This window comes from Chiloscyllium plagiosum, chromosome 29, assembly GCF_004010195.1.
Source record: "Chiloscyllium plagiosum isolate BGI_BamShark_2017 chromosome 29, ASM401019v2, whole genome shotgun sequence".
NCBI lineage: Eukaryota > Metazoa > Chordata > Chondrichthyes > Orectolobiformes > Hemiscylliidae > Chiloscyllium > Chiloscyllium plagiosum.
The window spans coordinates 31,717,317-31,773,132 of NC_057738.1; the positions used below are offsets into that span (position 1 = coordinate 31,717,317).

A 55,816-nucleotide genomic window follows, 5' to 3' on the forward strand; every position below is an offset into this window, starting at 1 on the left:
AAAGACGGGACCCCGCGGGTCCGTCTTAACACATGTCAACTCAATGCTCTCAATGTGAATAAGGGAAATCACAGCAATACGATAAAAGATTTGTCTACGGTGGTCTTTGGAAATAGACTAGGGAAGATCTATGAGCAGTGACTGACATTTAAGCACATATTTTATTTAAGCAGACATTATATATAAACTTATTCCAGTCAAAAAGAAGAAATTGAAGAGAAGGATGAACATTCTGCATGTAAAACGTGGTTAAGGAAAGTATCCAATCAAATAAAAGGTGTTATCCAAATCAACAAAAATTAAGATAGCCAAAGGACTAGAATTATTTTATCGGAACCAGCAGCTGATGAATAGGAAGCTAATAAAAGTGGTGAAAGTTGCTATGAAAAGTAAATTGGCAAAAAATCAAAAACAAGCAAACAGAGCTCCTACAGATTTATATAATCCAAAGCTAAAGTATTTTTTGCACACTCAGAAGATGCAACTCGGAAGTTGATAATGGGGAGTAGAGAAATGGCGGATAACTTAAAACAGTATATTGCTTTGGTCTTCATGATGGAGGATGATATAAACATCCCAAAGATAACAGAGAAGCAAAGTACTAATGGGAGAAAAGATCTTGTAATGGTCCTCAATATGAGAACAACATATATAACAAAATAATGGGAGATAAGTTGCTAGGATCTGATGAGCTGCATGCACTGGTTTTCCAGGAAGTGATTGTCGTGACAGTGGAGATATAGCGTTAAAATATTCCAGAATTTACAGGATTGCTCATGTGATGCCCCTTGTTCGACAAGGGAGGGAGACAGAGATCAGGAAACTACAGTTGGATTAATATTGCTTATTGGGAAAATGCTAGAGTCCATAATTAAGGAAGAAATAAGAGGCTATTTAGAAAAACTTAACACAATAAAATAGAGTAAATGTGGTTTTGCTAAAGGGAAATCGTATATGACATTTTGCTGGCGTTCTTTGAGGATATAACAAGCAAAGTTCATAAGGGGAACTTGATCTGAATTTTCAGAAAGGCATTCGATAAGGTGTCACATAGAAAGTTATTGTACAGGATAGGAGTTCACAGTATTGAGATTAATGTATTAGCATGGATTAAGAACTAGTTAAATTGCAGAGGACAAAGAAGTTGCATTGATGGATTTTTTTTCAGTTTGGTTGGGCATAAGTTGTCGAGTGCCATCTGGATCAGTCCTAGGAGGGGGCAGAACATCATGTCTCCAAATTTTCTGATGATACAAAAGTAGATGGGACAGCATGTTGTGATGAAGACATAAGGAATCTGAAGGGGATACAGATTGATTCAGGACATTTGCAAAATCTAGTCAAATGAACCTACATGTAGGAAAGCATGAGGTCATGTATTTTGTAGAGAAAATCAAAAGTCATGCTATTAATTAAATAGAGAGAGACTCCAAAACGTATGACACAGAGGGATTTGGGTGTTCTTGTGCATGAAACACAAAGAGTTAGCACACAAGTACAGTAAGTAATTCTGAAGGCAAATTAAGTTTTGAACTTCAATGCTCAGGGGTTGGGTGGGCAGTGGAGATTAAAAATACCAAAGTCTTGTTGTGAGTACACAGGATGTTGATGAGGCCGCACCTTGATTTTTGGTCTCTGTATTTTGTTCTATTTGTTCAAGAGGTATGGACATTGCCAGCATTTATTACCCATCCTTAATTGCCCAAAGGGCATTCAAAAGACAAGCAATTGCTGTGGGTCTAGAGTCACATGTAGGCCAGACCAGGTAAGGATGGCAGATTCCCTTTCCCAAAGGATATGAGAGAACCAGATGGTATTTTGCAACAACTGACAGTGGTTACATTGTTCCCATTCACCAACCTTTTGTTTCAGATTTTTATTGAATTCAAATGTCACCATGTGCCATGGTGGGATTCAAATTCATATTCCCAGAAGGATAGTCTAGGCTTCTGATTGGCTAATCCAGTGACACTGCTTAGAAATGCTGCACTGGTATTTTAAGCTTTGCTAAGATGATTCTCCAGGTTAATTCTTGGGATGAAGAAGTTGACTTAGCAAGATTATGTAAGGCCTGGTCTTATGCCTTACATCCTTATTCCTAAGAAGATTGCAGGACTAGAGAGCAGGTGTACATAAATCTCTGAGCAAATAATAAAAGATGTGGTGTCATGGGCTTTATCAATAAGGCTACTTCAAGCAGAAGAGTAGAATTAAAATGATTCCCCTAATTCCCCCATTCAGGATGTGAGAGCATGAGTGACTTTATACCTGCATTTGACCAGGTGTGGTATCAAAGAGCCCTAGCAAAACTAGATTTAGGGGGCAAACTCTCCACTGGTTGGTCAGTTGTTTCAGCTGCAGGATATTTCTGCAGGAGTTCCTCAGGATAGTATCCTTGGCCCAACCATCTTTAGCTAAAAGCCGCGACCTCTGAAACTACAGCACAATTGGCTGTGGATCAGGTCTGGACTCTTGAACAGCGAGTCCAATCCTTAGAGAATCACATTGATGACCTTGAGAATCGAGGTTGTTGAAAAAATATTCATTTGCTGGGCCTTCCAGAATGGGAAGAGGAAGGCCAGCTTACAGTGTTCCTTGAACAGTGGTTTCAACAGCTGTTAAATCTGGAGGCTGGATCAGGCCAGGTAAGGGTGGAATGGGCCTACTGGGTTGCAATACGTGGGCCCAGCTCAAACCAGCGTCCCCCGCCCAGTCCTGTTCCGGCTGCAGAGCTTCAAGGAGAGGCAGATACTCTTAGAAGCCTCCCGAAATCTTGAAAATGATCCCCAAGCCATGATCTATAAAGGATCCAAGATCATGTTATTCCAGGGCTTTTTCCCAGCTCTGGTCTGAAAAAGGAAGGCGTTTGATGAAGCGAAGAAGTATTTAAGGGACTTAGATATTCAGTACTCCTTGCACTACCCAGCAACGCTACCCTTTAACCATTAAGGGTCCGTGTATAACTTCGGATCGCCGGAAAAGGCCAAGGAATTTTTGGACTCTCTTAGATAAACTGTAAGAGTTAATTGATGTTGTTTTGCTTTCCCCCCACTGCGGTTTACATCCCCCTTTTTTTATATATATTAATCCCTTTTTTTTACCTTAATGTTTAATATTATCTTGGGGGATGGGGAGAGAGATTTATTTATTTGTTCTCTACTTAACGATTTTCTCCCCTTTTTTTTATTCTATATATATATGCCGGGGGTCTAGTTAATGTTGGTGGGGGGAGGTGGTTACCTTATCCTATTTTATCTCTGTCTTTAGGAGCGGGGTTGTCAAGGGTGGGGCACTGGTTGGGAGAGGATACGATGGACTTTTGGAAAGGAAGTGATAACCCCTGGAACAAGGGGGAAATCTCCATTTAAATCCGTTTTATATTTTTTTTATTTAGAAATAGTTTTTTATTATACTGTTGTGACTGTATTAGAGAGCCTTTATTTTTGTGAATTTTATATGCTCTATGCTCGGGATGTTCTGGATAGGGTTTCCCCTCATGAGGGGTCTTGGACTTGCCCGGATGATTATGGTTGATCAGTTGGTTAAGTGGTGCACCTGGAATGTCAAGGGGAGTAATTCACCAGTCAAAAGGAAGAAAATATTATCAAACCTCAAGAAAGAAAGGGTTGATATAGCTCTCCTACAGGAGACACACTTATTGGATAAAGAACACTTGAAATTACGAAAGGGTGGATTTGATCAGGCCTTTTTTTCTTCTTTTAGCTCAAAAAGCAAGGGAGTTGTTATTCTTATTCAGAAGAATTTCCCTTTCAAAATCCTAAATCAGATAAAAGACGAGCTGGATGATATATTCTGATTAAAGCCCTTATAAATGGAGAGGAATATGGGATTTTAAATTTGTATTGCCCCCGGCCCATCCTTTTAAATTTATAACGGAAGCCTTCTCAAAATTGATGGCTCTCGGTGCTCGTCATACAATTATAGGGGGAGACTTTAATTGTATTATGGATCTGGAAATAGATAGGATTCCCAAGAGTACTGCAGGAGTATCTCCCAGATCTAGACAATTGGTGGAGCTGAACAAAGAATTAGGATTAGAAAATGTATGGAGATGTCTTCATCCACAGGGCAGAGATTTTTCTTTTTACTCCAATCCACATAAATGCCATACCAGAATCGATATGTTTTTTGCCCCCTCAAGTTTTTTAAATTCCATATCATCCTGTAAAATAGGCAGTATAGCAATTTCCGATCACGCTGCTGTATATATGGAAATCAAGGCGAGGAACAATGAGACATCCCCCCGGCATTGGCATATGGACCCCTTCCTGATGAAAGATAGTAAATTTGTAAAGTACTTCTCTCAAGAATTTAAAACTTTTTTAGAAATTAATTCAGGTACGGCTAGCAACCCATCAATGATGTGGGAGACCACCGAAGTTTACGCGCGAGTTTTGATCATCTCATACTCAGCGACCCAGAAAAACTTAAAGCGAGAACAATAGCATCTGCTCGAAGCTCGCTTAAAAGCGGCTGAAACAGTATACGCTGACAGACCTTCTATTATCAAATTACAAAGGATTACGGCCCTTAGGACAGCTCTAAACACCACGCTTACCCAAACGGCTAAGAGGGAACTATTATTTGCAAAACAAAGGTTATATAAATTTGGCGATAAACCTGGTTGACACTAGCATTTCTTGCAAAGAAAAAGAAGGCCCCTCAAACTATCACGTCTATCAAGGAAAGTACGGGTATTTTGACTCATGATCATAAAAGGATTAACGCAATCTTTAGAAAATTTTATTCTGATTTATATAAATCACAGGATTGCAAAGACAGGACTAGGAGGATGCAGTCATTTTTTAAAAACCTGACCTTTCCGGACCTAACTCTGGAACAGGTATCAGTCCTGAATGTTCCCTTAACAATCCAAGAAATACTTGACACAATCAGGCAACTTCAGAGCGGTAAGACACCTGGCCCAGATGGCTTTCAAGCTGAATTCTATAAAGAATTTACAGGAATATTGGCTAGTCCACTTATGGACATGTATAACTATTCATACAGTCAGGGCTGTCTCCCGCCTTCGCTGAAAGAGGCGAATATCTCTCTTATCCTCAAAGAAGGAAAGGACCCAGAAGTTGTATGTCATACAGACCAATATCCTTGCTAAATGCAGATTTTAAAATCCTTTCTAAAACTTTAGCATTGAGACTAGAAAGGGTACTGCCACATATTATAAAGGAGGATCAGACGGGGTTTATTAAAGGTCGTAGATCATCCAATAATGTCAGAGGGTTTTGAATGTGATTCAAGCCTGTCATCAGGGAAAGATAACAGGAGTAGTAGTCTCATTAGAAGTGGAAAAGGCATTCAACAGGGTTGAATGGTCATATTTGTTTTACACATTGGAAAGGTGTTTACCAAATGGGTCTCAACATTAAATAGTAATCCCAAAGCAGTTGTGATTACCAATGGATTAGGCTCAGATAGCTTCAGTGTGGATAGGGTCTGCCGTCAGGGATGTCCTCTCTTGCCATTGCTATTTATGCTAATAATTGAGCCACTAGCAGAAGTTATATGGGCTGACCCTAATATAACGGTCCTGAGGATTGGTACAGGTAAACATAAAATTACCCTTTATGCAGATGATGTTCTTCTTTTTCTCAGTAAGCCCCTGATGTCCGTGCCTCGTTTCATCCAAGTTATTAATACATTTAGTGTATTTTCAGGTTATAAAATTAATTTCTCAAAATCAGAGGCTATGCCAATGGGTGACCTTGCTAGTATATCCCACTTATTTGATGGATCCCACTTTCCCTTTTGGTGGTCCCTGGAGGGTTTCTTATATTTAGGCATTTTTATTACCCCAGTATTTGGTCAGTTATACAAGGCTAACTTTGTGCATTTACTGGAAAGGATAAGGCAGGACCTCCAGCGATGGTGTGACCTTCCAATTTCCTGGCTAGGTAGAATAGCACTAATTGAAATGAATGTCCTGCCCTGTCTCCTATACTCCATGAGAATGCTTCCGGTGATGCTGCCGAGGCTGGCACTACGTAAATTATATGGCTGGTTGGGTTCCTTTATCTGGAATCATAGACGACCCCTCATTAAGCTGAAGAAGCTACAGCTTCCACAGGCAAGGGGAGGACTGGATTTCCCATATTTTAGGATATATCAGTTAAGTTCCCTATTAAATTACATTGGGTCTTGTCTGACCCGCAATCAATCTGGCTGGACATCGAGGCTTCTCAAGTAAAATGCCCAGTTATTAACCTTTTATTTTCAGACAAGAGGAATATCATCACAGATCAATGCAAAAACCCTATAATACTAAACACAATTAAAGCTTGGAATATAATGCGGCAAAATGAGGGCAATTCACATAAAACATCCCCCTATGCTCCGATAGTGGGAGCATGGGGATTTCAACTGGGGCTTACAGATGTCACTTTCAAACTCTGGACATCCAGGGGTATCTCCTGTTTAGGGGATCTGGTTAAAGAAGGGGTCCTGATGTCTTTTGAACAGCTGCGTCAGAAATTTGGATTACCTGATGGAGACTTCTATCGATACTTCAAAATTTGAGATTACATACAGAAGAAGACTATGTTATTAGATAGTCTTTATAAATCAGATAGAAAACATAGAATGCTATGGCCAATGGGGGTATCTTCCGTCAGTACTATTTATCACTTATTACAAGATGAAGTATCGGGAGATATGGACAATCTGCTTAAAACATGGGATCAGGATTTGGGACTAGAAATCTCTATAGAAACATGGAATGACATTTGGGAAAACGCCAGAAGAATCACCATCTGTAACAGAACTCAGGCTATCCAGCTGAAGATACTTCATAGGGCCCATATAGCACCGGATCGATTGGCAAAATTTAAGGCAGGAGCATCTTCAATGTGTCCCAAATGTAAAATAGAGGTGGGCACTCTTGTACATTGCTTATGGACCTGTCATAAGATCTGTAGATATTGGACTAAAGTAGCAAGTGCTCTGACAGAAATCTTAGGAACGGAAATTAGAGTGGACCCTGTATCTCTCCTTTTGGGCTTTTCAAACTTACCCTGCCTGGATATGCACAGGAAGAGATTATTTTCTATTCTCTCTTTCTGTGCAAGGAAAAATATTTTGGTAAACTGGTTGGCTGAGGGCCCCCCTGGACTTTCAAATTGGCACAGATTAATTATGGAATGTATTCCCCTTGACTTCCTTACAAATATGGTGCACCAAAAGACCGCATTATTCCACAAAATATGGCAGCCCTTCTTGAATTATATAAATACAGATATTTCGACCATCCTAACTAGGGCTTTTATTTAATTGAGATAGTCCGGGGCCCCTTGGGAGAGGAATCCTGCATGAATACGGGTTTTGTTACATTTGATGTTAATACATTCCGAGCATGTATCTCACTACCCAATTTCTGTGTCATCCGTTGTTTTTTTTTCTTTTATTTGAATAATGTAAGAGACTTAATTATACACTCTGGTTAGTTGTAGGTTAGATTAGTAGTTAGCTGAGTTTTGTTTTTTTTTTCTTGGTATTTTTCTTTTGTTAAATTTTGGTTATTATTTATTTAAGATTTAATTGTATATCAATGTTTATACTTGGGGTTTTTTTATTTGTAAACTTGTAAAAATATGTTAAATTTTCAATAAAAATATCTATATATATAAAAAAGAAAAGTTTCACAGAGGTGTGAATAGATGAGGGTTTTCACATTCCCCAAGGATTTTGAGTCTTTGTTTTCATCCCACCATGGAATGCAGCATTATGATTTATAGTCACTAGTCTGTCTGGTGTCTATCTTGTTAAGACACACAATTGTCTGCAGGGGTCCTCTGACCTTTAACTTATCTTAGAGGTATGATGAGGAGGTTCCAGTGTTGAACTGAGGTGGACAAAGTTAAAAACCTAGCTACCTGATCAAGGCGCAGTGCTCCGAAAGCTAGTACTTCTAAATATACCTGTTGGACTATAACCTAGTGTTGTGTGATTCTTAACTTTGATCTTATATGGAATAGGAACATTAGAAATTGCACTTTCAGAGATTAAAAAATGCTTGTAACAGGGTAATGAGTACAAAAGAGTGGGAATCGGTGAAGTGCTCCATCAGAGAGTTAACACTGGGATAACAAGTTGCAACCATTCTATGATTCTATCTATTAAATTAAACCTGTCATTGGGTCATACTGCACAGAAGAGGTCCTTCACGTTTGCACAGGCTCGTCTACACTAATCTCACTGTCACGTTTCTACATATTTCACTCATCTGTCTATGTCCCGGAGTCATAGAATTCCTACAGTGTGAAAGGAGGCAATTCAGCCCATCGTGTCCACAACAACCTTCCATAGAGCATCCCACCCAGACCCATGCCTGTAACCCTGCATTTCCCATGGTAAACTCACCTAGCCTATACAACCTCAGACAGTATGGGCATTTTAAGCATGGCCAGCCACCTAACCTGCACATCTTTGGCTGGGGGATGAAATCAGAGCAAACCCACGCAAACACAGGGAGAATGTGCAACCTCCACACAGTTACGCAAGGCTGGAATCGAACCCAGGGTCCCTGGTACTGTGATGTAGCAGTGCTCACCACTGAGCCACCGTGCTGTCCTGTAGAGGTCTATTAACATTCTTCTTTTTTACTGAACTCCCAAGTTATGTCTTTGAGGAGAAAGTGAGGTCTGCAGATGCTGGAGATCAGAGATGGAAATGTGTTGCTGACCTGCTGCGCTTTTCCAGCAACACATTTCCATCCCAAGTTATGTCCCCTTTACCAGGTCCTTAACATTTATCGGAAGCGACCCCAGGAGCAACACTGTGTACTGCTCTCCAGTCTGAAAAATAACTGCTGTCTGTTTTCTGTCTCTTCAGCTCATTTTGTACTCACACCGCCAGAGCCATGGGTTTCAATTTTGCAAAGAGAATTACGTACTTTACAAAACACCTTTTAAAAGTCTATGCAGATGTCATCCACATGATCTGCGTCATTCTCTCCTTTCGTGTCCCTGAACATTCTGACATGGTAAGTGTATGTCTACTTCTGCAGACTGACACCAGCTTTTTTTTTATATCTCAAGGTGAGAAATCAGATTAAAAATTACCGAGGTAGAAAATTCCCCTCCCCCAGACAACTGACAAGAATAGAGTGAGTGAAACGTTATCAGCCTCAGCATGTTCTTCCTGCCGATAACTTGATGATTTGAGAAGGTGTTTTCACCCGTAGACATGGACCGCCAGTACTGTAATGAGCAAAGTAATTGTTCATGTCTGAAGACACCTTCACTCTTTAATGAAACCTGACTATATCTTCCACTAACATTCTCACGTACACTATAGCACTGCATCTGTTATCACTGAAATCTGCAACCACACCCCCCAATCCTCCAGCTCACTATTATCTTCCCACCACTAACTATGACATCATGTTCCGCTCATTTTGCCTCCATTTTAAAATCTTTATTGCCTACCATCGAACTGAACTCCATGTCAAGCTTGAGACATTCTCACTGTGATCCTCTCTCAATCTTTCCAAAATGACTTATCAACCTCGCTAATGTAAACCTCGACCTCAGCACACCTTGCCCATTCCTCTCTTGAGTTCGTGACCTTCCCAAAGATCTCTCAAAACACAATCAAGGCCAAAGCCTTCCCTAATGACTTGCTGATTTCCCTCACAACTAAGCTCACTTCCAACCCCACTCCCTTCTATGATGTCTCTCAAAGAAAAGATATTACTCAAATTACTCACAGCAGCACATGACTATCTTTCTGCAGTAGTTGATTCACTTTGAAATATTTGAGTTCTTTCATATAAGGAGCACAAAACGTTATCATATTACAGAGCATACAGTGAGCATTATTGGTGAAGGTTAGAGTGCAGGAATAAAGAAGCCATTCTACAAATTGCTTTGGTGAAAACATGCACCTTATCATTTTGCCTGAATGTCTAATCTTTTACTTCTTCTCTCTTAAGAATGCACACATCACCCAGCAAAGACTAATTCGCCTAAAAATATCGCGCTGAAATGCTGCAGACCTGTCTTCCTGAGCCAATCACACGTCTAACCAAACCCTTTCATCGCAACCACACTGAAATCTAACCAATCCTGTCGAACATTATTCATTTACAGCCTGTCTACAAGAAGCAGGACAAATGCAATTTGGACCTAACATCACTCTCTCAGACTAACTACCAACAAAATGAATGAAGCAGCCCTTACTCATCAATAATCCAGTCACTGACTCTCGGTTTGCGTTCTGCTCGGCCTACTCAACTCCAGAGCCCATGAGAGACCTTGGCACAAACATGGAAGAAAGAGTTACATTCAAGCTTCTAGCTGCTCTCAAGAGTGATGAGGACAATGCTGCAATTCTTCAATGTAATTCAACAGCTGCCTGGAAAGCAGACTTCCAGAAGTATTGTCAAACAAAGAGACCTTGGGTGTAGGTTCAAAGTTCCTTGAAGGTGGTGTCACAGGTAAACAGAGTAGTGAAAAAGGCAAATGGTATGTTTGCTTTTATTGGTCAGTGCATTGAGTATAGAACGGGGGAGGTCATCTTGCAGCTGTATAGGACATTGGATAGGCCACGTTTGGAATACTGCATTCAATTCTAGCCTCCCTGCTGTAGGAAAGATATTGTGAAACTTGAAACAATGCAGAGAGAATTTACAAGGGAGTTGCCAGGGTTGGAAGGTTTGAGCTATAAGGAGAGGCTGAATAGGCTGGGACTATTTTCTCTGGAGGGTCAGAGGCTGAGGATTATTGAGGTTTATAAAATCATGAGGGCATGGATAGGGGGAATAGCCAAGGTTTTTTTCCTGGGGTGGGGAAGTCCAGAAGTAGAGGACATAGGTAAAAGAAGAGAGGGGAAAGATTTAAAAGTGACATAAGGGACAGGCAACATTTTTATGCAGAGGGTGGTGCATGTATGGAATGAGCTACCAGAGAAAGTGGTGTAGGCTAGTGCAATTCTCCCTACCTTTTATCTTCTCCTGCTGAACACACTCTGCTCATTCCTGAAGAAGGGCCTGTGCCCGAAACGTCGAATCTCCTGTTCCCTGGATGCTGCCTGACCTGCTGTGCTGTTCCAGCAATAAAGTTTCAACTACAATATTTAAAAGGCATCTGGATGGTACATGAATAGGAAGGGTTGAGAGGGATATGGGTCAAATGCTAGCAAATGGGACTAGATTAATTTAGGATATCTGATCATCATGGACGAGTTGGACTGAGGAGTCTGTTTCCATGCTGTAAGACTCCATGATTCTAAGAGATATCACGAGCGTGGTCTGCATTTGATCAGGCAGCAATGGCCAAGGAAAATGATTAGGAATTTGGAAAAGACAGTGTTGTGTGACTGATACCAGAATATCCACTCTGATAACAAACTATGATGGACTTGTGGCTACAAAGATATGGGAGGAATATTCCGATTTCAGAGGAAGAAATTATTTGTGTCCAGTTTTGGTCACAAAGTGCATGTGGTGTAGTAAGCAGATATCTGGTCCCCATGAACAATTTTGATTATGTTATAGGTAGGATGACTCTAACTGTAAAATAATATAAATGCACACTTTTAATAGCTCATAAACAAACTGCAAAAAGGTTTGCAAAATTACTTCTGTTCAATGGATATAATGGTCTGGCTGCTCCTAGTTCCACACAGGCCCCCAGAGGAATGAAAGGAAACACCGACTAGAATATAGTCTTTTAGGTTTGATTGATAAATTTATCTTTAATCAGCTTAAGTTGTTCTCTCACCTCACGTTTATGGATCAGTTTGAAAGGACTGAAACCTGTGGATTCATCAGGGACATCCAAAATATAACAGTGGGAATTCCTTTTTCCCAATGACTAAGACATTTCCGAGAAGAGGCTTTGATCAGTCTTTAATGCCATCTTTCCAACACTCCCTTGAGATTGTTGAACATAAGTGAAAGATAGAAATAATTTTCTTCCCAAACGATTGATTATTTCTTTGAATATTTGTGATATAAAAATTGACTCTTGATCTGATTGTATTTCTTCAACAAATCCATACTTTTTTAAAAATGCTAACCTTTCCACCACTGTTGTTTTCAGTATTTTCCCTCAAAGACACTGTCTTAGGATATATTGTTGCAACATCCATAATTGTTAAAAGGTGTTAATTTCAAATCTTAGTTTTAAGTAGAGGCCCTATCGGAGAAATTTGCCCAGTAGGTTAGAGATCACAAAACACAGCTCAAAGTGCAATTGATAAACCGTTTATTGTAAGCGATATCGCTGGAGGAGAAAATAGACTAGCTGACACAGAACTAATAGTCTGCACAGAGAATTTGATTTCTCCTCCCACAGCTGAGGATGTGACCAGTTTTATAGCTCGGGAATTCTGGGTGTCCTGGTACAATTTGGCCAATTTGCTTTTGTGGGTCTATCGTAGGTTAGCAAATCTTTTCCCACAATTCCCCCTTTTTTTTGTTTTGCTTAGGGGAGGGACAAGAAGGGGGCAATGTAGCCAGAGCCAGGGGGATTGTCAGGTGGGGGGGGGGTCCGTATCGGACAGGTAGCTCTCAGTGTCCGAGTCCGGCCCAGCAGAGGCTATCCAGGGGCAGGGCTGTTCTCCCAGTGGACCTGTGCTAGCTGAGTGGTTTAATCTCTTTCTGTCACTATTTTTCTTTGTTCTCTCTTTCCAAATCAAGCTTTCTTATTTCCAATTCTCTATTTCTTCTTTTCTCCTCATTTTCACTCCATTTTCCCTCTGTTTTCAGTAAAATTTAATCTTTCATTCTTTCTTTCCTCTAATTCATATGTTTTCACTTCATTTCTCTCTCTAAGTCAGTTTTATTTTCAATTCAGACTGTCTCCTAGCCAATTCTGGGTGCAAACTCTCAATTGCAGTTTCTGTCCTAATTTAAAATGCCGAATAATCATTTTATACATCTTATTCTTGCAAGGTCTCATTTTAATTTCTACTTAAATTTATCTGCTACCTTTCAGTTTAGTCTTGGTTAATATTTCAAGTGATATTAAGTGATTAAGCATTATGCCTTCTGCTCTCATCAACATTCAATTCTACCTTGAATATTCAACCCATGCAAAAACTTCACAACATAGACATTTACACTTATATTCAGAACCTCAACATACACTATTCACGAAAAGAGTCACATATCCCTTTTAAGTTCAATGAATTCAAATCCCCCATTGTTATGATATGAACAGATGATGCTCCTAGACAATCGAGATCTCAGGATAAAACCTGGATTGATAGATTGTGTGCTTTGTTTTGTTTAGTTAATTAATGTGCTGGCTCGTCACTGAAACATATTCATAACAGGCTGCAGATTTTCTCTAACAGTAGAACAGTTTATTGAACAAAAGAAGGATTTTTTGAAAACCATGCTTTCTAAATAGAAGGTGGTTAGCAAGGTCTAAAATGCACAAGAGACCAAAATTCAAAACAGCTTCCTGAGACTATGCATTTCAGAAACACAAATTCAGAGAAATCGCACATCTGTTTCAACTCTTTAGACTTCTACCAACTGATCCCTTCTTGCCCATAGACTGCGGAGACAGTTCAGTGAGTCCTTTCCAAATTTGTTGACATGAAGTGTTTCTCAAATCTAAACTTCCTCAATTCTAATAACTGCAGATTTCTCACCAAACCCTTCCGGTTTAGAAGTCTCACAAATTAAAACTTTCTGCTGAGGTGACTTGCTCCATCAACCCTTTAGAGAGACACACAAATAGCTTCTAAACTTAATGCTGGTAACTTCAGGGCTGATTTTTTGAAAGAATCAATTTATTCATCCTAGATTTTTCTGAACTGGAAGCAAAGCTTTATACTCTACCAAACCTATCATAAATACAGCAGTATAAACATATTTGCATTAATACCACAGGGATCCACAAGAATGCTGTCATTGTACAGCAGAAATTCCCCACCAAATGGCAACTAGGCCTTTCAACTTTGTTGCTGTCTGTGGGTTAAGCCATGAAATCCTGCAGTTTTGACAAACATATGAATAATGCTGTTTTAGTTTTAGTCTGATTCTGCAGCTTTTGTCTGATTTTGATAACAGTATTAAAACACGAACCACTTTGGTTTTGTCCTGCAATAACCTCTGCTATCAATTCATTTATATGGAACCAACTGTATTGTTACACTAAAGTAAAACAGAGAACTGTTGATGCTGAAAGTCTGAAAGAAAAAAAAACTGCTTGAGAAACACAGTAGATCTGGCAGAATCTGTGGAAAGAGAAACAGTTAACATTTTGATTCCATTGACCTTTCGTCAGAACAAATTCAAAATGTTAATGCTGCTTTATCACCACAGATGCTACCAGACCTACTGAGTTTCTTCAGCAATTTCTGTGTTGTAGTACACTGGTCAAAGCCAAGGTATAAAGTCAAGACAGACAAAATTTGAAATTCAAAGTCAGACGGAAACTACATTACAATCATCATGGGACAGACACTGACCCGAGAGAATCACACTTCTCCTTTTATGGTTATTAACCTATCTGTAAATCCTGATAACCATGAAGAGACTGGGTTTTAACAATAATTGGACTTATAAGGACTCATAAAGACAATTTTCATATTGCTAGAATTTCACCACAGCTTTCCAATTACGTTCTGCACTCAACTGGAACAGAAGTCAAAATTATTTTCTTCTCTGAGAGGACTGTTGTGATTTTCTTGAGGGCTGTATTTTTATTTGGGGGTTGGGGTACATTTTTTGTTTTTAAGACACTCGTTTCTCATTCTCATTTAATCGTTTATTGGATGATACAATCACACAGTGCCAATGCCAGAAGTATTTGTGCTGGCCAGCAGAGTATTTGGACTGACACAGAATCTGAATTAGAAGAGTTCGTTGATAGCTTGATTATCTCCCAGTAAAACTAAAGGATCACAAGGAAAGCATTGTTTTCTTTGACATCACAGTATTTAGATTGGCACAAGACAACAGTCACAAGTTAGCAACAAATGTATTTGCTTCAAAATAACTGACAAATCTCTACACAAAAATCATCACTTTAACACATCATGTTGTGAAACTTGACAGGGTTCAGAAAGGATTTACAAGGATGCTACCAGGGTTGGAGGATTTGAGCTATAGGGAGAAGCTGAATAGGCTGGCGCTATTTTCTTTGGTGTGTCAGAGGTTGAGGGGTGACTATATAGACTGTTTATAAAATCATGAGGAGCATGGATAGGGTAAATAGACAAGGTCTTTATCCCAAGATAGAGGAGTCCTAAACTAGAGAGCATAGGTTTAAAATGAGAGGAGAAAGATTTAAAAAGGACCTGAGGGGGGACTTTTTCATGCAGACGATAGTACATGTATGGAAGGAGTTGCCAGCGGAAGTGGTGGAGGCTGGTACAATAACAACATTTAAAAGGCATCTGGATGGGTATATGAAAAGGAAAGATTTAGAGGGATTTGAGACAAAAGCTGGCAAATGGGACTAGATTAATTAAGGATATCTGGTCAGCATGGATGAGTTGGACTGAAGGATCTGTATCTGTGTAAATCTTGACTGTATTTGCAAACTGATGGGACTGAGCTCATGCTGTTGGTGTACCTGACACACTGTGTTTAACTCTTATACCTAGCAAGAAACTGCGAGACAACTCTTAATAATTGTGAATGATAATATTTATTTACTTAACATCATTAATATTATAATAAAACACTCCACAAGCTAACAATTTACTCTATAAATCTAATCCACTATCATGTGCTTTAACTTCACTCTGGATGATCATATCCCACCACACTAGATCATGACCCTGATCCACATAGCGATGATTGTCTGGTCTTCTCCTGGAAGTCCCAGGGGTGTCTTCTCTTCTCTGTGTTTGATCTTGAGTTACCACTCCTGAGAGTATTTCCACTATAAGAATCCAGTGATTCTTATACTTAGGAGTCTTTGTGCTCTTTTGGGAGGGTCTTCCATGTCCACCAATAGATTGGTCAAGGTTTGATCACCCTGAGTGATCGAACCCAGCAGGTATTGACATGCCGATGGAAGACCAGCAGGAGGCTGGAAGAACACAGCAAGCCAGGCAGCATCAGGAGGTGGAGAAGTCAATGTTTCGGATGTAATCCTTCTTCAGGACTGGGGGTGGGTGTAAGGGGAGCTGCAGATAAAGGAGATGGCGGGGGCAGGATGGTGAAGTGGGGATAGGTGAAGACAGGTAGAGGGTATGACTGGCTGGCCAATGGGAGGAATGAATCCAGTAGGTGGCTGGGAGGAGTAGAAGGGAGGAGGAGGGGCTGGGAAGGGAATTGGGGGCAGGGAAGGGAGGTTATTTGAAATTGGAGAACTCAAATAAGAGTGTGAGGCACTAATTTGTCTGGTAAACAGCTCAATGTTTCTGATTGTCCCGGGACGACATTCAGGTCAATTCCGTCCCATTCAAATTCAAGTGTATTTTATGGTCTGCAATTGCTGGGTCAATTGCATACTGTCTGTTTGTAGCTGCAGCCAGTCTGGATTCTGCAGTTGTTTATTCCAGGGTCTTTCAGCACAGTCACATTTGGCTAAGGCTTGTCTCAATTTCCCAGCATGCCTCACTTGTTGTCCATTTTCATAAATCCATCATTTTGAGCAGTCTGTCTGGCCATACACAAGGCTGAACATTTTAACTAGGCAGTTACAACCACACTTACCACAACTCTGATCTCAATCCCAGATTTAAATTTAACAATTTCCACAATATTTGTTACTCCCTTTCATGACTTCCTTAGATGCACTGTCCAAACCCATGACCTCTTCCTTCTCAATGTGCAGGGGCAGCAGATACAAAGGAACACTACCACCCGCAAGTTCCCCTCCAAGCCATTCACCATCCTGACTGTCACACCGTCACATCACTGTTCCTTCACCGTTACTGCTCAAAATCCTTGAATTCCCTTTGGAAGAGAATTGTGGTCAACCTACAGCACATCGAATGCAGCAGTTCAAAAAGGCAGCTTACCACCCACCACCTTCTCAGCTCAGTCACTGAGGTCCACATCCTATGAATAAATACATAAACATGCCCTAGCTAATTCAACAAGAAGCTCAAGATTCCATATTCAGAATTATAGTTTTCCTGGTTTTGAGTTGGCTGAAATTCCTTTGTTGGCATGAAATTGTTTTCTCTCTCTTTGCAGCCTTCATCTCCTACTCATTTCCTCTTGCAGTCTTTTCCCCACAGCCCTCTTCTGCACTTTGACCTCCCCCTGCACACTGCTCAGCTTGGAACTCCCCAGTACCCATTGGAACTTAGAACGAGAGTTGACCTTTTTGAGAGATAAGTGATTCTGAGGGAACTCAATAGGGTGGGCGTGGAAAAGTTGTTTCCAAGTGTGAGGGAGATTAGAGCTAAAGCAAACAGTTTAGAAAGAAAGGATCTTCCATGAAAAGATGGAGATGAAGAGAAACAATTTCTCTGATGATTGTTAGCCTTTCGAATTCTCTTCCCCAGAGAGTGGTGGAGGCAGAATCATTAAAATGTATTTAAAAACAGAAATAGCCCATCTCTTCCCTTTCTCCCTCTTTCAGCTCTTTCTTCATGCTTCCCCCCAACTCCCTTTTCAGTCTCCCCATTTTCAGCTCTTTCTTTCCCCCTCCCCTTTCATGCCCCTTTTGCTCTCTCCCCTTTCCTACACCCCTATCAGCTGCCTTCTTCTCTCACCTCCTCTCCTCCTTATCTCTCCTGTCCGGATATAGCCTCACCCTGCAGTAACCATTCCCGCCACCCCTGATAAACAGCCCCCACTCCTGCCCCCTTCCACCCAACTCCATACCAGCCACGGGGCGCTGTCTGCAGTCCAACCCTGTGCAACGGTCATACTATGTAAATGCACACACTATTTCGAGCAAACTTTAGAATTGCCATGCACCAAAAAATGAATTTATCCCATCGCTCCCTTTACATGATGACTTTCCGACAAACTCTTCTGCAATGGGCCGTCCACTGACAGGCAATGAGTCACACTTCCTGTCTGAATATAGTAGTCAGTGTCGCAATCAATGGGATTCAAGATTCGTATCTGAGGATGCAATTCTATTACTAGATAAGATGAGTTCCAAGTGCCCCTTATGTTGCTACCAATAATTCAAGAGTCCACGTCCTATTATTAAAGGTTTGAATCCAATTGTCAAACGTGGATGGATATGAAATCTGTAGCTAGCCACTAATTTCATTTCCAATGACTCATATGTGTCAAGTGTCAATTTCACACATCATTTCCTGACACTGCCCGATATTTTGCTCCAATTTAGATCTTTTACCAATTGCATTTTGCAAACGAGTTGAGCAAAAAAAAAAAAAATTTGGTTCATTTTTCTTGGAACTGCATAGGAGATCTGCTGTTTTCAGGATTATGCTTGGAAACCCAACACAAACTTACAAATAATTTTGCAGCTGTTCAACAAGTGCTCAGGAATCTGCCCACTCTAGCATGGCCCTCGCTCCCCGAAACTGCTTGCTGGGGCTCTCAAACTATACGGCAAGTGTCCTTCATGTGTCAAAAAGTGTGGCACTGGAAAAGAACGGTCGTTCAGGCAGGATCTGAGGAGTCGACATTTCGAGCATAAACTCTTCATCAGGAATCCTTCATTTGTCCAAGAGGGGAAAGAAAGAGCACTAGATTTCCTCTCAATTTAAATCATTTCGATAATATAAAATTGAGACCAGTCTTTTTGCCTGGAGAGCAACTCAGTCCCAAGCCTTTTCTGCTGATTTTCTGCTCGTAATAAATCTCCCTGGACATCTGAATCTGACATAGCCTCTCTGGTTATCTGGTCAGTGATACTGAAATTAACTAATATATCATTCCTAAACTTGCTGCTTATTAAACTTATAGAGGATAGAGTCATGGAGGTCTGCAGCATGGAAACAGACCCTTCAACCATCTGCTTTCTGTTATTCCTGAAGAAGGGCTCATGCCCGAAATGTCGATTCTCCTGCTCCTTGGATGCTGCCTGACCTGCTGCGCTTTTCCAGCAACACATTTTCAGCCGTTCAACCATCTGGCCCAGTTTTTTCAATTAGACTAGTCCCATCAGCCTGCATTGGTCCCTATCCCTCCATACCTATCCCATCCATATACCTGTCTAAATGTTTCTTAAATGGCAAAATTTTACACACCCTCACCACCACTTCTGGCAGTCTGTTCCAGACACACCACCACCCTCTGTGTTAAAAAAAATCCACCTGGACTCTTTTGTATCTCTTCCCTCTCCCTTTAACCCTATGCTCTCTGATTTTAAACTTAATAAAACTATTTGAAAATTCCTTATGAATAGTCAACTGCCTACATTAGGTAACTACAGTCACAAAGTCCCCCCAAGATCTGGCAAGACCCAATATTATCCCACTTTCCAACTGTCCAGGTTCCGCAACCTCTCGACTTCTCAATGAGGAAATATTTATCCTCCCTTCCTGTGCATATATTGACGGCTCCAGTTATCCAACTGAACTGTGCTGCCTGTGTCAATGAGGCCATTTCTCAATTTTGACATCATGGAGCACAGTCATTTGGCACAGCCGCAGAGGATCTTGTGCAATATCAGCCAGAGGGGAGTACCAGCTCCCATTTATCAAGGACAATCAAACAAGGAACTGAGGCTGCTGGAGATCTGAAACAAAGACTGAACTTGCTGGAGAAACTCAGCAGATCTAGCAGCATCTGTGGGAAGGAAGCTTTAAAATATATCTATAGGCTAGTGGCTGGCTTCTTCTATTGATAGTCTTCCTCTCAAGGTAATGTTCTCTACGAGGAAGCCGTCTTGGTTGTGTAACCCGAGCCCATGGTCTCAGGAAACAAGTGTACTTTCTATCAGGTCTGGGTTTCCTTTGTGCACTCCTGTCCTGAGAGCTAACTGCCCCTTGGAAAATGTATTGTCTTCCAGCCCCATTCCACTCAATCTGCGTCTCCACTGATCAATAACCTTATTGATTCTAGTGCTTCCTACCGGGTCCTGAAAGATTCAAGTGCTCACAATGTTTGTTTGTTCTTCTTCACCTTTTGTTCTTCATCCATTCTTTTCCTGGCCATCATCTTCTGCTCTCTGTTGTGGCAAAAGAGGAGGGTACATTGGTGTGAACATTGTCCACTTGCCCTTAAAGAGGCAGGACGCTGCATTGGTTTGAAGGGTTTCTACCGAGACTATTATAGGATGGAGCCGATGGCCTCATATTAACCTCAGCATCTCCCATGATGAAAGCAGAGGGTAGCCATCAGCTACACGGCCTGCCTCCAGTAGAGAGGGAGCTTTTTGCTGGCTGCAATGTTTTCCCATGTTCCCCGACACACACAAAACGTATGCACACGTCTCTCCTGTAATAGGACTAACTGAATTAGGGGAAAGGTGACATAGAAGCAGGCATGAACATATAGACAAATGAGGGACTTGTTCCTTCGAGCCTGCTCCATCATTCAATAAGACCGTAGATGATCTGGTTGACAAAGTTATTAATGTTGTATTATTGCTTTCAAAGTTTTACTTACTTACAAATAAGAAAACAGGCAGGATGTCATCACATGACCAGAGACCACAGTTTTTCTGCACTGTAGTACCCAGGGTCAAAGTTGTGTCTATTGATCACTAGATGCTGTTGATATGCAAGTTAGTTTGATCTTAGAGTAGGATAAAAGATTGAAAAAATGAGAAAAAAGGGCCAAAGAGCTATACTATTAGTTTTAGATGTAAATAAACCCTGAAGAAATCTTCAAGTAAATGTAATTCAGATATTTCATTTGTGTTCCGTACTGAGTGCACAAGGAACTGTCATATGGTCTGCAGTGATGACTGTCTCTTTAAAAAAAAAGAGAACAAAGAAAGGTTGAAGACGAGCTGAAGCAGCGAAAACATCCCACAGCAATCCAGAAATCCCCGTGCTCCAGAAAGCAGAAGAAAATAAGGCTTTCATGACATACTGTGTACTTCTGAACTTGCCAGGTCCTTGCAGGCTGTCAATTGAGTCAGGATCATGCTATTTAAAATATAAAGGGTCATCAGACACCATGCCGTGTGGGAGTCGAATGTGATCGCAACAGCACAGACACTGACCCAATGGAGAGTCTGCATCCTCCCTCATCATAGATAAGTTTCCAAGAAGCAAATCCAGTTTGTTGTGTTAAACTGAAACACAACAGTGTTTAACACACTGTAGTATAACAGGCACAAATGGCAGCAGGGAGATTTGAATCCATGCCTCCTAAGAGACTAGAACCTTAATCCAGTGCCTTAGACCACTCAGCCACACTGCATCAGAGAGCAGATCAATTTTCCTTTGTGTGAATCCAAGGAAAGCAACGGGACCAGACGGAGTACCAAGCCGTGCACTCAGAGCATGTGCAGACAATTGGCAGAGGTCTTCTCGGACATCTTCAACTCCTCCCTGCCTCAGGCCACTGTCCCTGCCTGATTCAAGAGGCCAACATCATCCCTGTGCCTAAGAAGGCTCATGCAGCATGTTTCAATGACGACCGCCCAGTGGCTCTAACCTCGGTGGTGATGAAGTGCTTTGAAAGGCTGGTCATGGCATTAATCAACTCCAGCCTCCCCACTACTCTTGACCCACTCCAATTTGCCTATCGGACCAACAGATCCATGTCAGATGCCATATCACTTGTGCTTCACTCCTCCCCAGAAATCTTGACACCAAGAACAGCTATGTAAGAATCCTACTCATCGACTACAGTTCAGCCTTCAACACTATTATCCCCTCGGGACTGATTACTAAACTTAGTGATCTCAGACTAAGCCCCACTCTCTGCAACTGGATCCTCAGTTTCCTGTCCCATAGGCCACAATCAGTGAAGATTGGGGACAATATTTCTTCCTCACTAACACTCAACACTGGAGCCCTCAGGGGTGTGTACTCAGCCCCCTATTGTACTCACTGTATACCCATGACTGCGTCGCCAAATACCAGACTAATGCCATTTACATGTTCGCTGATAACACCACCATAGTCGATCAAATCTCAGATGGTGATGAAACAGACTACAGACGGGAGGTGGAAGATCTGGAAAAACGGTGCACTGAGAACAACCTAGCTCTCAATGCTGACAAAACCAAGGAACTCATTATTGACTTTCGGCGGGATGTTACTCATGCTCCTGTACACATTAACAGCACAGAGGTGGAACGAGGGAGAGTGTCAAGCTCCTGGGAGTGGTCATCCACAGCAAGCTTTCTTGGACTCTTCATGTGGACGCACTGGTTACAAAGGCCCAACAATGTCTCTTCTTCCTCAGGCAGCTGAGGAAATTTGGCATGACCCTTGCCAACTTTTATAGGTGCACCATCGAGAACATTCTGTCTGGATGTATCACCACCTGATATGGCAACTGTAACATTCAAGATCAGAAATGGTTACAGAGAGTGGTGAACTCGGCCCGGACAATCACACAGGCCAACCTCCCATCTATAGAATCCACCTACCAGGCCCGCAGTCAAGAAAAGGCCGCCAGCATTCTCAAAGATCCATCCCACCCTGGCAATGTTTTTCTACAACCTCTACCATTGGGGAGGAGATACAGAAGCCTGAACACACACATCAGCCGGTTTTGCAGCAGTTTCTACCCTACTGTTGTTAGAATACTGAATGGACTCACAAACTCTTAACACTCGCCTGTATCTGTGTTTTTGCCACTGTTTACCTATTATTTACTCATCTTTGCTACTTAACTGCGTAATCTGCCTGTATTGCTCATAAGACAAAGGTTTTCAATGTGCCTCAATATACGTGACAATAAATTCAATTCAATCAAGTTCAATTCAAAGGAAACAAAAATGTGCAAATTTAAACAATGGGCTGCAATTGGGATAACAGCAACTTTTAACAGAATATAAAAAAAAAGTTCTAAGTGTAGTGCTGAAGGCACACATAGTTCAGACGAAAACAAATTAAGAATCAGACAGCAGACAGCACACTGAATACTTTGTTACAATTACAAATGAAATGTCCCCGTAACAGGAAAGGTTAAACCATCACTAGTCATCTCTCTCTGATGAAAGCGCTGTGGTGAAAGAATTGTGGTGACTGTCTGTGTCGAGTTTGCACACCCTCCCTGTGTCTGCTCTGGTATATTCCACAGTCCAAAGATGTGTAGGTTAGGTGGATTGACCATGCTAAATCGTCCATTAGTATCCAGGGATGTGCAAGCTAGGTGGATTATCCATAAGAAAAGCAAGGTTACAGGGATAGGGTAGAAGAGTGGGTCTGTGTGGGATGTTCTTCAGAGGGTTGGTGTGGACTCAATGGGCCAGGGACACACCACCCTTTGTGAGAAAAATTTCCCTCACCCATCTCTTATAAAAATGTGCCCCCCACATCTTGAACCTGTGTCCCCTAGTAATTGGCTCCCCCACCCTGGAAAAAGCCTCATTGTTTCCTCTCTATCCATGCCATTCACAATCTTATAAATTTGCATTAAGTCATTCTCAACCTCCTGCATTCCAGTGAAAACAAACCCAGTCTATCCAACTTTTCTTCATTGCTAAAATCCCCCATATCAGGCAACATCCTGGTAAACCTTTTCTGTACCCTCTCCAAAGCATCCACATCTTTCTGGTAGTGTGGTGACCAGAACGGTACACAATATTCAAAGTGTGGCTCAGCTAAAGTCCTATAAATTTGCAGCATAACTTGCCTATCCTTATACTCAATGCCCCTTCCAATGAAGACAAGCCTGCCATAGGCCTTTTTTACTCCCTTATCCACCTGAACTGTCAGTGAGCTGTGGACTTGCACACCCAGATCCCTCTGCATATATACTCCTAGGGGTTCTGCCATTCATAGTATAATTTCCACCTGTCCTTGTACTTCCAAAATGCATCACCTCACATTTGTTCGGATTACACTTCACCTGCCATTTTTCTGCCCATGCCTCTGACTGATCTATATCCTGCTGTATTCTCTGACAATCCTCCTCACTGTGCGCAACTCCACCAATCTTTGTATCGTCCACAAATCTACTAATTAGACCAACTACATTTTCTTCCAAATCATTTACGTGGACCACAAACAGTAAAAATCCCAGCACTGATCTCTGTAAACACTACTGATCACTGACCTCGATTCTGAAAATCATCCTTCCACCACTATCTCCTATGACTAAGCCAGTTCTGTATCCTTCTTGCCAGCTTACCCCAATACCGCGTGACTTAATCTTTTGTACCAATCTGCCATAAGGGACCTTGTCAAAGGCTTTACGGAAATCCAATATCAACTGTTTTTCCCTCATCTACAACTTTGGCACCTTCTCAAAAAACTCAATCAAATTAGTGAGGCATGACCCCCCCAGCACAAAACTATGCTGTCTATTACTGGTAAATCCACTTGCTTCCATAGATCTGGTCTCTGAGAATCGTTTCCAATAATTTCCCTACTACCAACATGAGACTCACAGGCCTGTAATTTCCCAGAGTATCCTTGTTACCCTTCGTAAATAATGGTACTACATTGGCTATTCTCCAGTCCTCTGGGACTTCACTTGTGGCCAACAAGGATACAAAGATGTCTGTCAACGCTCCAGCAATTTGTTCTCTTGCCTCGCACAATATTCTGGGATACAGCCCATCAGGACTCAAGGATTTATCTACCCGAGTACTTTTTAAGACACTCAACACCCAATAGCAACTTTGCCTCGAAATTCGACAATCTCTTACCAGAGATCATCCTGCACCAATTCCTTCTTTTCGGTGAATATTGACACAAAGTATTCGTTTAGGACCTCAACTCCTTCCTCTGGCTCGACACATCAATTCTTTTCTTAGAGCTTGAGTGAGCCAACACTTTCCCTGACTACCTTCATGCTTTCTATATATGTATAAACATATATATGTGATTCTCCTTAATCCTGCTTGCTAATGACCTATCATGACCCCTTTTAGCAATCCTAACGTCTTGTTTAAATTCCTTTCTACTTTTCTTATATACCTTAAGGGCTTTGTCAGTTCCCATCCTCCTAGCTCTTATGTATGCTTCCTTTTCCTTTTGATCATAACATCCCTGGTCATTCAAGGTTCACGTAACCTGCCATACCGACTCTTCATTCTTGCAGGAACATGCTGCTCCTGAACTCTTATCAACTAACGTTTGAAATACTCCCACATGTCCAATGTGGATTTTCCCTCAAACAGGCACCTCCAATCAAAATTCTCCAGTTCCTGTCTAATGTTGTTAAGCTCTGATCCCCAGCATCTGCAGTCCTCACTTTCTCCTAATATTGTTGTAGTTCGCTTTCCCCCAGTTTAACACCTTCACCCGAGGATTGCTGTTATCCCTATCCATGAGTATCTTAAAATTCACAGTATTATGGTCACTACTCACGAAGTGCTCCCCCACTGAAACTTCAGTCACCTGGCCGGGCTCATTTCCCCAAACCAGGTCCAGTTTAATCCCTTGCCTGGTTGGACTATTTGAATACTGTGTCAGGAAACCTCCTGAATGGTCTTTACAAATTCTGCCCCATCCAAGCCCCTAGCATGAAGTGAATCCCAGTCAATACAGGGGAAGTTAAAGTCACTCACTACAACAGCCCTGATGTTTTTACATCTTTCCAAAATCTGTCCACATATTCTGTCTATCTCCTGCTGGTTTCTGGGAGGTCTGTAGTGTTTGAAATAGTTGATTGCCTCAACATCTATGAAAAAGTTTCAAAAGGACCGCTTGGAAATAAAGAAAGGTTACATCATTAATTTACTGATAGCAGATGGCAGAATTTTTTTTTCCTGAAATCGTAATTGAGAAAATTACTTAAAATTTAAGTACACATGAGAAATTCAGTTTAGGGGGGTAAATACAATTACATTTTTAATTTTATTTTGAAACAAGAGCCAACGGAGACAGTCTTGTTGGTTTTAAGTTAAAAATCACACAACACCAGGTTATAGTCCAACAGGTTTAATTGGAAGCACACTAGCTTTCGGAGTGACGCTCCGTCATCAGGTGATTGTGCTTCAGGTGTCCACAAATCACCTGATGAAGGAGCGTCGCTCCGAAAGCTAGTGTGCTTCCAATTAAACCTGTTGGACTATAACCTGGTGTTGTGTGATTTTTAACTTTGTACACCCCAGTCCAACACCGGCATCTCCGAATCATGTTGGTTTTAATGTGCATCAAATAAAAGGGGAAAGTTTATTTGGGAAGAAATTAATGACAACTGATGAAGCCTATCAGCCCAATTGCACTCCTGAGGCTGAACAAAAACGAAAAGCTCAGGCCTTTTGTTGTCAATTTTAAATGTGGGATAGCTTTTCAGAAAAAGAAAAGTCAAGTATAACTTAGCAAATTACTTTTGAGAGAATTGTATGCTTTTTTGAATCTTGGCAGAATTTTGGTAATGCTTGAAATCACACAATAATATTTGATTTCTGTTTTAAAGGTATTGTGAAAATATGCTTTTAAAAAAACAAATAACCTGGACAGCAAGGTTTCTCCAAAGCTTCTGGATCAGATAGAATAGTAATTGATGGATTGGCTCATTTAGAATTAATGAACAGTGACAGGGAAAAAGTGACAATGCACCATATGAAAATGGAAATTATTCTCTTGGGGTATAGTTACTTGGAATATATCAAGTGAAAGGAAAATACTCATGAAATTAAATCATATCAGCTTTCTCTTGGAGATATGTAAGCCTTTGCCTATGAATTTTCTACAAGAGCTGAGTTGGATGATTTGGCCATTACCAGAATGTTGGGACCAGGCAGGGAGGATACATATGCATCCCCACCAATTTTAGGTATTTTGAAAAGGTCATCTGGAGGTCAAGAGTGCATGGCGTGATCTTGGGATACCTATTTAAGTGTGCAGAAACAATTATTACAACTGAAATAACTAACTTGAGGAGATGCATGGTGAAATTGCATTGAAGAATGGGCCTCAGACATGTACATCTACTTAACAAAATGGTTATTGTGGCCTGGAAGAGCACAAAATTATAGTTCAACTGATGAAGCTCATAATCCACAGAGAAACTGACTTTAAAACAATGAAAGTGGTATTGGTGAGAAGGTAAAAACTAAAGTAAAATGAACTTTGGATCAGGACAATCAGAAACTAAGAAGGGAAATACTTAAGAAATCCACAAGATGGGTTGAGATGAAGGGTAAACTGAAGAATCTTTTCTATCCAACCACAATCCATCACTGAATGTAATATAGCCAGCTAAAAATGAGCCAATGAAGAGAGGAGAATTCCAACAATTCCATGTTGGAACCCAAGGCAATGGTTGGCCCGAATCTATCTAGGTCAGTGATGTTGGGGCTGGACCAACGGCCAAAAAGGGGAAACTGTTACATTTTGAGGTTCCTGAAAAACTGAAGTTCCCTAATATTTACTATCTAGCATTACATTTCTTTCTAACAGCTATTACAGCATCACTTTTCCAAAACTCTAGCATATGAAAACAAAGTCAAGAATTACAAAAATATTGAGGTCACGTTGCCCAACGATGGGCATTAGCAATTCATCTGGTGCCAAACGCATCCTATCATCAGTGTGTCATTTATTTGAAAATGAGCTTAGAAAGAATAGCAAAGTTACCCTCATACTAGGACAGGCAAGGGGATAATGAGCATCCAGTGTCATGAGTGTCTGTACAATGGCCATTGCTTAAAAGGGTTCAGATGATTGATGAACACAGAGTAAATAGCCTGCCCCCCTGAAATATGAGGCAACAATAAATGTCAGGCTCTGAGAGAGCAGGACAGGAGACACCAGAGAGAAGCCTGGAAAGGCTAGGCCGATTCCACACTGGGGTAACCACGCTCGGGTAACCACGCTCGGGTAACAACGCTGGGGCCAAGACAGTTCAAAAGCCAGATTCTACACCCGAGCCAGGTCAAATCCATGCTGGAGTATTCATAGAATCCCTACAGCATGGAAGCAGGCCATTCGGCCCATCGAGTCCACACCAACCCTTTGAAGAACATCCCACCCAGACCCAGACCCCTACCCTATCCCTCTAATTCTGCCTTTCCCATGGCTAATCCACCTAGCCTGCATATCCCTTGGATGCTGTGGGCAATTTATCATGGCCAACCACCTAACTTGCACATCTTCAAACTGTGGGAGGAAACCAGAGCAACCCAGGGGAAACACGCGTAGACATGGTGAGAACGTGCAAACCCCACACAGACAATCACCAGAAACTGGAATCAAACCCAGGTCCCTGGCACTGTGAGGCAGCAGTGCCAACCATTGAGCCATCACGCCATTCCTGATTCATTCAGGGATCAAGAATAGAGTAGATTCAGGGTACAAGGGAGCTTCCCCAGACAGCAATCTTCACCGAGCAGGTGGAAGCCAGTCCTGAAGGAGAGGAAGAAAACTGTGGGGAGAGTTACCTAATACCTCATCACATGAGAGCAGGATGCTGACCCACCACTTTAACATTCTTCAACAACAGTCTGTATGCCCTGCGGTATCAGTGAACCATCCCCAGTTATCCCCTTGGACATTAAATAAAATCTAACTATCATATCAAAACTGCTGCTTCTTAACAATAATCAGAAAACTATTTACAAATTGTCGACTGTCTAAATGCGATCACAAACTCCTAAAGTCAAGAATCAGTAACGATTCTATATTGTACCTCAGAGAAAGTGGAATTCCATTAATTGACCCTCCCAAAATGTGAAACATTCACATACAAAGAAAACCAAATTGTGAGCCAGAAGACACGGAACACAGTGACAGACTCTGCCATGTTGTTCATTGGACAGATAGTTCATTTACATACATCATAAAGAAAGAGGGCCCAACTCGGATTTGTCGAGATTCAAAATATTTAAGCCTCTCTCTCAAGAGAGTGCACATGAGAATCCAACACTTGCAGAACTGAAACCCACATTCATGAGAGCTAAATCTTGCTCAACCTTTGGGCCAAACATCGATACAAAGGCTCAAAAGCAGAAATTGCTGTAAAAACCTACAGAGCGTTTCCAGCACTTTCTGTTTTTGTTTCTGATTTCCAGCATCTACAGTTCTTTGGGGGTTTTTAATGGATGTAATGGGTACATACATTACGTCCTTGAATGTGGAAGAACTTTTGAAGCCAAGAATGGATTCATTAGCCACCTGAGAGCCCAAACATAGATTAACAGAACAAAGACCATCATTCTCAATCTTGAGGGATAGCCATGATGACAATGAATGAGCACATGTAACAATGGAACCCAGAAAGCATCTACCGTCAGAATACAATTTGGAAGAGATTGTTTGCAGACACTGCCTTTCAATTTGTCTGTCAATCAAGTTCTGTTCCAGCAACACATAGACAGCATTGTAGAAAGTGTTTTGGTCACATATGCAACACTGATGATATTGCAGTCATGAGCACACCCAAAGAAAAGCATGGTTAGAACCTTCACTCGTTGCTTGCAGTAGCTCACTGTGAGTGTCTCATGTACAACAGCATGAAGTATTTAGTCAATGCAAGTCCAATCAATTATATTGAAGTGGCTGAATCTACCCTGACCAGGGCAAATTGGAGGATGTAGGATTCTGAACTTTCTCAACAAAGCATCATCATAAAGAGAGTTCCTAAAAAAAAATGACTTGGAGGTGTTGGCGTTGGATAGGGGTGGACAAAATTAAAAATCACACAACATTGGGATATGGTCCAACAGGTTTATTTGGAAGCATTAGCTTCAGAGCACTGCTCCTTCATCAGGTGGTTGTGGAGAATAAGATCGTATTCACGGAATTTATAGCCATAGGAGTCCAGTGTCATGGAGATGTGATTCAGTAAACAGTCTTGGATTAAAACTTTCATCTTTTATAATGAGATATGCTGGTTTCTGTTCTTTGATATGTAAATCCCAGAGCTTCTTTTAAATTACAGTCTCAAGTTAAAAATCACACAACACCAGGTTGTAGTCCAACATGTTTAATTGGAAGCACTAGCTTTTGGAGCACTGCTCCTTCATCAGGTGGTTGTGGCCGAAGCATTCCAATTAAACCTGTTGGACTACAACCTGGTGATGTGTGATTTTTAACTTTGTGTACCCCAGTCCACTACCGGCATCTCCACATCATTCTCAAGTTAGCTCAGCTTTTTAAACAATGGGTGTGAATGAAGTCTGTCTGTATCCCAATGCTATGTCAGACTGACAAATCCTCTGTATAGTTTTACAGCATTTTACATGGATTCATGCAGTTTTTGAGCAAAATAAAATGTAATTCTGCAAAAACAAAAATAAAATGCAACATATGTATGGCAGGAGGACCACCCACATATGTTCGAGCTTCTCAAAAAATGCAGAAACCGGTATCCTGCAGTTCTATGAGCCAAAGCAGAGGGCAATCCTGAAAGTTGATGCTTTTGAGAAAAGGCTATGGGTGTTCATCACGTGAGATGGCAAACCGATAGCTTTCAGATCCGAAAGCTTATCTCAAGCACATTCCTCCAAGCTGGAGTGTGAAACGCCTGCTTTGCTATTTGGGATCGCAAGATTCCAAACTGACCGGCTGGCAAAAAAGCAGTTGTCATGGAAACCAATCACAAATTACTGGAGATGAATGACAGAAGCACCACCTGACCCCTAGTAAAGATACAGGGAGCACAACTTTGACATCTGCTCCAACTTGATACAAAAATGGCCACCTGACATACATTTTGCCAAGCCCAGAAACGGATGCAAACATTGCATTGGACCCACAAGCAGACAGCACAAACACCAAGATGGCTGACATAGGGACTCCAAATGGTTCTATTTCATCAATGTGAACAATATCAATTAGAAACCGCTAATAAGTAACAAGTGGAGGTATAGTGGAGAGCACTCATAGAGGGATGGCCTGAGGATAGTATCTCTACTCCTGGGCTAGGCAGCCCAGCTACAAGACTCATCAGCTCCAGAGATGACTCAGAGTAACATCTCGGAACAGGTTGATTAAAAAAATATCTGGAGGGGTGGCCTGACATGATAAATGTGTTGCCTATCACCCTATTTTAAACAATATTTTTATTCACCGTTATGATTTATGTTGTAAATTTGATTTTAATTTCTCCAACTGTTTTTACTACCTGGAAGTCATGGCAACACTTTCTGCATAAGATGGGTGATGGAATTTTCTAACAGTGTTTATGTGGGAGTCTTGACTGCAATCTTATGAATTCATTTTATGAGGTAAGGAAGATGCCGTAGCACATTTGAGTTGGGAGTGTTTAACATAAGCATTGGAGTAAATTATCTTTATACGTAAATTAAGCAGGGAAATGTTTCCATTTCGAATTTCTTTTAACTCATCAGCCTGAAAACCAAAGGTTGTTCTTTAACAATTGTCCAGCTTTTAGTCATTTCCTCATTCTATGATGATGGGCTGTATCTTGCTGAGCTAAGAAAAATGAATGCTTTGCAAGTTTCACATTGAAAGTGCACTGACTAGAAGAAGAGATACTTGAAAATGTTTGTGTTTTAAGAGGTAAGGTATTTGACCATATGTAATTTAGAAATTGCTATATTTAATATGGTTTCATTGCTATTTATGAAGATGATGTATTGGACAAGTGTTAAATTAGAAGAAGGCTATCATTCAGGGCTGTAGATGTAATGTACAAGAGGAGGTATTTGCTGTCAGTTGTATGTGCATACTTAAAGTAAAGAATCTGACAGGAAGTGACTATCTTCAACACTTTTGTCTGTGTATTTTGAAAAAGATAGTTTTTGCACAAGTTATGCATGTACTATAGGAGAAAAAGACTCTCCAGGCTTAGATATGTACAAGGATTTTAGAGGGAGGGACAATATATTAACCATGTTTTCAGATTCTTAAAAAATGTGCTCATTTACTTCATGATAGAAGGAACCTGACAAGGTTTTCCATATATTTTATGAAACAAAGTACTTGGGGAGGGGTTTATGTGTGCATTAGTTGAGAGGGCATTTAAAATGATTCCTAGACATAATTTAGAAGGGAAGATAATGTCATCCTGTTTGTAATGGTTCTTTAAAATAGGGGATTATTGCAGGGTTTATGCAAGTGCATCAGAAGGGAAGATAATTTTCAAGGTTTGTCAATGGACTTTGGAAGTGAGAACACATAACAAAGTAGATATGTACATGTTATAATAATTTCAAGAATGCCCTTGATAAGGTGTTACATTAAAGGTTATTTTTCAAGATAGAAGGTCACAATATTGGGGCAAATGTATTAGTGTGGATTGAGGATTGGTTAACACACAGAAGACAAGAGTTGAGATTTTTGGATCTTTCTCAGGTTGGAAAGGCATAACTAGTGGAGTGCAACAAGGATTGATTCTCATGCCTCAATTATTTATGATCTATATTAATAACTTGAAAGAGGGGCAGTGTATAATGTATCCAAATTTGCCGATGATAGAAAAAAATAGATGAGGGGACATGTTCTGATGAGGACTGAGGAATCTATAAGGCCGGAGTGGTCAAGGATCTGACAGATGGAGTTAAATGTAGGAAAGTGTGAAGTCATGTGCTTTGGTAGGAAAGGTATTATTTAAAATGAAGGGAGACTCCAAGAGAGTGCAGTGCGAAGGGATCTGGGTGTGCTTGTGCATGAGACACAAAGGTTGCACGCAGGTGCATACGAATTTAAATGTAATTTTTACAATTTTAGAGTGAGTTTAAAAAGAAGGAAGCATTGTTACAACATTCAGGGTGTTAGTAAGGACACAGCAGAAGTAATCTATACCATTTAGTTTCCCTGTGATAAGAAAAAGTGTCCGGGAATTGGAGGCTGTTCAAAAGACATTCATGAGGCTGATTCTTGAGGTGAAGAAATTGACTTATGAATGACAGCTAATCAAGTTGAGCCATTACTCATTAGAGTTTAAAAGAATGAGGGGCGCATTTGTTGAAACTGCAGGATTCTAAGGTGTTCATAGAATCCCTACAGTGTGGAAACAGGCCATTCAGCCCATCAATTCTGGATCAATGGTGCTGGAAGAGCACAGCAATTCAGGCAGCATCGAGGAGCTTCAGCAAAATCAACGTTTCGGGCAAAAGCCCTTCATCAGGAATAAAGGCAGAGAGCCTGAAGCGTGGAGAGATAAGCTAGGGGAGGGTGGGGCTGGGGAGAGAGTAGCATAGAGTACAATAGGTGAGTGGGGGAGGGGATGAAGGTGATAGGTCAGGGAGACCAGGACCTGCATGTCCTCGGCAGAGTGGGAGGAGGAGTTAAAATGTTGGGCCACAGGGTGGTGGGGTTGATTGGTGCGGGTGTCCCGGAGATGTTCCCTAAAGTGCTCTGCTAGGAGCCATCCAGTCTCCCCAATGTAGAATAGACTGCATCAGGAGTAACGAATACAATAAATGACATTGGTGGATGTCCAGGTAAAACTTTTTGATGGATGTGGAAGACTCCTTTGGGGCCTTGGATGGAGGCGAGGGAGGCGGTGTGGGCGCAGGTTTTGCAATTCCTGCGTTGGCAGAGGAAGGTGCCATGAAGGGAGGGTGGGTTGTAGGGGGGGCGTGGATCTGACCAGGTAGTCACGTACGGAACGGACTTTGCGGAAATGGGTGGGGAGGGAAATATATACTGGTGGTGGGGTCCGTTTGGAGGTGGCAGAAATGTCTTCGGGTGATGTGGTTTATGTGAAGGTTGGTAGGGTGGAAGGGGAGCACCAGGGGGGTTCTGTCCTTGTTACGGTTGGAGGGGTAGGGTTTGAGGGCGGAGGTGCGGGATGTGGACAAGATGCATTGGAGGGCACCTTTAACCACGTGGGAAGGGAAATTGGGGTCTCTAAAGAAGGAGGCCATCTGGTGTGTTCTGTGGTGGAACTGGTCCTCCTGGGAGCAGATACGGCGGAGGCGGAGGCGGAGGAATTGGGAATACGGGATAGCATTTTTGCAAGAGATAGAGTGGGAAGAGGTGTAATGCAGGTAGCTGTGGGAGTTTTACCTTTTTACCATTCAGCCCATTAAGTCCATGCTGACCCTCTGATGAACATCCCACCCAAACCCACACCCCTACCCTGCCCCTGTAACTCTGCATTTCCCAGGGCTAACCCACCTAGGCTGCACATCCCAGACACTACGGGGCAATTTAGCATGTCCCATCCATTTAACCTGCACATCTTTAATTTGTCAGAAGAAACCAGAATACCCAGAGGAAGGCCACGCAGACACAGGGAGAATGTGCAAACTCCACACAGACAGTCACCTCAGGATAGAGTTGAACTCAAAGATGTGCAGGTTAGGTGAATTGGCCATGCTAGGTGCATTAGTCAGAGGGAAATGGGTCTGGGTGGGTTACTCTTCAGAGAGTTAGTGTGGACGTTTTGGGCTGAAGGACCTGTTTCCACACTGTAGGGGATCTAATCTAAAAAAAATCTCAGGTCCTTGGTTGAGGAGTTATTTCCACTAGTGAAAGAGCTTCAAGCTAGGGGATATAATCACAGAGTAAAGGGACACTCATTTAAACCTGAAATGTCAAGGACCTTCAGTTCAAATAGTCCTCACCAACCATAGTTCCCAAATTAAACTGGTCCCCACTGCCTGCACTTGGCCTATATCCCTCCAAACCTTTCCTATGCATGTACTTATCCAAATGTTGCAACTGTTCCTGCATCCACCTTTTCTTTTGGGTGTTCATTCCCCACACAAACCACTCTCTGTGTAAAATGTTTCCCCTGTTGTCTTTTTAAAATCTCTCTCTTCTCACCCTAATTCTGCCCCCTTGTCTTGAAATCCCCACCCTAGGGAAAAGACCTCTGCCATTCAGCTTATCTATACCCCACATGATTGTATAAACCTCTATAAGGTCACCCCTCAACTTCCTATGCTCCAGTGAAAAATGTCTCAGCCTAACCAACCTCACTCTATAACTCAAACCCTCCATTCCTGGCAATATCATGGTAAATCTCTTCTGAACTCTCTCCAGCTTAATAATATTACTCCTACAACAGGGCAACCAAAATTGACATAGTACTTCAGAAAAGGCCTGACCAACGTTTTGTACAACCTCAATGTGACATCTTAACTCCTTTACTCAAAGCTCTGAGAAATAAAGGTAAACATGCTAAATGGTTCCTTAACTATCTCTATGTGATGCAAACTTCAAAACCTCATGTACCTGAACCCCTAGGACTCTATGATGATAGTGAATGTCTGAAATTCTCTGTCCCAGATAGAGCCTTGTGGAAGCTAGATCATTGAAAGTATTTGAAAATGAGTTGGATTGATTTTTGAAAAATCAGGGAGTTGAGGTCTATGAGGATCTGACATAAAGGAAGAGTTGCAGTCTGGGGCAGATCAGCATGCTCTTATAGAATGGACAAGTTAAAAATCACACAACACCAGGTTATAATCCAACAGGTTTAATTGGAAGCACTAGATTTCGGTGCGCTGCTCAGGTGGTTGTGGCGAATAAGCCCATAAGACATAGAATTTATAGCAAAAGATTACAGTGTCATACAACTGAAATGATATATTGAACAAACCTAGATTGCTGTTAAGTCTTTCACCTTTTGGATTGGGTTGCAGGTTCCGGTTCATTCATATGTAAATCCCAGAACTTCTTTTAAGTCACATTAATTGTTGGACACCGTTATCAAATGAAGGCAATTAGTTTAGGTGTGGTTTTGTATGTTTACTTGTTGTGGAATTGGAGGCTTCCTGATTTATGTCAACTCATCTAACCAAGTATTTGCTTACGATTACATATGCAAATGACACCGAAATCTACCTCAGAGCACAAGCACCAGCACCGTTACACCCCTTGATCATGTTCTTATGGATGGATTGGGAGGAAGGCTAATCAAATCACTTGCTCTAAATTCTGTGTATATGGTCCTGCTCCACAGCTACCTGATGAAGGAGCAATGCTCCAAAAGCTAGTGCTTCCAATAACCTGTTCGATTATAACCTGGTGTTTTATGTTTTTTAAATTTGTCCACCCCAGTTCAATGCTGCCTCCTCTACCTTATAGAATGGGTGAGTCATATGGGTCCAAAAGGCCACCTCTTCTTCCGATTTCTTCTATCCTTATAACTGGTAGATAGTTAAGAAGATGTACATAGAGATCTTAGAGGAAAAGTACTTGTTAATGGTTGTAGATGCATCTTGTGTTGGATGATACCTGTAAGGAGTTACTTATGTATTTCAAAAGAAATGCACTGAGTTAAATGTATACAATATTTCATTATATCTATCCTTTAGGAAGTATGATAGTTTAAATATTTTGAGGCACCATGCTAGAGGGGAACATGTTTGATGTTTGCACATGTTCTTTAGAAGGGAATGTTCAGGTATTGCCTCTATACTCATTCAGAAAGGATGGAATATGGTGAGGTGTGTTCATGCATTTTATAACGCAAGCCAACTGGCCAATTGTACCAGGTATGTGTGTGATTTAGAGAAATGCCAGTTCATAGAAACCTCTACAGTGTGGAATGGCCATTCACTCCTTCAGCCTGACCCTCCAAAGAGCAACCAGCCCCCTATCCTATCCCTACATTTCCCACAGCTAATCTACATAGCCTGCACATCTTTGGATTGAGGGAGGAAACCGGAGTACCCAGAGAAAATCCGCAAAGACACAGCGAGAATGTGCTAACTGTACACAGTCAGTCACCCGAGGGTGGAATCGAGCCTGGGTCCCTAGTGCTGTGAGGCAGCAATACTAACAACTGAACCATCATGCCATCCTTGGTGGATTCTGTCTATGTACTTTACAATATTAGGAGTAAGCTAAAGTTTATATATGTATTTAATTGTGTACATTAGATGAACAAGGCACTTGGAAAGGATTTCTATGTATTCTGGAATGGAGGAATCCTAACTAAATGTTTACACATGCTCAAGAAGGCACAGTTAACAAATAAATTAGCATTTGACTCACAAAATGTTTTAGATTGGAAGCTCTTGATCAAGGCTTGCATTTATATTTTAGAAATGAAGTATTAGCCAAGACCAGAATATGCTATTTCAAATCACTTTTAAAAGGAGGATATTTGGAAATATTTCTTTATGAACTTTCAAAGGAACTTAGTAAACTCTGACAGATGGGGAAGTATTTACTGTGATTGAAAAAAAGGTATTTGTAAAGGGTTAGTATAACATAGGAAGAAGGGAAGTTAAGTGAAGGTACTTGGCAAGTATTTTAAAAATACTTTGTGGAAAGGATAATCTCCAGTTAGTGTCACTAAGTACTTCAGAAGCAATCGTATTTGACAGTTGTAAGAGCAGATAGGAAAGAAAGCTAAAAATCACACAATATCAGGTTGTAGTCCAACAGGTTTATTTGGAAGCACTAGCTTTTGGAGCACTGCTCCTTCATGAAGTGGCACAACACCTGATGAAAGAGCAGCGCTCCGAAAGCTAGTACTTCCAAGTAAACCTGTTGGACCATAACCTGGCGTTGTGTGAGTTTTAACTTTGTATACCCCAGTCCAACACCTGCACCTCCAAAAGATAGGAAATATATATTCTGCAAGTATGGTTCAATTTCTGTGGCTTGTAAAAACATTTTAAGCAAGACAAAGATGCAGGCATATGGTCTATAGTATAAAGATGACTGCTTATTTTCTGCTGTAATGACCTGATTACAAGGAGGTTATGGTGCCATTGTTTTGTCACCCCAAACATTGAACACCATTGATTTAAGATAAATAAAACTATAAATTGTTTCCTTTTGTATTTTTCATTTAAAAAGCGATGTTTATCTAAAACTTATCTATCCATTTTTTAACTTGTTGATAGAAATATGGTTCATTTCCTGATCCCACCAGTGGAAGGATACATTTTGCATAGTAAGTGTAAAATAAAAAATTTGCAAGTCTCACGTTATAGGGTTTCAGCAGTTTCAACATTTCTGAAGGGAAGTTATTTTGAACATACTTAGAATTATAATTCCCAGAAATCAGGGGTTGTGTGCAGATGGGAAACTAAAACTGGTCAAAGGAAAACCAGGAAGGCTGAAGAAGCTGTGATTCAGTCAAAACTGCTAGTAGGACATAACTCTTTTCTTCGGGCTCCAGATATTGAAAACAAAATTCCACAAACAGACTTGTTTTCCATTCTCATCCAGGAACGATCACACAAAGCTGTGCTTGAAAAGTCCAGCTATGTCAACAGCAGAACCTAAAATCCATACTGACTTCTATGAATATCATGGCTACTATGACGATTATGGAAATGATTCGGCATTAATTTACTTATGTGAGAATCATGAACCCAATGCATTTGGAGCCACTCTGACACCAGTTTTGTTCAGCCTCACCTTTATTATCAGCCTGGCTGGGAATGCCCTAGTTTTGTGGGTCCTGGTGAGATATGAGAGGCTGAAGACTGTGACGGACATCTTCATTCTGAATCTGGTCACCTCCAATTTACTCTTCACCTTCTCGCTCCCTTTCTGGGCTGTGGATCACACGAGAGGATGGATCTTTGGCAAGGTCATGTGCAAAATCATGAGTTCAATTTTCTTCATTGGCTACTACAGTGGGATCATGTTGCTGACACTGATGACCATCGATCGATATTTTATTGTAGTCCATCCTCTGCCTGCTGTCAGAATCAGGAAGGTCTCCTATGCCATAGCAGCCAGCTCAGTCGTTTGGGGAATTAGTATGGCAGCAACAGTCCCTGAGATGATCTTCTCTGATATTGTGGGTCATGAGGAGAACAGGCTGTACTGTATCAGTGACTATCCACCTGAGAGTGCTCAAATATTGGAACTGTTGGGCTATTATCTGCAAAATATCTTGTTCTTCTTCATCCCCTTTGTTGTTATTGTGTTCTGTTATTGGAGAATTCTCAACACTGTCATTAGATGCAAAGCCAAGAAGAAACACAAGACAGTGAAACTTATCTTGTGGATTGTGGTGGTGTTCTTTGTGTGCTGGACACCTTACAATGTGGTCATCCTCCTGTTCTCTTTGGTAACATTGAAAGTCCCGGCGTTCGAAACCTGTGAGATGAACATCCACTTGACTTACATGTTTTACATTTCCCGGGACCTGGCTTATTGCCACTGTTGTCTCAACCCCTTCTTTTATGCTTTTGTGGGGACAAAGTTCAGAAACCATTTAACTTTGATCCTCAGGAAGTATTTTCCTCAGATGGGGATCCATAAGCCACCGAGACACAGACGCAGAAGCCATTATCTGAGCAGTTCAACTGACTATTCCAATGCTTCTTCCACATTTAACACATATCTTTAACTTGTTCATAGGCCAGTGCAAATTGAAACAAGAGATTTCAATTGTTTGCGCCCATTGATAAATCCAAACAATTCATTTACGGTGTGGATTAACTAGGAGAAAGTGAGCACTGCAGATGCTGGAGAGCAGAGTCGAGAGTGTGGTGCTGGAAAAACACAGCAGGTCAGGCAGCATCTGAGGAGCAGGAGAATCGATGTTTCAGGCATAGAGCCAGAATTCCTGGGGAAAGATTTATGCCAGAAACATCAATTCTCCAGCTCCTCGGATGCTGCCTGACCTGCTGTGCTTTTCCAGCACTACACTCTCAGCTAGTGTGGATTAATTCCAATCTAACCAATACAACATACAGTAGCAACCAGGGCAACATGAATATATCCAGCACCATTCACAAGGCAGCATGCATTTATAAAGCATCTTCAAAGTTTGAGGCATTTTGCAAGTACACTACTAATCATTTTTAAAAATCATACAACACCAAATAAACACAGGCTTATTTGGAAGCACTAGTTTTCAGAGCACTGCTCCTTCATTTTTAACTTTGTACACCCCAGTCCAACACCAGCACCTCCAAATCATGACTATTAATTATAATTTAACATCAAATCAAGTCAGCAAATATCAAGATAGGTTACCAAAGGCTTGATCAAAGAGGTGGGTTTTAAGAAGCATCTTAAAGTAGGAGTGAGGACAAGAAACCCAGAGGGGAATGGGAGGAAATTCTAGAGTTTACAATCAAGGCCAAGAGTGAATGGGGCTCCCAATGACAACACGAAGAGAGTGAAGAACACAAGCTGAATCCAGCCTTTTACGTGGGGTAGGTCCAATCAAACCCTGTAAGCTGTGAGAATGACTCATACTAACCATTCACAATTCAAGGTCATTCCATTCAAATCCTTTACAGTGAGACATGCAACCAAGTAAGCCCTTTCCAGAGTGAGATATACTCACGCTGACAGTTACCAAATTTGGAACAAAAACAGAATTTGCTGGAGAAACTCAGCATGCCTGGCAACACCTGTAGAGAGGAAAAGAGAGTTAAGAGCAAACATTTTGAGTCCAGCGACCCTCATTCTGCTACAAATAATAAGTTTCACGTTTGGGAAAGCTTTTATTATGTCCAGGATTAACCCTAAGGTAGTAGCCTTTGCCATATGGACTGTAATGGTTCAAGAAGACAGCAATCCACCCATTCCTCAATGGTAATTAGGGATGACCAACAAGGTTGGCCTTAAAGATGACACTCACAATCCATGAATGAGTTAAAAGTGTAACACTCTGGCCTCCAGTTGAGGTGATAAGGGTCCCAGCTCCATTCTAAAATCTTGAATGCATGATCTGGATTGATTCTTCACTGTAGTACTGAGGGAGCTGTCTGAATTATCATTATATATCATCAAGAGCAGGATTTTAAACACCTGGGACTCTGCTAATACCTGGTCTATACACTAAACCACATCCATTTGTAACAGCGGACTACTTACAAAAACTCAAACAATTCCATATCCAACCAAGGTCTACCTTTCTCCATTCACAGGACTTAAACTTTGAGTCCTGTCAAACACCTCCTGAAAGATTAAACATAGTCAAGTTATCTTTATCCATCAACTTAGTTACTTGCTTAGAAAATTAACTGGTTGGTGAGAAATGGTTTTGTTTACCAAATGCCATGTTGCGGTTCTTTAATAACATAACCAGAGTATCATACCGTGCATCTCTAGTCGTCCCTTTGAACAATGTCCCAGTAACTGAGGTTAACCTACTGGGCTTCTGATTCTCTGGTTCTGATGTGCTGTCCTCTTTGAATGTAGGTACTAGATTAGCTTTCCTCCCAATCCATCCATAAGAACATGATTAAGGGGTGTAACAATGCTGTGCTTGTTCTCCAAGCTAGATTTTGATGTTGTTTGCATATGTAATCATAAGCAAATGCTTGGTTAGATAAGTCAGGAAGCCTCCAATTCCACAGTGAGTAAATATACAGAACCACACCTAAACCACTTGTCTTCATTTGAGTATGATGCTCAAGTCACATCCAACCTTTTACGTGGGGTAGGTCCAATCAAACCCTGTAAACTGTGAGAATAACTCATAGTTAAGTTAATGTGACTTAAAAGAAGCTCTGGGACTTACATATTAATGAGCTGAAACCTGCAACCCATTCTAAAAGGTGAAAGATGGAAGAGCAATCCAGGTTTGTTCAATATATCATTTCAGTTGTATGACACTGTAATCTTTTGCTATTCATTCTGTGTCTTATGGGCTTATGCTTCACAACCACCTGATGAAGGAGCAACACTCCAAAAGCTAGTGCTTCCAAATAAACTTATTGGATTATAACCTGGTGTTGTGTGATTTTTAACTTTGTCCACCCCAGTCCAACACTGGCTCCCCCACTTCATTTTAAACAGTCTTACACCTTGCATTTTTCCACCTAGCCTGACAGAAGCTTTTGGAGTTCATTGACTTTCACATCCTATAATCTGACACAGAGTTAGGGTCAGAACTAACTGAGTCCACGAACAGCAGAATCCACCTTTGCAAACATCCCCACTGAATTCAAACAAATTAGATTTTTCACAACAGCATAAGATTACTTATTACTATTAATTACTAAAAATTACTATTGTTCAATTATCTTTATTGTTTGTAGCACACTGGTTTAATAGGCCTTTTTGAATCTTAACCCATAATTATAAACCTTATTATCCTGCAGGTTGAGGAGGTAGCATTTTAAAGGCTATGGTAATCTCACTTAGCACTGTTTTTACACATAGGTTCAAAGGGTGTCAGAATGGTTTCAACCCCAAACTAGAGACTTTAGAAGATAATTTGAAGTGATGCTTTGGTACTATGCTTGAGCAGTGCTACATTGTTATCTCATTGCTCATATTAAAATGCACTTTATGTCATTAAACTGCAGATTAATCTACTCTTGTCACTTTACTTAGATGCTATATCATTCAGCGATATTTTCTGAACTATACAACATTTTGTTAACCATTTATTGTCTCATTAATTGTTCATTATCTGAACAACTGTACAGTTTCATGTTAATTTGTTGGTAAAAGACGTTATTAATTATCATAAACTCTTAAATTGTTAGCTAACTCATTGCATATTATCTCATGATATTTGATTGAGCCAATCATTATTGTACTAACTGTATTTTTCATTCAGCTGTATATTGTCTCATTAAAATTCCTATTTGTGTTCTAATTATTTTCATTATTCAACAATGCACTATACCATTAACTTATCACTATCTCAGTTATCAGATAGCCCATCAAGCTGGACATTATCTGAACAGTTGTGTGTTTTCTCAACTTCATCAAATTGTTCCTTATCTTATACATCAACACATCATAACATTACTTCTTATGTGTTGAATTACTTTTACATTATCTCATCAACAGCAACAATAATAATGATAAATATACCTTGACACAAAATCATAGCATAAGAAAATATCCCTTGGTGCTTCATAAGAAGGTAATGAATTTAAGCTTGGCACCAAGTCAACAAAGAAGACAGCATGAAGATTACTGTGACTGCTTCACCCTTATCTTTTGTACTGATGTGCTGTGCTCCCCCATCACTGATCTGTGCTCTATCTCCACATTCTCCAGCAGACTGCTCCCCACCACCTCTGGAAGGTTATTTGTCTCTGCCTCCACTTCCACCTCCATCTATCTGCTGTTGAAGTCCTCTCACAGGTTTTTAGATCATCAAGGGTGGATGATCCATCTTGGCTCTTCCACTGGGACCCTGCATCACAGATACAAGCTTTCAGCTAAATAGATTCACTCTACGTGATATCAAGAAATGGTTAGAGGCGCTGGATAGTGCAAGGTCTATGGATTCTGACAATATTCTTGCAATAATGCTGAAGACTTATGTTCCAGAACTTGTGGCACCCATAGCTGTCTGTTTCAGTACAATACACAACACTGGCATCTACCCGATAATGTAGAAAATTACCTAGCTATGTCCTCTACACAAAAAGGATAAATCCAATCTAATTACCTCCCATTAGTCTACTCTCAATCATCAGGAAAGTTATGAGAGGTGTCATCAATAATGCATTCAAGCAGCACCTGCTCAGCAATAACCTGCTCAGTGATGCCCAGTTTGGGTTCTGGCAGGGCCACTCAGCTCCTGACCTCATTACAGCCTTGGTTCAAATATGGGCAAAAGAGCAGAATTCCAGAGTTGAGGTGAGAGTGACAGCCCTTGACATCAGAGGAAAACATGGGAAGATAGTTGTGGTTATGGAGGTCAGGGTCTTGATCATCTCTGCAGGAATTCATCAGGGTAATGTCCTAGGCCCAACCTACTTCATAAATGTCCTTTCCTCTAACATGAGGTCAGAAAGTCGGGGTGTCTGTCAATGATTGCACAATATTCAGCATCACTTGAGACTCTTCAGATACTGAAGCAGTCCATGTTCAAACGTAACAAGACTTGGACGATATCCAGATTTGGGCTGATAAGTGACATATTACACTCATGCCACACAAAGGCCAGGCAATGGCCATCTCCAATCGGAGGCAATCAAATCAATGCCCCTTGATATTTAATGGTGTTATTACTTTATCCCCTGCTTCAACATCCTAGGTCTTACCATTGACAATACATTGAACTAAGCTCATCACATAAACACAGTGGCTTCAAGAGCAGATCTGGGGGTAGGAATCTTGCAGCGAGTTACTACTGAATCCTGTCCATCATTTACTAGGTACACGTCAGGAGTGTAATGGCATGCTCCAATTTGCTGGGATGAATGCAGCTCCAACAACATTTAAGAAGCCTGGCACCATCCAGGACATAGCAGCACGCCTGACCAGAAGCACATCCACAATCATCCACTCCCTCCATCACTGAAGTTTATTCACTATATTGCACGAGATGCACTGCAGAAATTCACCAAAGATCCTTAGACAACACCTTCTAATCCAAAACCACTACCACCTAGAAGGGCGAGGTCAGGATAAAAATGGGAATACCACTGCAATTTCTCCTCCAAGCTACTCATCATTCTGACTTGGAAATGCATCAGTGTTCCTTCATTGTCTCTGGATCAAAATCCCGGAACATACTCCCTAACGGCCTTGTGGGTCTACATATAGCATGTGGACTGCAGTGGTTCGACCAGGCAGCTCACCCAACCAGGGCCTGGCAATAAATGCTGTCGCAGGCAGCAACACCAATATACATTTTAAAAAAGACTTCTTCATTTGACACAAACGAAAGAGGAATGACATAGAATGCAGTGATGACGTTGTTCAGAATGACTCATATCTGAACAAGCTGACAACTAACTGCCTTTGAAATGCATTCTTTCAGTTCTGGAGAACTCTCGATAGATCATAACCCTTGCAGATGAGGGAACCGATCAGCTCATACTTGTTTATCTATCAACATTCTGTACTAAGAAGAATCTTCTGAGGTCAGTCTTTAAATTTACCATTTATTGGTTCTAACTTGATGATCGTTGTCTCCTCCCTGTTACCTGCCAGATTAGTCTGTTCACAGCACATTCTGTTGCAGTCTCTATCCAGATGATTCCAGAGACGGCTATTTCAAGCTGAAATTAGCCCACCCCAAACCCCACCCCTTCCCAACCCTACTCTTGAGCGTCGTTTAAATGGTGTGTGGCTGTGTGAATGATTGACTGTTTGAAACTGGTTTAGATCAAAACAATATGTCAGGATTTTTATCTGCAAAAGTCGAGAGAGAGAGCTGGCAACAGAGTGAAGTGTTGCGCAGAGAAAGATTCAAGTATAGAGGAGGAACACCAATTATGGAGGGGAAATACAGGTACTGAGGAGAAATACAGGTACAGAGCAGGATACAGACAGAGATACAAGAGTGGGAGAAGGTACAAGTCCTAAGGAAGATAAAGGCATACAGGAAGATACAGCCACGCAGAAAGATACAGGCATGCAGGAAGGTACAGGCATGCAGGAAGATACAGGCATGCAGGAAGATACAGGCATGCAGGAAGGTACAGGTATGCAGGAAGATACAGGCATGCAGGAAGATACAGGCATGCAGGAAGGTACAGGTATGCAGGAAGATACAGGTATGCAGGAAGATACAGGTGTAGAAGGGGATACAGATAGAGGAAGAATACATGTACAGAGGAGAAATATAAGTACACAGGAGGGCACAGGCACCGAGGGAAATATAGGGGCAGGGCAGGATGCATGGATGGAGGAGGATATAGCGACATAAAAGGATACAGATACAGAGGGAGATACAGCTACAAAAGGTTTAACAGGTCCTGAAAGGAATATAAGTGCAGAAGGGAAAAAGGCATATGGCAAATTAAGGTAAGATTAGAAATTAAATTATGTATTCTTCCTTTAACACTTATTATCTGATAGACTAAGGAGCTACTGAGCTGGAAGTTAAAATTCATGAATAAAATACAAGGACATAAATATAACTTTATACTAACATTAAGCGATGAGAGTCCTTTCGACTAATTGAATAAAAACTATATTAATAAAATCAAACACAGTTAAATCCAACTTAACATACGCCTTGGCATTTTGGGCAAGCTTTCTGGCTGTCAACTCAGTAATTTGTGATGTTTGCCTCTCAGCCTCTTTTTGTCATCCGACTCACCAAAGTGCTGTCAGAGTCCTCAGCACTAGAGGGAGTGCATGGCACCAGTCTGAATTCAGCTAGCACCTATGTCTGTTCTTTGTCCTCTGATGTGGTTCTTTTGGCATTTTTCCATATTGGGACTGGGTTAGAAGGACTGTTGTCCTGAACTTTCTATATCTCTATTTTCTACTTTGTTCCTACGATCTGTGATGTTGGACTTTTTATTTCTTTATTTTTCTGATTTTGTTCCCAAAGAACTTGCACTGAAGATTCTGTACCTAGATACCTTTTGCCCAAGATAGTGCCATATGTGACGACTTGTAAACTTTTCACTCTACTCATTTGAGTACTTGTGACAATAAAGCAAATCCTAATTCTAATAGGAGGAACCCCCGTCTATCCAGGTGTCTAAATCAGCACAATCTCCGTCTCTGCACTCTCTGGCACTGTTCTAGTAACCTTGATGTTCAAGGTGGAGACAAGGAGGTACATACCTGATCTTAAAACAGCAGGAGGTTCTTCAGACATACTATGGGAATCAGTGGTTGGGCACTTTGCTCTTGCTCCAGACCCCCTGCACAATCTCTGTTTCTGAGCTGTCGTCTGCAAAATGCAGCTTCACTATCAGTCTGTTCTTCTTCTGGCAATCTCCCCCATCCTTCCCCTGATTGCGGTCTTTAAGTGACCATGAATTGAATGCACAAAGGGCCACTTCCCACCCTGCTTCATTTTGGAGGAGGTCAGGGGCAGTGCGTCTGACTCCTTTCCAGAAAGTAAGGGTGTGTACCCGCCATCAGCACTCCCACGGCCCTCCTTACCCACCAGCCAGAGCTTTTTAATCTAACTCTGGCAAATGGCCTCCAGAATGTTGTTGGATGGGGGCTCCAGACGCTTGTAGTCTCAGAAGTGGCCACTACTCAACGTCGTGTTACTAGGACTCCAGAAGAACAACTGCCTGATCTGATGGGCCAGCAGCTCTCTGAGTTGGGCTTTCTGCCCTAGTAGGGGGTGGATCTCAATCGAGTCAGTCAACTCTCCTCTAAATATGCCCCATTCTCTCTTTCGATGGCCATCCATTAAAGTCTAAGCAAAACCCACATCATTGAGCTCCTCCACACTTCAACCCACAATGAGGGGAGATAATCCAGTGAGGGAGATACCACTCCCTATCACAGCCAAGGCCTGAATAGGCTTCCCTCAGAATTGAAGCCAGGTGTGAAGTGGCCTTTAAGCAATCAATTAATGACCTCAACTGGGGCAAGAGTTTGTAGGCTGTCAGTAGAACAAAGAGTCAAAAAGTGTGGTGCTGGAAAAGCACAGCTGGTCAGGCAGCTTCCGAGGAGCAGGAGAGTCGATGTTTCAAGCATAAGCTCTTCATCAGGGATGAATGCCTTTCCCAGAGCTACACTTTTTGACTCTGATCTCCAACATATTCAGTCCTCACTTTTTCCTACTAGAATAAAGAGTCAATGATGAAGGTTAATTCACAGCCATCAGCGCAGAGCCCATGTATTTACAGTTCTGGATAAAAGACCTGTACAATGATAAATTCTAACAAAATCCATTTTCAAAGTTTATACATGAATAATGTCCAGCCAGTCAAGGTACTGGAGAACAATTAAGGCATTAACTTTCTCAGGAGAGGAACTTCTTATTGGAGAAAATTGATAAGTGCAAAATAATTATCATGATGTAATAACTAAAGCATTAAAGCAACCATCCTAAACTTTAATGTTTGAAGAGTGTTAAAAGTCTAGCTTTGGTCTGTAAATATTTTTGAATTTTCAGCTGGAAATTGCACCAAGCAGCCTGACAGTTACACTCAGCAGAAATATTCAAACCCACTGCCACTTTCATCTTACCAATAAACAAATCTGAGAAAGCTCTTTCTATTTTTCACATTAGAATCTTTTCATCTGTTTTAGCAAATCTTTCATCTACATTTTATGATAATGTGTTGAATCATATTCTGCAATAGTTACATTTATCTACGATCATCTGTACAAGAGCCTCCTCCCTTCCTGCAGATAAAGGATGTACTTCAACTAGAGTCATAGAGTCATGGAGATGTGCAGCATGGAAACAGACCCTTCGGTCCAACCCGTCCATGCCGACCAGATATCCCAACCCAATCTAGTCACACCTATTGTCTATTGTCACCTGCCAGCACTTGGCCCATACCCCTCCAAACCCTTCCTATTCATGTACTCACCCAGAGGCCTTTTAAATGTTGTAATTGTACCAGCCTCCACCACTTCCTCTGGTAGCTCATTCCATACACGTACCACCCTCTGTGTGAAAACATTGCCCCTTGGGTCTCTTTTATATCTTTCCCCTCTCACCCTAAACCTATGCCCTCTAGTTCTGGACTCCCCGACCCCAGGGAAAAGACTTTGTCTGTTTATCCTATCCATGCCCCTCATGATTTTGTAAACCTCTATAAGGTCACTCCTTAGCCTCTGACGCTCCAGGGAAAACAGACCCAGCCTGTTAGGCCTCTCCCTATAGCTCAAATCCTCCAACCCTGGCAACATCCTTGTAAATCTTTTCTGAACCCTTTCAAGTTTCACAACATCTTTCTGATAGGAAGGAGACCAGAATTGCACACAATATTTCAACAGTGGCCTAGTCAATGTCCTGTACAGCCGCAACATGACCTCCCAATTCCTGTGACCAATAAAGGAAAGCATACCAAACGCCGCCTTCACTATCCTTTCTACCTGCGACTCCACTTTCAAGGAGCTATGAACCTGCACTCCAAGGTCTCTTTGTTCAGCAACACTCCCTAGGACCTTACCATTAAGCGGAAAGTCCTGCTAAGGTTTGCTTTCCCAAAATGCAGCACCTTGCATTTATCTGAATTAAACTCCATCTGCCACTTCTCAGCCCATTGGCCCATCTGGTCCAGATCCTGTTGTAATCTGAGGTAACCCTCTTCGCTGTCCACTACACCTCCAATTTTGGTGTCATTGCAAACTTACTAACTGTACCTCTTATGCTCACATCCAAATCATTGATGTAAATGACAAAATGTACTGGACCCAGCATTGGTCCTTGTGGCAGTCCACTGGTCACAGGCCTCCAGTCTGAAAAACAATCCTCCACCACCACCCTCTGTCTTCTACCTTTGAGGGATTCTGGGTAATCCAAGATGTAGGACAGGAAAAATTTCTGGCTGTAACAGCTGCTCCTTTTTTGAGGTATTTAGGTGTAACTAACTGAAAAAATTAGGAAAAGATTGATAAGTGCAGAGCTGTAGACACTATTAACTTGGACTTTCATAAAGCCTTCTATAATGTTCCACATGGTGGACCTATTAGTATAGTTTGGTCACATGGGATTCAGGGTGAGCTTGCGAGTTGGATGCATAATTGGCTTAATGGCAGGAGACAGAGAGTGGTGGTGGAAGGTTGTTTTTCTGACTGGAGGCCTGTCACCAGTGTTCCACAGGGAATGGTTCTGGGTCCACTTTTGTTTTCCATTTACATAAAAGATTTGGATGCGAATATTGAAGGTTAGTAAGTTTGTGAGCGACACCAAAATTGGTGGCATAGTAGACAGTATAGAAGGTTTTCTAAGATTACAAAGGGATCTTGATCAAATGGGTCAATGGGCTAAAAAATGGCTGATGGAGTTCAACCTGAATAAATGTGAGATATTGCATTTTGGTACAACAAACAAGGGTAGGGCTTATACAATTAATGATATGGCCTTGGTTATTGTTGTAGAACAGAGGGACCCAGGTGCTCAAATACATAATTCTTTGAAACTTGTATCATATATAGGCAAGGTGCTTAGCACACTTATTTTCATTTCTCAGTCCTTTGAGCATAGGCAATGGGAAGCCATGTTGTACAGGACATTAGTGAGGTCTCTTCTGGAATACTGTGTTGAGTTCAGGTCTCACAGTTATAGGGAAAACATTTGCCACTCTCCAATCACCTGGTACTAATCTAATGGACAGTGATGATGCAAAAATCATCATTAAATGGTCAGCAATCTCTTCCTTCACTTCCCATAGAAATCTAGGATATATCTCATTTGGCCCAGACAATGTATCTATCATCACGTTTTTCAAAATTTCCAGCTCCTTCTTAACATCAACCTGTTCAATCACATCAGTCTGTTTCATGCTGTCCTCACAAACGACAAGGTCCCTCTCACCAGTGAATACCGATGCAAAGTATCCATTAAGGACCTCCCCTACCTTCCCCAATTAAATACTTTCCCATACCATCTGCTCGTATCCTTCTCTGTGTATATAGTAAAGATCAGGGAGTTGTGATCACTATCACCGAAATGCTGCCCCCTGAGATCTAACACCTGACCTGGTTCGTTGCCAAGCACCAAATCAAATATGGCCTCCGGTCTAGTTGACCAATCGACATATTGAGTCAGGAATCCTTCGTGGACACACCTGACAAAATCTGCTCCATCCAAACTATTTTAACTAAGGAGGTTCAAATCAATGTTAAGTAAGTTAAAGTCACCCATGACAACAACCCTGTTACTTCTACATCTTTCCAAAACTTGCCTCCCAATCTGCTCCTCTGTGTTTCAGTGCTGTTGGGGGGTCTGTAGAAAACTCCCAATAAAGTGACTGCTCCTTTCCTGTTTCTGACTTCTACCCATGCTAACACAGCAGATAAACCCTCCTCGATGACCTTCCTTTCTGCAGCTGTTACATTATCCCTGATTAGCAATGCCACTCCTGCACCTCTTTTTACCTCCCTCGTCTTTCCTTTTGAAACATCTAAATCCTTGAACATCCAATAACTCTTCCAGCCCCTGTAACATCCAAGTCTCTGTAATGGCCACAACATCGTAGCTTCAAGTACTGATCCATGCTCTAAGTTCATTGCCTTTATCCCTGACACTTTTTGCATTAAAATAGACACACTTCAACCTTTCACACTGACTGCAACTTTGCTCTATCAAGTGACTAGCCCTCCTCACAGACTCTTGCACGCTACATTTGCCTGTTCACCAGCTATCCCATCCTCTGATCCGTAGCTCCATTTCCCGACCCCCTACCAGTCTAGTTTAAACCCTCCCGAAGTACTCTAGCAAACCTCCCGTCCAGGATATTGATGACCCTCCAGCTCAGGTGCAACCCGTCCTCCTTGTACAGAACCCACCTTTTCCAGAAGGTATCTCAATGATTCACAAATATGAAGCTCTCCCTCCTCACCAATCCTACAATCACGTGTTCAGCTGCACTTGTTTTCTGTTCCTGGCCTCACTAGCCCGTGGCACCAGTAGCAATCCTGAGATTATAACTCTGCTCTTCCTGTTTTTTAGCTTCCAACCTAATTCCCTATATTCACTGTTCAAGTCCTCATCTCTTTTCCTAATGCATGAAGCTCACACAGAGAGCCATGGCAGACACAATGGGCCCAATGTCCTCTTTCTGTACCATAACAGTTCTGTGATCAGAGCTGCTGTTGTGGTGTCTGACAGACTTGGTGCATGCTCACTTACACGTTTGGCTTTTCATCAATGTGTAAGTTCAGGTGCAATTCGTACTGGAGTCACTGTGTGCCTCCCATTCAAAAGCGGGTGGCTGCCTTTAAGAAACAGAGTCCAAGACATTCCCCCTCCTGGTCTGTACAGCCACTGAACAGGGCATCCATCATGCACAACAGCAGGCAGTTCAAATGCAAGCTGCCCACTGTGACTCAATGAATAGGTCTGGCTTAATCACACATCACAACCGGGAGTTATGTCACTTCACTCTCTTCTCCCCAAACACCAAGTTTTATATCCAGCACTTTCTGACACAAAACCCAATGTTCTATGGATTATTGACTTTGTTCAGTTATTGTGCAAAACCTTCAACTTCTGCACTAGTGTAAAACCACCTCTTACAGATCGTTGCCAACCAAACACTCATTACAGATGTCTTTCCATCAAAGTCAATACTGGGTGTGTATAGATTGGCTCTTGCTGAGGAGAGGAAATGTGACAAAATGTAAAAGGTACTTCAGTGAATGCCAATCTTCCAGTTAGACCACAATTAATGGGCACAGCTTTCACTTCTGCTTTCCCAGAACATTCAGTCGGAGGAGAACAGAGGGGTTTGCCCTGCATTAGTGCAACCCCTGCACCTCTTCAAGCTAACAACAAGACAAGGCCCTATGATGAATTAACCTTTAACTTTATTCTTGGTTGTGTTGCTTTAAAATAAAGTGTGTTACATATAAATCTTTATTTTTTTTTCTCCATAGTTTATTGTGCCAACCACTGCACCACACCCAGAATTTCCTCTGTGTTAAGATCACAGAACAGACACCATGGAACAGTCTCTTTCAAATTATTCAGATTATTACGATTATTATTATGATGAATCTAACACAACAGCAGATTATCAGCAGTTTGTTCACTTATGTGAGAACATTCACATTAATCTATTTGGAGCCATGTTCACACCAGTTTTGTTCAGCCTCGCCTTTATTATCAGCCTGGCTGGGAATGCCCTAGTTTTGTGGGTCCTGGTGAGATATGAGAGGCTGAAGACTGTGACGGACATCTTCATTCTGAATCTGGTCACCTCCAATTTACTCTTCACCTTCTCGCTCCCTTTCTGGGCTGTGGATCACACGAGAGGATGGATCTTTGGCAAGGCCATGTGCAAACTCATGATTTCAATTTTCTTCATTGGCTACTACAGTGGAATGATGTTGCTGACACTGATGACCATCGATCGATACTTTGCAGTGGTTCACTCTCTGTACGCTTTCAGAGTCAGGAAGGTCTCCTATGCCGTGACAGCCAGCATAGTCGTTTGGGGAATTAGTTTCATGGCAACAATCCCTGAGATGATCTACTCTGATGTACATCTTCGGATGGAAGGACTGTACTGTTTTAGTATCTATCCACCTGAGAGTGCTCAAATATGGGAGCTGTTTGGCTGTTATCTGCAAAATATCTTGTTCTTCCTCATCCCATTTGTTGTTATTGTGTTCTGTTACTGGAGAATTCTCAACACTGTCATTAGATGCAAAGCCAGGAAGAAGCACAAGACAGTGAAACTTATCTTGTGGATTGTGGTGGTGTTCTTTGTGTGCTGGACACCTTACAATGTGGTCATCTTCCTGTTCTCTTTGGTAACATTGAAAGTCCCGGCGTTCAAAACCTGTGAGATGAACAACCGCCTGGAGTATGCTTTGTACATTTCCCGGGACCTGGCTTATTGCCACTGTAGTCTCAATCCCTTCTTTTATGCTTTTGTGGGGACAAAATTCAGGACCCATTTAATCAGGCTTTTGAGTAAATGTTTCCCCCGTTTGAAAATTTGCAGAGAACTCAGTACCACCTCTGGCAACAGTAGCAAACGCATCAACTCCCGGAATTACTCAGACATCGACATGCCCCTGCATTCAATTGGGTCTTGAACTGAAGGCCCCAAAGTCTGGAAGCAAAATGATCCATTGGAGGGAGGGTGGGATACTCAGCGCCTCCTTCCGCCCCATTCTCAGCCATCCGCTATACGAAGGGGCAAAGTTGGAGACTCACCATGACAGAGCTCATCTGTTCTGGGCCTTCCCAGAAATGTGTCAACAATCACATCCTCAGAATGGGTCAGTCTGTCAACCCCATTCCCCAAAATGGATCAGTCCAGCAATCTCACCCTCTCCAGAATAAGTTAGTCTGACAATCCCATTCCCCTCTCTACAATGGGTCAGTCTGACAACATCCCCCACCCCACTTTCCACAATGAGGCAGTCTGATAATCTCACCCTCCCCGTAATGGATGAATCTGACATCCCTACTTCCCCCAGAAAGGGTCTTTCAACAATTCCACATTCCCCAGAATGGGTCAATCCAAAGACACCCACTTCCCCACAATGGGTCAGTCTGATGACCCCCCCTCCCCCAGAGTGGGTCAGTCTGGTGACCCCACCTCTCCAGAGTGGGTCAGCCTGCCAATTACACAAATTGAGATTAGACCAAGGCTCTTTGAGATTTGGGCGAACACATCTTTTTATCTCCATGGGATTACATGGAGGTGCTGGGAAATTGTTTCAAAGGGACAGGGATGTGAGCCAAAAATGGGACGAATGAGTAGCTGTGGTCAAACAAAAGCTGGCCAGGCGGAAGTGATGCTCCTTTGCTGTTGTGGGTAAGAATCTGCTCATCAGCAGTACGCTACTTTCCGTGTTGCTGTATGTGGTGAAGTTTTGGCTTGCTCCCCACTTCTGTACCATAGTTATCACCCAATCTGTTTTCTGCTTTATCCAGAGGTTGAAGATGGACCATGCCCAAAGCAACATGATGTATAAATCCCTGAATTGACCTCAACCTCATCCCGCTGGCCACGTTAGTCAGAGTCATACAGCATGGAAATAGCCCCTTCGTCCCAACTAATCTATGTTGACCAGGTTTCCTAAACTAAAGTAGTCCCATTTTCCTGTGTTTGGCCCACATCCCTCTAAATATTTCCTATTTATATACCAGGTCTTTTTAAATGTTGTAACTATACTCGCCTCTACCACTTCCTCTATCAGTTCATTCCAAGTACGAACCAGCCATATGTAAAAAAGTCGTCCTTCAGTTCCCTTTTAAAACTTCCTCCTTAAAAATATGCCCTATAGTTTTGAACTCCCCTACCCTAGGGAAAAGATCTTTGCTATTCACCTTATCTGTGCCCTTCATGATTTTATAAAAATCTGTAAGGTCACCCCTCAGCCTCCCATGCTCCAGGGAAAAATGGCTCAGCCTATCCAGCCTCTCTCTATAACCCAAACCCTCCAGTCCTGGTAACAAACTTGTAATTTTTTTCTGCGCCCTTTCCAATTTAATAATACCCTTCTTATAGCAGAGCAACCAGCACTGTATGCAGTACTCCAAAAGTGGCCTCACCAATGCACAAACAACTATAATATGACATCCCAACGCCAATGCTCAATGCTCTGAGCCATGAAGGCAAGTGTGCCAAATGCCTTTTTCACCACCCTGTCTACCTGTGATACTGGTTTCAAGGAATTATGCACCTGAACCTTCAGATCGTTCTGTTTAACAATACTCCTCAGGGCCCTACCATTAACTGTGTAAGTCTGTACCTTGTTCATCTGACCAAAGTGTTTAGTGTGCAGCTGCATCAAGCTGTGCATAGACCCTTAGTAGGAGAAAGTGGGGACTATAGGTGCTGGAGATCAGAGTCAAAAGTGTGGTGCTGGAAAAACACAGCTGGAAAAAAGGCAGCATCCAAACAGGAGAGTCGACGTTTCGAGCACAAGCTCTGAAGAGTTTATGTTTGAAACGTAGACCATCAGTACGCAAACGTTAAGTATCACCCCACATCATGCATGAAACTATCCCTGATGCTGTGAAGAATGAGCCTTGCCACATTTTTGCCGAATGCTCCAGTTCATTGCTCTGTGCTGAGTCCCCAGTCCTTCACTGAGATGTTAATGCAGAGCTGCTTCATCAATGACCTTCCGTCCATCAAAAGGTCAGAAATGGCAATGTGTTCCAATGATTGTTCAGCATCGTTCGCAACTCCTGAAATACTGAAACAGTCCAAGGGGGAACGATTGCTGTCAATGGCCTTTCGGACAGAGCATACTGAGGAGTTGAAACTGTAGAACGTGGTGTACCTTCCAAAGAATATGCATTGTGAATCAAGAGTATTGAAAATGTATTGAGACACCTTAAATTGGAACATGTGTAGAGAAAACAAAATGGCTATGAACTTTCTGGTAATTTCCAACTGAGCTTGGGCTGTGTAATTAGCATGTAATGTATTTTTGTAAATATTAAGAGTATTATAATTTGTATTGATTGGAATATTCAGTATGGGGACAAACTGAATTTCATTGAAATTTTTTTAGTAAAAATGTTTTGTTATTTTTTCCATTCTTTTTGGAAAGAAGTATATTTTTAGAAAAAACTAAATCCCACATTCACCAGAATGTGCTGGTCTGACTGTCCCACACTTCTCAGAATGAGTCCTCCTGGCAATCCCCCTATTATCAGAATGGATCAGCCCTCTCTCCACATAATGGGTCAGCCTGAAAATCCCATCCTCACTAGAATGCGGTGGTCTGACTATCCCAA

The 55,816-nt window shown here is 41.5% G+C and overlaps 2 protein-coding genes across 2 annotated transcripts; both read left to right on the forward strand.

Annotated features, from left to right (window-relative positions):
- Positions 1-31,372: 31,372 nt before the first annotated feature.
- LOC122564485 (C-C chemokine receptor type 3-like) lies at positions 31,373-39,299 on the forward strand. The gene is made up of 2 exons (XM_043719436.1): positions 31,373-31,428; positions 38,011-39,299. Exon 2 carries the CDS (start codon positions 38,048-38,050, stop codon positions 39,143-39,145), a length of 1,098 nt encoding a protein of 365 aa, XP_043575371.1. The 5' UTR covers positions 31,373-31,428; positions 38,011-38,047; the 3' UTR covers positions 39,146-39,299.
- Positions 39,300-44,496: 5,197 nt separating this feature from the next.
- LOC122564483 (C-C chemokine receptor type 3-like) lies at positions 44,497-54,380 on the forward strand. Its single transcript, XM_043719435.1, has 2 exons — positions 44,497-44,591; positions 51,985-54,380. Exon 2 carries the CDS (start codon positions 52,051-52,053, stop codon positions 53,149-53,151), a length of 1,101 nt encoding a protein of 366 aa, XP_043575370.1. The 5' UTR covers positions 44,497-44,591; positions 51,985-52,050; the 3' UTR covers positions 53,152-54,380.
- The last annotated feature ends 1,436 nt before the right edge of the window (positions 54,381-55,816 follow it).

Excerpts from the sequence above, each read along its gene's own strand:
- LOC122564485 (XM_043719436.1), top strand. The coding sequence starts at position 38,048 with ATGTCAACAGCAGAACCTAAAATCCATACTGACTTCTATGAATATCAT.
- LOC122564483 (XM_043719435.1), top strand. The coding sequence starts at position 52,051 with ATGGAACAGTCTCTTTCAAATTATTCAGATTATTACGATTATTATTAT.